General features: G+C 37.9%; 1 protein-coding gene across 1 annotated transcript; it reads left to right on the forward strand.

The window, feature by feature from the left end:
• The first annotated feature begins 1,997 nt into the window (after nucleotides 1-1,997).
• LOC149250681 (nuclear transport factor 2B-like) lies at nucleotides 1,998-56,173 on the forward strand. The gene is made up of 2 exons (XM_089459183.1): nucleotides 1,998-2,516; nucleotides 55,619-56,173. Exons 1-2 carry the CDS (start codon nucleotides 2,220-2,222, stop codon nucleotides 55,691-55,693), a joined length of 372 nt encoding a protein of 123 aa, XP_089315309.1. The 5' UTR covers nucleotides 1,998-2,219; the 3' UTR covers nucleotides 55,694-56,173.
• Nucleotides 56,174-72,089: the final 15,916 nt, after the last annotated feature.

A 72,089-nucleotide genomic window follows, 5' to 3' on the forward strand; every position in this document is an offset into this window, starting at 1 on the left:
AAATCTTGAGTAAACCTAATTGCGTTGAGAGGCGCTCTCTAGCCTAGTATGGAAGAGATGTTATGATGTTATTTAAACATTTTGACTCGGTCAAATTACTAGTGGTTTTCAGACTTAGGGTTTTGACGACCCATAGTTTTTCCCATCGTATTCTTCTCTAATGTAGCCTATTTAAAGGTATAAAATTCCAATGAATTTTCCTTTTTCTCCAAAGAGAAGGACATGGTTGGGGCAGAAGCTGTTGGGTGTGGAGCCTGATTATCTTTTGCATTCAAAGGTATCGTCGTGTTGGACCCTAGTTCGTAATGGAGCGGCAACGCCGCTCGTAAAATATACGCTGCAGGGGGGGTTCAGGGGGGGGGGGGGGTCTAGGGGGGGGGTGACTGCGACATTCAGGGGCAGCGCCCCCGATGCTAAAAATAGTAAATTTGCCTTGTAAAATGTTGTAATTTCGTAGTCAATGTGGGCCGTTCATTAGGCGGAGATATGACGGTAGATGTTATGTTTAATTTAGGGTTTTTTGCCCTAGAAGGCAACCCCTCGCTATATATGAGGGAATTGTATTGCGTGTATGTAGATCTGTATTCTGAGCGATAAGAGAGAGGAGATTGAGCAAGAAAGGAGGGAATTACAACGGATCTGCTGTAAGTTGTATCTCTTCAGTTTGCTGGATAATATAAGAGGAAGCACTGGCTGTTTCTCTCTGGACGTAGCCCGAATTGGGTGAACCACGTATATCTGTGTTTCTCTTGTTTTATGCGTTTTCTGTGTTTTTATTTCTGCAATATATTTTATGTGTTCCGTTGCTCTGTAATATATAATTTTCTAACGGAAACCAAGTGCATATATATATATATATATCTTAGAGTATGCCCTAAATCAGTTTTTGCTTGGCTAAGAACTCATCTTCCTCAAACATATGGAAATAGGTTAACAACCTAGGACTTAGAGGCACCTGGCAAGAGTGAAAGCTTGCCCCCTTATGGACCACCAACATGAAATTCCAGGTGGCGTGGTTTTCCTTGAATAATAATGACGAGTTAGCTTGTATTCGCGGATAACAATGAGTGATGGTTGTCCTCTCTACTGGTTTGACAATTGAGATACAATAGGTTTTCCCACGACACAAACACATACACATATACATATTTATATACACATATAAACGAGTCGAAATCCATCTTAATTATGGATCTATAGATCCATAGTTAAGATGGATCTAGGTTGGTAATTAAGAGCATGCATATCCTCTTAAGATTTTTGCACCACGTAGAGAGTATCGAAGAAATGTTGTAATGTTATGTCATGTAAACTTATGAATTTATATGATTTTTATTAATTTTTGTTGCATAGTTTAGGTAAACTTGACTAGGTCCAACCGTTTTTGAACTCCAAGTTTATGAGAACCAATGATAAACTAGCTAGCTCCATCTTAATTCATGGATCTATCAACTGCCTTAGAGGGATCAAATCTTTCCAAGTGCAAACATTTTCTCAAATTTTGCAGTCAAAAAAGAGATTTGCACCTTGAGAGATTTGATCCCTCTTAGTGCTTAATAAATCCAGAGTTAAAATGAATCTAAATTAGTACATATTTAATCCATAAATAAATTGATTAATACATTTTTATAAATTTTAACTTTAAAACCAATATAATGTAATGACTCTTGTGTCATACATTAATTTTTTATTTTGTTTCCAAAATTTAAATTGTTTTATATATATTAATTTGATATCTATCTCAATGATAATTTTAAAAGTTAAATTATTATAATAATTTATAAAAATAAATATGTTTTAAAAAATTAAGTTTTGATTAAAAACTAATAACCTAATTCTTTTGTGATGAACCAAATCCAATTAACATTCTATTTTTTTATTTGGGATTCCTGAATCGACGGGACATTTTTCCACGTACACATATTCCAAATGTCTACATTCAATTTTGCACCTCAGCCCTAATCTTACCCCAATTCGAATATATTCCTGAAATTATCGTTCAAAGTGGCACTCTGACACTACCTCTTCCCCCACATTGACCAACGCAGCATCTGCCGAATAGATCTAGATATCATTCGGGCCTCGCCCATTCGCCTATCTCTTTTACATATTCAGATACCCATTTTACCGTAGTGTCCGAAAAAGCCGGTTCCGGTCCGTCTCCAGTCCGATCGAGACCAGGTCCGGGCTCTCACCAGACGGTTTCCGAGCCGAAAACCATGGATCCGGACACAGTGGCGAAGGCCTTCGTGGAACACTACTACAACACATTCGATACCAGCAGAGCCAATCTAGTGACGCTGTATCAGGAAACCTCCATGATGACTTTTGAGGGGCAGAAGCACCAGGGGCCGGCAAGCATTGTGGCGAAGCTCACGGGATTGCCCTTCCAGCAGTGTAAACATGCCATCAGCACTGTCGATTGCCAGCCTTCAGGTCCCGCTGGTGGCATGGTTGTCTTCGTTAGCGGCATGCTACAGTTAGCCGGGGAAGAACACCATCTCAGATTCAGCCAGGTAATCCACACGATATTTGTCTGTGATGGGAAGCTTTTGACTTTTTGTTTTGAACTTCATACGCCATGAAAGTGGCTTAATCCCGGTTTATAAAACCCTCAGTACATGTCTTAAGCCTCAGATTCACGAAAGCGGCCTAATACGTATCTTATAAACCCCAATAGAATAATAATTTAATTAAAGTTACGATGAAGTCTACGATGAAGTCAAATATCAAAATTGGTGTATGAGAGTTTTTTTGTTAGACATTTTTTTTAGGGCGATTTAACTGATCTAATTAACTGTGAAGTGTACCAGGCATACATATTTTACTTTTTAGAGCGATTTAAATTAACTGTGAAGTGTGCCAGGCATACATATTTTACCTTTTTGTGTTTCAACCGATAACCATACCTTTAACTATTAGATCCACTCAATCCCGTTAATTTAAAATTTCCTTTTAATTTGACTTCTACATGATCTTGTAAAAACATGCTATTATTACTATGATTGGATAGCGGGTTTTAGTTCCAGTTCTTTTTAATTGACTTCTACATGATCTTGTAAAAACGATGCTATTATTAATATGATCGGACAGCGGGTTTTAGTTCTTATATATCTTTGCCTAAGGCATGCGATCGTTCATATTCTATTTGGCATCTGAATGATATATCTTTTGTAAGGCATGCCATCGTTCGTATGATACAACTTTTTTTCCCTAAATTAGCAGTCTTGCAGTAATTAAATCTTTTAATTAGCAGTTTGGCTTTTGATTATTTCTAAGAAGGAAAATTTAAACTGTATACTTTTTTTTATATAGAATAATATATTTTACTAATTTACCATGAGGAAATCGGTTTTCTCTTCTTTTTATGGCTTCCTTTACTGACTTACCACGAGGAAATCGGAGGTGAATCGGTTTTCAACTTTTCTCCTTTTTAATGGTTTTTTTGCCCTAGAAGTTTTTCATTTTTCCTTGATTAGAAATCCCTGTAGCCACCATCTCCTTTTTCTTTAATTAATCTATTAAGTGCCTCTATTCAAGGTGCATCTCCCTAAATGACCAATAATATCGGAAAAGAAAAATTTAAACTTCACTCTTCTTCCATATGCATCCATTCAAGCTGCACCTCCCTAAATAAGTAATGGCATATTGGCTTTGGCACTAATTGGAGGAAAATCGGTACCTACCACACCCTGATTCTTTAATTATTCTATTAAGTTCATCTATTCGAACTACACCTCTCCCGAAATGAGCAATGGCATATTGGCTTTGGCTTCAGTGTATGGAAAATCTAATCTTCTTTAAAGATTCCTATTTCCTCTCAAAAAATTCATACGTTGGAAGTAAGGATCTGGAAGCTCATCAGTATAGGTTAGGGGGCCTTCTCAGTGGAAATCCTCTTACGCAGGAGCTGGCAAATAGGTGGATAGAATACGTGCTTTTAAACTGTAACCTCCGTTATCAGGAGTTTGTTCTGAGAGTACAACCATATTCGTTCATTCATACTTTTGTTATATTTGGGGAAAGCTCGGGGAAACAACAGTGCCCAGAGAGATAGACTTTTGTTGTATAGCTTTGGAAAACAGTAGTGCTGAGGGAGAGACTTTTCTTTATAACTTTGGGAAAATGAAATTCACAGAGTGAAAGAAGCATGCCATACTGGCATGCAGGTTATGATGGCAAAATCCTGGCGGGTGAAAGGAGAAGCATGCCATGGGAGTTGATGGCAGGATCCTGTTGGATTAGCAGATTAGGCTGAGACTAGCAGATTTAGGTCAATCTTCTGCTTCTAAAATTTTAATCGTTGCATAGCGTGAATGTCTTGGTCAATGGGCTCAATAAAAACTATCATTAAAAAAATGACATGCTTATAGTGTATAAGGAAATAAAAAGGAAAGATCTGATTGTCCGCCCTCTCCGCCCTCTTCTGGATCGATTTTTTATTTTTTGTTTATTTAAAGGAATCAGTTGGGCTGGGCTGGGCTAGTACTTTCCGGGTTTTTTTTTTTGTAAGCTGGGGCGAGATTCTCTGATTTACATGTCCATTGTGTACCCCTCTACGGGGGAGGGGTATCCCAAGATTTGAACCCAAGACTTCCGGTTCGGTGAGACTTCATTTCCACGGCCCTTGCCGCTTGAGCTACCCCATGTGGACAGTACTTTCCGGGTTGATTTCAATCGTCATCACTATAATTTTTAGATCGATTTTGGTTACTACCATTCTAACTTCTAGGTGAACTACACAAACTTCATTCATAGCTCACATGACAAATCAGGGGATTTGAACATTGAACCACATATCTGGCATAAAACTTCATATCACGGCCATTTGCCAATCAAACTGCCCGGGGCCTCAGAGAGATGTTTTGTTGGGACATTGAAAATTTTAAAATTATTTTTCTTGGGCAATTTATTGTTATAATTGCATATAACAGCAATATAAAGTTTAACTTGTCTCTGTTGTCCCAACTAGGAGAAGTTACCTAGTTTTCACTTAATATTTCATACCTGTTTTGGATACTATGCTCATCTTCTCACTGCACCTACTGTCATGGGTAGTACGTGTGCTTCACAACTCCTATGGTTTGTATTGTGCACTTAAACATGCACTTTGCTGCAATGCTCTGACGAATAGTGGTCAAATAGGGAGGTTAGGGGTCTACAGATTATACCTTGACGAGTTTGACAAACTAGAAACCCTCTTTGACAACACATCAATCTGAATTGAAGGTTCGTTTAAATGATGATTTTTCGTGGCAGCAGGTCGTTTTTGGTAGAAGATGGATAACAACGGAGCAATAGGCCAAAGAGAGTTGCAATTTTGTAGTAATTAAGCCTACAATTAGTTATTCTGCAAAATAAATATTTAATTTGGGGTTCTGGTTTAATGTACTCATCTGAAATGTTTTGGCCACCAATATGGTACCTGAATGCTGTGATCTGATGCTGAAGCAGAATTCTACCATTTTAGTAGACATATTTCTTTTAAAAAGCATTTTTTTTCTTAGGTCGAACATCTGCTTTGATTTTTGTGTCCTATGTTTGTGACTGTTCTCGTGCATTGCATAAAATGCATAATCCGATTAAATTGGTGGCTTCAATATAGAAACAAGAGTTTAAACTGTACATCTGAACAATTGTTGGCTAATTAATAATTATATCATTATTTTTATGTCAAAAGCCTAAAATTATGGCCTAAATATTATTTCCGAAGGTCTTCCAAGATTCTGTAATTTTTTAAAATGTAGTTTCGTGCTGACGGTTGGTTGGATATCTAAAGTTTCATTGTGAATCTCAACGATGCTTCAGATTTAAGAAGAAAATATAAGTTAACAGTTTATACTTATCTTAAAGAATCCAGTGAAATTACATCATGGCATGCAAGGGTTCTATAGGTGCTCTTTTACGATTTTTAGTGGTTTTACTTATTGACAAGTTTTCAAATGTTTTAAGAGAAGCCATGGTTTTATGCTACGAGATGATAAGCATTCTATCAGGTATGAGATAGATCAAATATCTCAAGAAAAGGTACACGAATAACCTTTCCTAACAGAGATCATATCATTTGTAAAAGTGAATTACATGCTAGATTCGGGAAGGGTAACGCATCCCAGAGAAGGTGGTGTTTCCTATTTTTTCTCATCGAAATGCAGGCTAGCAAGGGTTCTATAGGTGTTCTGTTTGCTAGTTACAGGCTTGCATTCATTGCTTGGTTGGTTGCTTCACTTTGATTACTGTAAGGAACCTAAACTAGGAGTTCATCTCCAAGCAAGGATACTTGGGAGCGGGAGTGAAAATGGGGAGCAGGAGCGAAAATGGGAAAGGGAGCAACATTTTCAGAAGCTTCCAGTTTGGGAGCGACTCCCGGAGTGTTTTTTATATAATATATATTTTTTTATATTTTGATGCATATATGTCAACAAAAACATGTAGAATGATGAATTAGATATAAAAAACATTAAAAACATAGATTGAACCATATAACAACAATCATCTAGAAGTTATAAGCTTCATCAACAAAGTCCACAAGTTAGTAACATAGTAACATACAACATATTGAGTCTTATGATTCATCAATCTTAAAGTTTCAAGCTTTCAAAATTTAATATTAATATAGCATTTATCATCATTGATCACCAAAGTTGTACTTATAAGCTAAGTGTAACCATTACAACAAATAATATCTAACATGAAATGAAATCTTATAAAATGAAATGAAATCAAACAACTTTCAACTTTCATGAATCATCATATTCATAATTCATTACTAATGAGTTATAATTGCCAACTTCAAACTTCAAACTTAAATTGTCATATATTGTTTAAAAAATATCATAATAAATATGAAAGAGTCAATAGTTATAAAAACTACTAGAAACTAGAAAAGACAAGTAAATCTATTATCTATTGCTTATGCTTGGGCCTTTTACCACCATGAGAAATGTCTAATTTTTTAGTCTTGTTGGAAAATCAGGATCTTTGTCATTAATATCACCCTCTAAGAATTAATATCCAGAGGTATCTTTGTCATTACCTCTGGATCTGTATAGGGATCTTTGTCATTAATATCACCCTCTAAGCATTAACATAAGATAGAAAAAGCATAGCATGTCAAGTCAAGATTTTGTTTGAGTGATGTGTACATTTTTAGGAGGGCCATGATAGAGGAGTTCGACAACCAATGTCACTAACATCAAGGTACATAGAGGGGTTGGTGCTCTTGATTAAATACGAGTTCCATACCCTAATACATGACAAAATTCAATGGAAACATTGCAATCCCCCAATTCTGAAATCCTGAAAAACTGATAAGTCTGCTGGATTTTGAATGAAATCTAAAATTCTACTTTCTCCATATGAAGTCCAATGAGGTCAAAACCACTCTCAAACATCCCGAGTCATTTCATGGTAATGTTAAAAATTTAAGTAAAAGGATGGTTCATCCTTCTACTTTAAGAATTCAACATTACCATGAATCACATATCAATACTAGGGCCATAGGCTTGATGATTAAGTTGCCCCACTCAAAACTTCTTTGTTTCTTTGAAAAAAATTGCATTTGGAACATTACTGCAATTTTTTTTTGCAAAAAAGGCTAAACACTCCCGAAAATGCAGGGAGCGTTTTTTTAGGGAGCGCGCTTTAGAGCCGCTCCCGCTCGGAGCGCGAATTAGGAGCGGGAGCGAGAGGGGTTGGGGGGGAGGGCTCCCCTGCAACCCTCTCTCCAAGTTTCCCTTTAGCAACATAATAACTCTTCCCCAAATTAACAGCAAGGCACTCAAAACATTATTCCAGTACCTTGTCAACTGTTTGAAGTAGACAATAAAATTTCCGACTTTGGGTATATGAGTTAACCTTATAGATATTCAGTAGAAGATGGACATCAATCACCATCTTCATGTTTCCAGATTTCAAGCACAAAAAGTGCAGATGTTCGGAGTATGACAAGCAGATATGTTTATATATGAAAGTGGCTCACCTCATCTCATTTTAGATGTTATCACCAGACTTATAACCACTCCCACTGTCAGCCTCGACATTCTAGTGCTAGCATTCCCATTGGATATGTCAGGTACCTCCATGATACTTGTGGAGTCTAATGGACCATTGATTGACATTTTAATTTGAACTAGAGCTCTGTTCATATATGTAACCATATTATTCCACTGCCATGGTCGTTAAGATGTAGTCAAACCATAGTTTTAAAATTCGGCCGAATCGAATCCGAAACGGCCGAGTTGATCCGAGTCATTGAAGAATTTTATGACCCGGCAGAAAAACCAGTTCGGGAGGCCGAGTCATGACTGACTCGGCCGAGTTATTGCATGACTCGGCCGAGTCAATCATGACTCGGTCAACCCGGCCGTTTCCACATCTACTCGGCCGAGTCATTAAATCCAGCCAGTCCCCCCAAAAAACAGCAATTTTTCTAATTTTTTTTGAACTTTTTAACATTTAGGTGATTGTTGGGGACTCCAAGGTGTTTTCTAAATTGGTTAAGTGCTCTTTGGGGTCCATTCACCTCTCCTAGTATTGATATGCTACTCAAATTTCATGGTAATGTTAAATTCTTAAAGTAAAAGGATGAAAATTAAGATTTTCATCCTTTTACTTAAATTTTTAACATTACCATGAAATGACTCAGGATGTTTGAGAGTGGTTCCGACCTCATTGGATTTCATATGGAAAAAGTAGAATTTTAGATTTCATTCAAAATTCAGCAGACTTATCAGTTTTTCAGGATTTCAGGATTGGAGGATTGCAATGTTTCCATTGAATTTTGTCCTGTATTAGGGTATGGAACTCGTATTTAACCAAGAGCACCAATTCCTCTTTGTACCTTGATGTTAGTGACATTGGTTGTCGAACTTCTCCAGGATTCTCTCCCAAACCAGGAGCTTCTGAAAATGTCGCTCCCGCCCCCGTTTTCGCTCTTGCTCCCCACTTTCGCTCCCGCTCCCAAGTAACACTGAGGCAGATGATGTTGGCAACTCTAGCAGTAGCCAATAGTACTAGTCACAGACTTTTGTTGTAGAGGCCATTTATAGCCTCCTTGGTTATTTGTTTTTGTTTTGATCTCTATATCATCATCGTGTATGTATTGGACAATGCACTGGGTGCCATTTTGATATAATGGATATATTCATGAGCTTACTTTGATAATATGTTGTCTTCTATCTATATTTAATGCTGTGTGTTTGGAAACATGAATGAAAATCTTTAAAATTATGTGTTTTTATAAAAAAATAAATATTTAATGTATTTTTTACAACGACCGAGTCATTGAAATCGAGCCGGCCGAGTCGATACCGAGTCGGAGTCGGAGTCGGAGTTGACCCTCGGCCGAGTCGGAGTCGGAGTTGGAGTTTTAAAACATTGAGTCAAACAAGTGGTCCGAGCATGAATTATCTTGACTATAATTTCCTGCTCAGATAAATGCTTTCAAAACCTAGCCCTTTTTTTCCCATTTTTCTTCATAGTTATTTTTCCTCTATATCCATTCTTTTTGTCAAACTTATTCTCTCATGTTATCCTATTAGCTTTTGGTTGGTTTTTTAATCTCTTGTTTGAAATATATGCCATTTTGTTTGCTATTGTGTATATGCGCATACTTCATCTTGTTTTCTGTATAAGTTTCTGCAAAGATAAATAAACCGAATTTTACTTGGAGATCGATGTTTATATGTAGTAGCTACAATCAGGTGGAAAAGTGCCCATGTTTTGAACATTGCTTGTAATGTACTTAGATTGCCTAAGTATGCTTTGCCTCCATGACTTTCTTGTTAATCAATAAGGCTAATCGTTTGAATGGAGAATACACTACGGTCATTAGCATTTTCACTTATTGACAAGATTTCATGTTCATTGAAAGCTGGGGTTTTATGCTATGAGATGGAAAAATTATATCGGGTATGAGTTAGATCAAATACACAAATAGCCTTTCATTATTTCATAATAGTGATCCTTTCACTTGCGAAAATGGATCAGGATAATGCAATCCAGAGAGGGAATTATTTCTTACACCTTTGTTTTTTATCACACAGTTAGCAATTGTTCATAAGCTGTAGACAAGGCTTTTTAAAAAATTATTCACACTTGAATGCCATGAACATATGAACCTGTTTCAGATCCATGGCGGAATCTACTTCCGATTATCACAGAAACTAGTTTCTCTTAAGCGATGTCATTAATTCAAACCTGCCATGGATATTTATAGGAAAATCGTGATTATGGATATCGGATATCATCTGTAAGAGATTCAAGCAAGGGTATAGCCAATAGTCATATACAATATTCCAGGTTGTATCTTGTCAAATCTTGTGGTTTTTTATACTGTCCATAGCTGTAAATATAATTACCATTTAATTATTCACCTCAAGCTTTATCAACTCCTTTTTGTTAGTGGCATGCCCACACTTGGATGATTGGATCAACTTCTTCTCAACATTGTTTACCAAATAGATCTTTTGAAGCACCTTGTATTGCAATGAGGTAGCATGCTCTGCACTTGTTAGCACTAGGTGATCTATTGGACTTAGAACTTGTTTAATTAGCTTTGTCTTTCTTTGCTCTTCTCCTTTTGGAGTGCTTTCTGTGTTGATCGTTGATCGTTAACATTGTTGGCTTTAGTATCTCCTAGTGAATTTTGTACTAATGAGGTGACGTACATTTTATCTTCCTTTGATTACAACACTCTGTAATGTTGTTAAACTACTGAGAATTAGTAGGGTTCATCCTTACCTAGTAACAAAATAAAGTTTTTGTCTAAAACAATCTTATTTTTATAACTTTTACTAGAATTTCCTTTTACATCGGGGTTAGCACTCATTTTGCATGTTTCATGGAATAGTCTGCTCTTAAATAATAAAATGTAGTTATACCTTTGTCTCATTGACAACTTTTGGAACATTTTTGCACTCTTTTGTTGTTTTGTGGATATATCCAGAATTGATACTAAGTTTCAGCCTAGGTGACACTTTTAGGTTTAGCCTTGAGATCCAAGTACAGATATCTAGGGTTGATTTTGCAAGAACACAGAGTTAGCAGGTGGCCAAGTGACTTAAAAAAAGAATTTTGGGAAGCTCCAAAATACTGCAATAATAGTTCCTGGTATCCATTAGATTGCCTGTAAAGAGTAGATTGCAGAACTTGTTGATGTATGCAACTGCAGAAGGGCATAAGATGCAAAAACCAGTTACAGAGCATTGACATTACTGAAACACCCCTAGCAAATAGTTTTGTCCTCTTTCTCTTCTTCCATATGAAAGTATGGAGTCCCAGGTACTTTAGGAAAAGTTAAAACATCTTGATAGTAGATACTTAAAAGAATTGCTTTTTTTGATGCATTGAGAAGGAATCCATTGGGGTTCAAATATGAATTGAATTTTATAGCTAACCTCTAACTTAAGAATGAGAAAATTATAAGAAAGATAGTCAAGCTACTTGCTAAAATTTTGTATTTTCAATGGTTACAAGGGATGAGGTCTTACATCTACTCGCTAAAGATGGACATTAAGTGGTCAAGAAGGATAATATTGTGAATCTACAAGCTAATGCTTCACACATTGAATGGTTTAGGGATGGTTTTGCACATTGAATGGTTAAAGATGGTTTCAAACTAAGGCTTTGCGCATTGAATGGCTAAGGATGTTCTCCAACTAGGCTTTGCACATTGAATGGTTAAGGATAACAGCATCCTCCATGTGATTTTGCATAACATTGAATTTAGTAAAAGGTTGGATTCAAGAGATAGGCAATAGGAATGAAATTGAGGCAGGATTGAATTATGATATACTCCATTTCTGTTGAAAGAATTGCTTTGATTATAGGTGTCTTTCTAAGCTCCGCCTTACAAAAAGAAACCATGACAAATCAAAAAGAGGATAAATGGTAAGAATTAAGAAAGGCATGAATAAACATAAATGAAAATTGATGGTAGAAAATGTTGAGGATCCCAAAATTGTGTTTTGTCAATTTTTCTTCATACATGTTACACAGTGTTTTCCAGAAGAAAAATTGACAAAACATGATTTCCAATTTTGAAAATCTGCATACTCAGATCCCAAAGTTGACTCTTGTGTTAAAAAGTGGAGGCGGTTTAGTAATAAAAAGGAGAGTGTCATCCAAAATTATGACGAGCATGCCAAAAGAAATGAACAATGGGAGTAGATGAAGTTATAGTAAAGTTTGAAGTTCAACGAGCGAAGTTTTAAGTAGCTTTAATCGTGGAGATTAACAATGAGAACTTGTAGTTAGTTGTATGCATATGGCTTTTCACTTTCATTTTAGCTTTTCACTTTTCACTTGTAGTTATTTTCCTTATTTGGATGAATTATATTTAAAAGTGAAGTGTTTAAGCTTTGCATAGCACTTGTGCTAATTGTGTACATAGTACATACTGAATATGTACTCATTGTGTAAAGATTGTAAAGGCTGCAAACATTCATGTCTCTTCTGTGTGTATGTTCTTGCTTTCTTGAATTAAGGCTAGATTTGAAACTTGACATAATCAATTTCTATTGATAGAATTGCTTTTAATATAGGTGTCTATTTAAGAATTGCCGTATGAAAGGAAATTGTGATGCGCTGAAAAAACGATAAGAGGTAATAACAAAGAAAGGAATGAACAAAACATTAATGATAAATGACATAATAAAAGATGGGCATCCAACATTGACTCTTGTATTTGAAAGTGGAGTTGTAGCTCTAAAGAAGAGGGTGTTGTCCAAAATGATGAAGAGCGTATGAAAATAAATGAACAACATGAGGAGATTAAGTTATAGTAAAATTTTAAATTCAACTAGTGAAGTTAGAAGTAGCTTTAATGATATAGATTAATGATAGAACTTTTTGTTAGCTTCATCGTTTTACCTTTTCACTTTTCTTTTTAGCTTTTAGCTGTATCCAAATCCTACTTTCTTTAAATTTTGTTCAAGTTATTTGTTTACATACTAAATATGTACTCAATCTTACTCGTGATTCGTATATATACACCCATATAATGAGAGTGTAAAGATGGTAAATGCTGCAAATACTTGTGTCTCTTGTGTGTGCATTTTCTTGTTTTCTTGCTTTCTTGAATTAAGGTTGGATTTGAATTATGACGTAATCCATTTTTATACAGCCATGTAATAAAAGTGTAAGGATTGTAAAGGCTACAAACACCTGTGTCTCTTGTGTGTGCATGCTCCTGTTTTCTTGCTTCCTTGAAATAAGTTTGGAATTAAATAATGATGCAGTCTGTTTCTGTTGGCATAGTTTCTTTTGATGTAGCTATCTATTTAAGAATTGCCTTACAAAAATAAATTATGACTAGTTGAAAAAGGATAAGTGGTAAGACTAAAGAAAGGCATGAACTTGATTGATAGTAGAAAGGGACATGCTTCCCCAAATTGATACTTTTACTTGAAAGCGGAGGTGTATGAATAAAGAAGAGAGTAATCTCCAAAATGATGATGGTCATGTAAATAGAAATTAACAATAGGAGGCGATGAGGTTACAATAAGGTTTGAACTTTGAAGTGGAACTAGTGAGGTTAGAAATAGCTTCAATGAAATAGATTGAGAACATGAGGCCCCATCAAGGCCACATCCTTGGGTGCAACTATATCAGCTGAGTTGGGTTGCGAGATGGCTTGATATTGGGTTTGATGAGATTTATTAGCACTTGAGCCTTTCCTTGTTACAAAGTTGAATTCTCATGGTTGAATTTCGGGATTGAATGAGCTTGCATTAAAAGGCTCGGGGCTCAATTTTGGCCAGTGGACTTTAGCCACAAATATCCATGAACTCATTTAGGTCATTTGACAAGTTAACTTGCACATAGATACACCTATTAGGTTTTGGTCAAAACATCCTCTTGGTACACCTATTAGGTTTTGGTCAAAACATCCTCTTGGTTTGTGGTAAACAAATTTACCTAGTCTCTGCATAAAGTGCCAGCGTTGATTTGCTGGGCATGGAATTCCACCCAAATATAACCATCAAGGATAAAGAAGTTCTCTATCTGGTGGAAATCAATGTTTGATAAAATCACTGGTTTTTCAGCAATGTGCCAAAAAATCACGATTTTTTTAGTTAGCTGATTTTTTGGTTCGAAAAATTGCAATATTTTTCTTGATTTTTCCCGATTTTTTCCAATGTTGAAAAAATGAATATATTTTGTATTTTTTAATGACAAACCCTGCAAACAAGGGAGCCCCCCACCCCCTCGAATCCGCTCCTGAAGCGCGTTCCCTTCGGGAGCGACCCTACGAGTGCGCTCTCGAAATTTGTTCACGCACCTACAGGAAGCGCGCTTCCTAAAAAAATTCGCTCCCTACCTTTCTTTCACAATTTTTTTTTTGCAAACACTTTCCAAACACATTCTTTTTTCAAAGAAACAAGAATTTTCGAGTGGGCAACCTATTGATCAAACTTATGGCCCTAGTATTGATATGCAATTCATGGTAATGTTAAATTCATAAAAATGGCATTCTCCTTTATCTTTTATTTTCATCCTTTTACTTAAATTTTTAACATTACCATGAAATGACTCGGGATGTTTGAGAGTGGTTTCGACCTCATTGGATTTCATATGGAGAAAGTAGAATTTTAGATCTCACTCAAAATCCAGCAGACTCATCAGTTTTTCAGGATTTCAGGATTGGGGGGATTGCAATGTTTCCATTGGATTTTGTCATGTACTAGGGTATGGAACTTATTTAATCAAGAGCACCAATTCCTCTATGTACCTTGATGTTAGTGACATTGATTGTCAAACTCCTCTACCATGATTCATAACCCTACTAAAAATGTACCCATCACTCAAACAAAATCTTGACTTGACATGCTACATTTTTTCTATCTTATGTTAATGCTTAGAGGGTGATATTAATGACAAAGATCGCAAGATAGGCAATGATTTTTATGATATGTAAGTATTTGTTGTAGCATGATTTTTTTGGATCTAGAGGCCATCTGGAGCCTATTTGTTGACGTATTTTCGGTTTAGAGATGGATTGCACTCGATGCTATTTTGGTTATGTGCACCTTTACATGCTATATAAATCAAAACTTGTAACTTGTGGGCTTGTGGTTGATGAATATTGTAACCTTTGTCCTGAGGATGAACTGCATTAGATGGTTCGAAACATCGACCAAATCTTAATGAAGTTTTTATAACTGTTGACTTTCATATTTTTTATGATATTTTTTGTAAATAATATATGACAATTTAAGTTTGAGGTTGACAATTATAACTCATGGGTAATGAATTATGAATATGATGCTTCGGGAAAGTTGAAAGTTGAAACATTTCATTTCATGTTAGATATTCTTTTTTATCGTTTGGTTACTTGGTAATGGTAAATGGTTACAAGTAAAATTTACAATTTTAGTGATCAATGATGATAAATGTTATATATCGAATTTTGAAAGCTTGAAACTTTAAGATTGATGAATCATGAGACTCGATACGTTGTATCATGTATGTTACAAACTTGTGGACGTGGTTGATGAAGATTATAACTTCTAGATGATTGATGTTATATGGTTCAATCCATGTGTTTATGTTTTTATATCTAATTCATCATTATAAGTGCTTTTGTTGACATATATGCATCAAATTATATAAAAAATATTTATTATATAAGAATTCGCTCCCGATTCGCTCTTGAACCGGGGGCTTTTGAAAATGTCACCCCCTCTTTCGCTCCCACTCCCAAGTAACCTTTCCTAGCAGAGGTCATGATTGTTGCAAGGTCCAAACTTAAGGATATACATGGTATGGAACATAACTTGCAGGTGATCAAGTTGGTGATGGTTTAGTTAACATGATGTGGGAATTGGTCTCAACTGAAATCTCAAGGCTGATGTACACACATAAGAAGCTCCGTTATGGTGGTATATGAACAACATGAGGACAACACATCCTAAACACAGATACACCACAAGAGGGTGTAGTTTGAGAGGCTATTCTAGTCAACATGAGTTGTATCCCTAAGCGGCTACATGTTTATGATAACATCAGTATTGAAAGTGCATCATTTGTGGCCAGTTGGAGTTGGTTAAATTATCATTCATACAAACTTGTTAAACTGGCTGCAGAAGGATGAACCTTGTATACCTTAAACGTTGAACTTGTTTTGAGGGGCCAACCCCTATTGATGGAAATGTCTCATTATTGGAGACCATTTGTCCACATTTGAAGGAAGAATGGGGTGTTACTTGTTTGATTAGTTGTTGTGACTAACTATTTAGAGACCCTTTGAAGGGTGAGCATGCACCTTGGAAGCCCACTTGTCCACTTTGAAGGACACTTAGAGAAGTGCTTGCTTATTTTGTGGAGGAAAGGAGCCCTTGAAAGAATTTTGGAAGCTAGATATTGCTCTTGAAGCCCCTTCTTTCCAGCATTTGTGGAGATACCATTCTTTGGGATGTGGAGCATTGTACACTTGCCTTGTAAATCCCTATCCCTTAGTATTTTAAATTAATTAATTGGAGAAGAGGACTTTTTAGCCTATTACTGGTTTTTGCTTCTAGAAATTAACATTTTAATGTAAGAGGAAGTTGATAATCTCCTATAAGTAGAGATCAACCTCCTTGTCATTTTCTCATGGATGGATTGGGGGAGAAATCCATTAGCTAGTTCTGAAATGCCTACTACATTTCTCATTATGAAAAAGGCTATGGAAGGATGACTAAAGGGACCTTTTGTGGAGATGGTCTTATGCATGGTTTTGGCATTTTCTTGGATTTTCATGGCAAGGGTTTATGGATGATCTTGATTTGATGAGTAGGTGGTTCTCTCTATTCTTGTTGGATTTATGTATGGATGATTATCAAGTGTAATTGTATTTGAGTGGAGATGGTGCATTCATGTGGTTTCTTTTGGATAATTCCCTTCTGGAAAATACTAAGAAGATTTTTAGTGGAGAGTCTTCCTTTGAAATTCTTGGATTTTGTAAAATACCAGGTGGGTCTTCAAGGTTTAGTAGTAGACATCCCTAGATATCACCTTAGTTCCATCTACCTTCTCCCAAAGGAGTCCTTAGTTGACCCCATATGCCCCAAAAAAATAGTAGTAGGACAAGGCACTAGTTTTAGGTCCTCCCATGAGATTTCACGCCTCGATTTCTTTCAAGACCATTTTGCAGAATTTACTCTTCATGTAAGTTTGGAACTCATTGCCCTAAATCCTAGCGATCCTAACCTAGGAAAGCCCGCTCCTTGAGCTAAAAGAGAGTTGGCTTGAAGTGCAGGAGAGGGTTGGTGAGGTGATAGTACCCCCTCTTAGTTTCATTCCGCTTTTCAAACTTTATCTCCTAAAGTGTGAGTTTGTGTGATAACACATACCACATAGAGTCCCCAAGTATCATACATGCGATGAGGAAATGCAAGCTATTGTGCATGATGTGAACTATTGGCTGCATTATCTTTTTTGAAAGAGAGATCATAAGCCAATGTAATATCTACTACATAGTCTAAGTTCCAAGAGCAAACATTTGAAACATGTTATGTACTTGTATTGTATTAGTTCAACTTGGTCATTTGATACAAGAAAGCAACATAAAACTAGGGTTTTTTCTTTGTCAGTTACAACATTGAGCACTTTATGTAGTTAAGAGAAATTGTTTCGTAGTGTTTTGGGAAATGTATATGATGGATGAATTAGCATTTAATTGACATTGTGAAATCATTGGGAATGTCGGTAAGAACATTGAGAAGACAAGTGGAGGAAAGCAAATCCATCACTTGAAGTTGGATTGCTATACAAATTTGGCGCCATTTGTTAACCAAATCCATAACATATATAATTAACAAGGGAGACAACTTTCTAGAGTAAGGAATAACTAACAAATAACTAACTTAGACTGGTGCTTCTATTGGTTCAAGATGGGACAAGATGTGGATGTAATTTATGGGGATGTTCATTATGTAGTAGATCCAAGTGAATGCACAAAGTGTTGGGTATTTACATACTATTGCTTTTACTGAATAAGTCATGTTGGTTTATTTCAATGGATTGGGGGTGTTTTTTAACCATCTTAAGGCAACATGTTCATATTTTGGGCATAGTGGATGGATACAATAATATGGCTATATTAATACCATGTAAGAAAATCATCATGGGATAGTAGGCAACCAATTTATTTTTAGAGATGTTTGGGTGAAGTTTAGGTTGCTTAGGATGCAAAACTATCAACGTTTTGAAGACTTGGAATAAAAATTGGTGAATATTGAGAACAATTATAAGCTTTAGCATATATTCTAGGGGAGGTGTACATAGTGGTTGTAGGTGCTCCTTGTACCTCGCTTTTTCTTGGGGAAGGGGAGATGGGTGGACAATGTCCCTTGTCATCCTTGAAATGTAGGGCATGGGTTGGGGATCTCCCTTGTAGCCTTGAATTCTAGGCAATGGTTGGAGAATGTCCTTGAGCTATTTCCTATCCGAAAGGGATGTCTTAGGGACATCCCTTATCAAAGTGGATGTTGAGATGACCCTCCGCCCCAATGAGAGATTCCTAGGCATCCCCTATATGGGGAGAAGTGAGGGTGCATTAATTAAAATATGTCAAAAATAGATTTTCCCCTTTCCTCTAAGTAAGTCACCTAATTTATGTTTGTGTTTGAGCTTAGATGATAATGGAATTTGGGAAAAAATCGCCAATGCAAAAAGATGTGATAATATTTGCCATTTAGTTTGAGAAAACACTTAATTCAAATAGAAATTTAAAAATTATATGTAAAAATTATGGCATAAATTAAAGACAAAAATATGTTTTATGATAATAACATTATGTTTTAAGTTTTTATTTTTTAATTATTTATTGTTTATAACAAGCAAGGAAAGGGAGATAGGTTGACAATTTCCATCCTTTAAAGCATGACATGGTTTGGGGATGCACCTTGTTGCCCTTGAAACCTAGGTGATTGTTCGAGGATGTCCTCGATTCATCCCCTATCCAAAAGGTCTTAGGGACATCCTTTACCAAAGTGGATGTTGAGATGACCCTCTACCCCCATGGGATATGGTTAGGATACCTAACACGGGGAGAAGGTTCAACTGATTAGAATAAAGTATGTCACCTAATTTGTTTTTTTGTTTGAGCTAGGTGGTAATGGAATTTGAGAAAAATCGCTAATGGGAAAAAATATGATAATATTTTCCATTTAGTTTGAGAAAATACCGAATTTAAATTTAAATTAATACCTAATTAAAATTAAAATTAAAATTAAAAAAATATATATTTAGAAAGTATAATAATATGATTTATAATTATAACATTATGTTGTATATTTTAAAATTTTAAAATTATTTTTTTCACTTTAAAGCAGGCACAAATCTTATTGGAATTTTATAAATTAGTTTTAATTTAAGCCAATTTATTCATTGAACTTAATCAAAATTTTTTTTGGGTCATGATATTTGCTCCAGCAAACACGATAACTAAACTTCCTACTTCTTTCCTAAATTCTAAAATATTATTTTTCAAGTTGAGAAGCAAGGGCGATCATAGTTGCATCAAATATGCAATGAGATTTAATAGGAGCTATAATAAAGTGAAAAGACACTTTTTGCACAACTGTAAAAGGGAGTTAAATTATGTTCAATGTTAACAAGAAAGGGCTAAAGTACCTTTGTTGCAATTCGACTTTTGAAAAAAGAGGGCATTTTTTGGCAAGGCTGTTTGCTCATTGTTTGATCCCAGTGTACCGTGAGGAGGAAAAATTAGGTTTTGAAGTTATGGAAGAAGAGCGGCTTGCTTGTTGAGAATTATAGTTTGGATAGGAACTTTTGCATATGTTCATTGCAGACATGTGAGACACAGTTTGTGATATTTTTGAAGAAGTTATTTTGTTAAAATTGGCAACTAGGGCCAAACTCCATGTGGGTCATCTTATTAATGGCAATTGATATTTTTCTTGGATCCCTCTCATCGAGAGTGTAGGATTGATCTAAAGATCATCCAATTCCGATAAGTATTCATGGAGATATGAATTTATTTGTGTTATGGGACAATTTGTCAAGGTCGGCCAACAACCAAATAAACCCCACAAATGCTCAATGTTTTAGTATAAATAGAGGCGCCTTGAAAGTCATTTGGACACACTCACTTGGGATCTCTTCCTCTCTACTTGTCTTTGGGTTTTGGTGAGAGGAGAGATCCTAAGGGATAACGCTGCCCTAATGGAGAAAGGTTCTATACTATCTAGAGGGAGTACCCTAGGCACTACGCTGCCCTAATGAAGAAGCCCTAGACGTAGGAGGAAAGGGAGATTTAGCACGGTGAAGGAGGCCTAACAGCAGACCCAAACACAGTCCTATCATTCCCTAATCTATACGTTGTTCTGGAAGGGTTTGAGACAACCCTTAGACGTAGCAAAAGGGATATCTTAACAACAATAAGGAGGCTCCTATTCGTTGCCCTAACTTGCCCTCATACGCTGTCCTAGTGTTGCGGGGGAGTGCCCCCCCTCTCGATCCCGCTCCTAATTTGCGCTCTGGGCGGGAGCGACTCAGGAGCGGGTTGGGATTGCGCTCTCTAAAAAAAATTTGCGCTCCATGGTTTTTTTTCAAATCGACAGAGGGAGCATCGCTCCCGTCACTCCAAGAGCGATTTTTACAACCCGGGAGCGGTCGGGGAGCGATCGCTCTCGGGTTACAAAAATCGCTCCCAGCGGCGGTGAGTGACGCTCGGAAAAAATGTGCGGAAAAAAATTAAATTTCGCCGAAAAAGATGATTTGTGTGAAAATAAAGTGAGGGAGGGAGGGTTGGAGGGAGGGAAATAATATAAATAGACCCTCCCTCATTCATTTCGTCATTGTTTGAGAGTGAGAGCAAGATAGTGAGGAGCAAGGAGAGAGCAAAGAGCAAGGAGCAAGAGAGGGAGAGAGCAAGAGACAGCAAAGAGCAAGGAGCAAGAGAGTGAGAGAGCAAGAGAAAGCAAGGAGCAAGGGGAGATTGGAGGCCAAAGAGGTAGGCTCTACAATAGTGTCTAACAATTTTTTTTTAATGTTCATTCCTAAATAAATAAATAAATTTTTCTCTATTTCCCATTCCCATTCCCATTCCCATTCCATTTTTTAAATTTTGCAGATTCAAAACTTCAAATTTCAAACATCATGGTTATATTTCTTGGCATTTTCTTCTTCTTGGTTTTTTTTGGTTATTTATGGTGTTGGAGAGTAGAAAAAGGAGGGTTGAAAATGAAGAAGGGGATGAAGAAGGGGGTCATAGTGGATTTGATAAAAACCTCGATGAGGAGGAGCTGGAGGAGAGTGAACATGAGTCAACTCAAAAAACTAAACAAGACCAAACCCCATTGTAGAAATATGTTAATAGGCCTGAAGCAGGGAAAGGGGGTGGAACCACTAAATTTCATTTCCCCATTGCAACAATAATTACACAGGTTCATACACCCGTGCCAGAAAGCACCTCTGCGGGAAAAGGCCGTGGGATGGAGATAAACAAATAGGAATCAAAACTTGTACAGGTGTGTCAGCAACAGATAGAGCCAAATACACAAGGGAAGAGGAGGAAGTCCAATACCTAAAAAATCAAAGGGTTTCTTTGAACCAAGCTCACAATCACATGCACAAAGAACTCCTTCAGCATCCTCCTAAGGCAGTGGATATGGAGGCACAGGGTCACCAAGTTTAAAGCGTAGAAACATATTCGATTTCCTTGATGAAGGGTGTAGCAATGATGTGGATTCAAAAGTTTACAGGTTTCTCTATGCATGTGGGATACCATTCAATGTTCTTCGCTCACCTTATTGGCATGAAATGGTTTCTACCATAAATGATGCCCCTAAAGGATACAAGAGCCCTGGGTATGACAAGGCAAGAACCGTTGGACTTGATCATGAAAAAGCAAAAATATCACATTCTTTGAATAGAATGACAAGTTCTTGGACTGACCATGGGGTGTCCATTGTATCTAATGGATGGACAAATGTAAAAGGCAAGCCGTTGATAAATGTTCTTGTTGTGTTTGTTAGTGGTGCCATCTTTCTTTTAGCATATGATTACTTAGACAAGTTCAAGACTAACATCAACATTGTAGAATCATTACTTGAAACAATTGAGCATATTGGGCCATACAATGTCATCCAAGTCATCACTGATAATGCTCCTAATTGTAAGGTAGTGGGAGCAATTATTGAGGATAAATACCCCAACATGTTTTGGTTTGGGTGTTTGGTTCACACAATGAACCTTTTGAGGCATGATATTGTTAAGAACAAAAACGAACAATACAAATGGATTGGTGATTTGTACAAGAGAGGCAAAGAAATGATAAAATTTATTACAAATCATAGCAATACCCATGGCCTTTTCCGCAGTCACTCAAGATTGGAGTTATTGAAGATTGCGAGGACTAGATTTGGTAGCTATTAACTCACCTCACCTTCAGGCGCCTTTTGAAGGTAAGAGAGTCATTGGCTAGCATGGTATCAAGTCCACACTGACAGGTATTAAAGGAAAAGGCTACAAATGCAGCTGACAGGCAAGGTTTTGAACAGGTGGAGGAGGCTGCTTTTGATGGTATGTTTTGGGCACATGTGAGGCAAGTATTGGATTTCACCAAGCTCGTTTATCACATGATTCGGTTTGTAGATACAGATAAACCAGTGATTGGCGAGGTGTATGAGTAGATGGATACCATGTTGGGGCAAATAAAAGATATTGTTCATAAGAATGATCCCAACTTGTATAAACTGATTCACGATTGTGTGTGTATACGGTGGGATAAACTTAATGTTCCACTACATTGCTTGGCGTATATCCTTACGCCAAAATACTACTCTACATCTTTGTTGGACCAACCTGCACCAGGGGGTGGGGTTAGGGTCAAACCCCATATGGATGAAGAGGTATCTACAGGATATTTGCAAGCATTAGAAAAATTGATACTTGACAGGGAGGAATGTGCTAGTGTGCGTCTTGAATTCGACAGATACTTCAGTTACACTGGTTTGTTTGGTACCTTCCATGCAATGGAAGATAGAGACAGATTTGATGCTCTCAAATGGTGGGAATCATATGGCGGCCAGGGAATTTTGCCAAAATTGCAAAAAAAGCTCTCTCACAGGTTGTAAATACTTCTTCTGCAGAGAGGTGTTGGAGCACCTACAACTTCATACATAATGTGAAAAGAAACGGACTCAATGAAATCGGGCAAAAAGCTTGGTTTATGTGCACTACAACTTGAGGTTGTTGAGTCATTACTGTGATCGGGCTTATGAGGATCCAACATATAAAATTTGGGACAACCACCCAGAGGATGATAATTTGGAGGATGGCACTATACATCTTGAAGAACTGGAAGCAAAACTTATGAGAGAGGAAGATGAAGCAATAACCATGCCACCTCCACCATCCAGTAGCAGTGCTCGAGTTCCGAGTCTTGTTCCTTTGCTGTTGCCACCTCCATCTACACCCTCACGTGGAGGGCATGTGCCTTCTGGTTTTGGTCGTCGGTCTGTGCGGGAGGAGACTCCTAGAAGACCACCACGACCTGCTCATACATCAGACACTTCTCGTGGCAAGGGCCACATGAAGTAGTAGATAATAGATTTACAGTTTACTTGTCTTTTCTAGTTTCTATTAGTTTTCATAACTGTTGAGTCTTGACTCTTTCATATCATAATGATATTTTTTGTAAACAATATATGACTGTGACAATTTAAGTTTGAAGTTTGAAGTTGGCAATTATAACTCATTGGTAATGATTCTAAATTATGAATATGATGCTTCGTGAAAGTTGTTTCATTTCATTTCATAATTCATTTTATAACATTTCATTTCATGCTAGATATTATTTCTTGTAATGGTTAAACTTAGCTTACAAGTACAACTTTGGTGATCAATGATGATAAATGTTATATATAGAATTTTCAATTTTGAAAGCTTGAAGTTGAAACTTTAACATTGATGAATCATGATTCACGAGACTCAATATGTTGTATGTTACTAACTTGTGGACGTGGTTGATGAAGATTATAACTTCTAGATGATTGATGTTATATGGTTCAATGTTTGTTTGTTTGTTAATAAATGTTTTTTATATCTAATTCATCATTCTACATGTTTTTGTTGACATATATGTATCAAAATATAAAAAATATAAAAAATATATATATATTATATAAAAATTGCTCTGGGGTTCACTCCCAAATCGAGAGCTTTTGAAAATGTTGCTCTCGCTCCCAAGTAACACTGCGCTGCCCAAAGGAGCCTATAAATGTTGCCCTAATACGCAGTCCTATTCTGCCCTAGCCGCAGGGCTTCATGCCTTAGCTGCAGGACTTGTCACCATAAATAGAGACCCTCTCTCTATCCTTGAAGAGGGGTCCTCAATGCAGCAAGGATACTTCCATACGCTGTTAAAGGAAGCCTCAAATGAGCCCTAACCGCTGTCTTCTATACCATAGATACGTTGTCATTAATTCGCTGTAGTAAGATATATACGCTGGCCTAATGATAGGAACTAATGCTGTCCTTAACACTATGGTCGTAGTCTAGACGGATGCATATGCTAATATGCTACTTGTATTCTGCCCTAAGTCACTGCAATGAAAATCTAGCAGCCACTAAAGACTGTTGTTTATGTATGGTAACAACTGTCTCTATATTGAGGGAGAAGCTGTATGTTTGAGCCTGAACTATAGCCTAGCTGCTTTGCTAGGTTGCAAGCCATAGCAAGCAGCTAAGGCTGGTATATGCAACACAATAATGATACAGCACAGTGCACAACAAGTAGCATCATAATGATGTGATAGGTAGCAGCATGTCTAAATTGGGACAGCTAGTACATGGTACATGGCAGCAAGGTACAGCATGTCTAAATTGGGACAGCTAGTACATGGTACATGGCAGCAAGGTACAGTATGTCTAATTGGGACAGCTAGTACATGGTGCAGCAAGTAAATGGGACAGCAGTATGGCAAACATGGAATGGCAATGTCACTAATAGTGTGACAACAGTATGGTACATAGGACAACAGTGGCAGCATAAGGTGCAGCAGTATGATGTGTACAGCATAGTCATGAGGTTCGGCATTGTGATGATGGTTGCAGCATGGTGCAACACGGCGAGGTGTTGCATGATGACGAGATGCAACACGATGATAGGTGAAGGAGTCACCTTGGAGAATCAGTTGAAGCAGCATGTCTTCAACTGATCTCACGTATCATCTTCTTAGAGATTATCTATCTAGATAAGTCAAAGTGTTGACTTTTGTTGTAAAGGTACTATCTCTCTCTCTCTCTCTGTTGAACTATTGAAGAACATATAAGAAGAATTGATCAAGGGTTTCCCCACATTGGGGTTTGTCCCTGGCTAGCGCTACATCTTGTGTCTTCTTGTTTTGGCTTGTCTTCTACGATTTATGTTTATGTTCCATCTGCAATTTACTTTAATGCTGATGTGATTGCTAATCTAGAAAAGATATTGAGCTAACTGTGAAAATTGAAATAAAATGCTGTAACATAGAACATTAACATGGTATTAGAGCTGAGGTGAAGACAATGCCCAAGCAAGAGTGAAAGAGCAATCACCGAAGATAGTTGGGAAAAGACAAAAGGATCAATTGATTCCTCATCCCTCTTCAAATTCACCTAGGGTGAAATCGAAGCATAGAACATTATTAGAATGGCGCAGCGGAAGCTTATGATGGCCTACCTAAAGATCACTTCATTGGGAAGTCCAGATCTAAGGTTGGAAGGAAAGGCAGATGACTTGTTTAGCCATTATGCGAAGGAGTGTCCGAATGGCAGGGACACATCACTTGATGACGGTAACAATCATTCCAGGGACATCCTCAATGATCAGAGGAATGACAGGTAATGCAGGTCATCAAGGAAACAACCGACTCTTCAGAGAAAGCAAGGAACCCTAGGTATGAAGAATCAAATGTTGTTTATGATAAGATAAAGAAGCGTTATCTTGTATTGGCCCTCTCCTTCAAATTCTTTGGGAATCTGGCTTATTGATTGTAGTGATTCAAGGCACTCCATCGGATAGAAGGGTTCTCTCTCTAATTTGGTAGAAACAATCGTGGGATTATACTTGGAGCCGATGCCACCTATCTCGGAAAGGTTGTAGGGAATGTTACCCCTCAATTGAATGAGGGTAACTTGATTCATTTACAGAATCTCTTTTATGTACCTGATCGCAAGAAGAAACTGGTGTCCATTTCAGCATTGGAAGTCAAAGGTTACAGGGTGGCATTCATCGATGGAAAGGTACGTGTTTGGAAATAGAATTTTCAAAGATGCTTTTATCTTTGAGTTCAGGGTTGGCAATTTGTATCAAGTTGCAGGAAGTCCATTGGGGACAATGTTAGTTGACACATAGCACCGGAGGTTTGTGAGATAGATGATGACAGGGATGCCTGAATTCAAAAGGAGCATGAAGGTACATGTCTGAGATGTACCGAAGGAAAATCTTACAAGGGGACCATTCCCCTCATGTAGCTGGTCCATAGGTTTGGAAAAACCCAAGGAGGTTTGAGATTCATGATCGGGAATCTCATGTGTGCAGGTGGAAGAAAGCCCTCTATGGCCCGAAGCAAATCACCTCGGGTTTGATATGAGAGGATTGATAGCTGTCAGATGAAGCTGAGATTCACTAAGAGTGAAGCCGATCCAAACCATTGTTTGAAGGTTGTGGATGATAGACCTCTCATACTGGCACCTTCTGAGAACGACTTATTTTTGACAGGTACAGACCCTCTCACTTGTAGAAGTAAGAGGGAGTTGGATTCCGGATGTGGAATGGTAAATTGCAAGCCCGTGACTACCTCAAGGATCTTAACTTTCAGAAGTTATATGGTGGTGATGCCGGACCAGATTTGGGAAATGCCTTTGAGTTTTCATAAACTCATTTGCATTGATGTTCTTGGTGAACTTCCGTCCGAATATATGTTTTGTAGTTAGCATGTTGAGCTCATATTTGGTTGAGTCTCACTAGATTGGTGCCAAGAATCTTCTGAGATATCTTCGGGGCACAATCTCTCATGGATTGAGATACACTGTTGGAAATATGAAGCTGCATGATTATTCAAATGCTGATTGGGTAGGCAGTGTGGAGGATCACTAGAGCACTTATCAGTGCTGGTTCTTTTTGGGTTCTTCTTCAATATCATGGATGAGCAAGAAGCAGAAGTTGGTTGCTAAAAGCACCGCCAAGACCGAATACATAGCCACGAGTATGATCTCGTATGAAGCTACCTGGTTGTGGAAGCTCTTTAGTGAGCTGTTTGTACACATGATGAATACCTCCGTGACCCTCTGTGACAACCAGGGGGGATTCAGTTGTTGAGGAATCTCGTATTTGATGATTGCTCCAACAGATAGACATCAGATACTACCTTATCTGGGATATGGTACGTCGATCAGCGAGGAGGCTCCATCGCATTGAGACTGATGTACAGGTCACAGAAATTTTGTCAAAGCCCCGGGGAAAGGTAAAATCTGTGACTTTCCTGAACGGTTTGGAGTCATTGAGAGACATTCTTATAAGGGTCCTGCATGTTGCATGCATTGAGCTCTGGGAGCTCTGGGGGGCTTGGGGTACTTACTGGAGCAACACACGACCATCGGCCGACTCACCCTCCCCTAATTGTGCACTATGTACAGGGTGAATGACTTAGCGTTCCCCTGTGATACCCCGAGGCAACTTTGGGACTTCACTCCGATGTACGCTTGCCTTTTACCTCCTTACTACCCTACTACCCGCCTGATTGTTCTCTTGAGGAGAAATTGTCTTTTGAACAATGTTTACAAATAAGAAATTTGTCTAAAAATTTAAGCCAACTTTACATGTCAAATCAGCAGTCAAACCTGGTTAAACAACTATTGGTCAATGCTGGTCAAACTAGTCAAAAATAAAAAAGTCAATGTTGGGCAACATCCTATGGTCAAAATCAGCCCCATGGTCAAACTCGATCTTGTAGTCAAACTTGCACGTGCAGATTGTGGTCAAAGTCTATGGTCAAACTCACACGTGGAACTACTGTCAAGCTGCGGTCAAACTTGACCAACCCTGTGGTCAAACTCAATCGAAACTGCAATCAATCTCGCATGTGCAGCTTGGTCAAAGTGTTGGTCAAACTCGGTCAACTTCTCACGCATGCAACCTCCTAGAGCAAAAGTAAAATGATAAGATGATCTCCAGTGAATAAATTTCTCCTTAGTCGTATTTCTCCTCCACTAGAAAAGATCAACTGAGCTTGATACGTTGATAATTTGTCTCTTCACAGAAGAAGAAGAAAGAAATAAATTATTTTGATGTCCATGAGGCTAAAGATAGCCTATGGGACTAATTGCTTCTCCATCTAGTTGTTGTATTCAGTCGTTTTCTTGTGAAGCCTCACAATAAACGCTCCAAGCTTCTCGACATACCCCTCGCTAAATAGATTATCCCAAGAGCTAGCTGCCAGAATATTTGCATAACTTTCCCAGTTCTCTTTGAAGGCCTCACGTTCCAAAATGAAATGCTTTTCTGTTTCCACTTTTCCAGAAGAACAAAAAATACATACTCTTTCCTCCCACCACACTTTTTTTGGACTTTTCCAACGCCTTATTTCACAATGGAGTTGATGAGAATTAGTCCTTAACTGAGCAATAAGAATTTTGGCTCTCAAGAAATAATGGCCTCTGTATGCTATTTGTTGATGATTATGAGTGGGATTAAACACTTCAATATAGTACCTTTTCTTTCTCCCTAGCTCCTTATCCCAAGTACGCTTGTGGAACTTATCACATGCATTTCTATAGTACATGCATTTCTATTTATATAGAGCTCTAATGTTGAATGAAGACTCATAAAGATGCACATCATCACAAGAAACCCCTTCACTTATGGAGCCTACATTACAACTCAACATTAGATGAAAATTGTTTATTCCACTAGTGGGTAAAAACCCCATTAGATAAACAAATCAAACTCGCTCTATAAAAAATAGATTAATTTATCCTGGAGCAAGTAATGTGAGTACCGTGGGCCATTCCCTAGCCAAATCAACATGGCCCCATGGGTGAATGTATCATTCTCCCCTAGTCAAATCAGCAGGACCCCATGGGAGAATCTCTGCCCAATGTTGCAAAAACATCAACATCTACAATTGTATTCAAACTAGGAATAATCATAAAAATATATTCTTTGCTAAAATTATAGACAGGCAAGGTAGAGAGGCTTGTACACACATGTGAGCAGTGGTGTGTGTGTGTGAGAGAGAGAGGCATTTTTGGACTTCATGCAGTTTGAAAGACAATATCATATGGATCTGTATTGCAATGTTATACAACATTCATACAATTCATATAGTAGCTTTGTACTACATAGAATTGTTGTCGTTGATTTTTCAACAGCTGTACCTCTCAAATAGGTTGTGTAAGCGCAATTGAAGGTGTTTTTTTGGTACCCATGCTTGTTTTTCAGGGCAACGTGTGGAAGTTACTTTGTTAGTTTTTTTGAAAGGAAAGAAAAGCTGATTTGAAGGAGTAATTATGTATGTATGTGTGAAATTAATATTTATGCTTCCATTGAATTTCTAGCTTTTGTGTGATTGATGCTATGGTTGGAAATTTATTTCAGCATTAATTGTATTCAAGTATTAACTTGTTTGGTTAAGATCATATGGCCTTAGCCACCTAGAGTGTGAAATTGTAACATGGTAATAGATCTTGATATTTGATTGAGATTCTCAAGGATTTGTTTCAGTAAATCTATTACAGGGAAGAAGGGCCAACAATAAGAGAATTTCAAAGCTTATTTTTTGTTATTGATTTGAGGGTTTTTATTATATCTTAGAGATGGCAATAAAGAGCTTCTAGTTTGAGGATAGTTTGGATAGTGCCTCAAACTCCAAATCATGGAAAGTGAGAGTTACACTCTTACTTAAAGAGTGATATCTGGGATATTGTTAAGGACATTGTGAATTTCGCTTAAAGATCCACAGGGCTTGGCAACTCACAACAAAAAGGAAGTGAAGGCCAAACAAACGATCTTGAATGCCATAAAGGACCATTTGATACAACTTGAGTGGGCCTAATGGTTAAGATCATGCGTTTCCTCCTAAGAGGTCACATGTTCAAAACTAGAGGGGGTAGAGTATGTATGCTTCGTAGACTTAGCAGTCAAATCGCTGCGCAGAGGCAGGTCCCTTGTCCCACAAACAAGGGGATCTCATACACCAATTTGGTCTCTGGCTTGGCTGTGACCTTAAAATTGGATAATAATATATCTGAGAAGAATATGACAAAGGAGATGTTCAATGCCATGGTTTGTCTCTTTTCCAGAGTTAGAACATAAATGGGAAGATGATATTGTGGAACAAACTCAGATCCATAGAGAAGATTGTAACGAACATAGTCACTAGTTAGTTACTTTATGAAGATCACAGATTCTTGATCAAGTTGCAGTAGTTGGGAAGAAAGTTCTAGATGCAGAACTAGTGAACATGGTAGTGGATGCTTTCCTAGCTTCATGGGAACCATGTGTTAAAGATATTCACACTTGGGAAAACCTTCTCGACTTTGAGAGTCTTTGGATGATTGTATCTTGAATGAGATTTGGATGAAGTCAAACACTAGTAAGTAGGGTGGTGATGAGAACCTATCTCTTGTCAGTCAATCAAATAAGAGTAGAGATAAAGGACCCAACAAGGGTAAGGGAAAGAGTGAGGAGTAAACCTCACAATCAGGGAAGAACTTGAGTAAAATCAAGTGCATCATTTATCATAGACATGGTCATTATGGATCACAATGTTTAGAGAAGAAGGGTAAAGGGAAGCAACAACAAAAGCAGTTAGCAGTCTTTGTAGAAACTCAGATGAACAAATTTGATTCCAAGTTCGAAAAAGATTTTTCGATGATATTTGCCATTCTACCAATGTGATTTTGAGAGATGCATGGTATGTGGCTAGTGGGCCATTTTGACATATGACATCATCCTGACAGTGGTTTTCTAGTTTGAAGTAGGGGTTGAGAGTATACGTTGAGCTTAGTGATGATACCGAGTACCCAAAAGTAGGAGTTGGCACTATTCCCTTCTAGCTCGAGTCAAGTAACTACTTTATATTCACATGAGGTCTTGTTTGTTATAGAGTATAAGGGCTTTGTAGTGGCGGAGTTCAAGAACTAGCAAGTCTTCATTAAGCCAAAAGATTCTAGCCTAAATACAACTTAGGTAACATGGGTTAGAGAAGGTAATTTGTACAGGTTGCAAGGTGAATCTATTCAAGCTTTGGTGCATACCAATGACAACTTATGTCAGTTGTGGCACAAGAGGATGGGGTACATGCATCACAGGGCATTTCCTATTCTGTGGGAGATAGCCATGGGTTTTTCGAGTTTAGTAATGAGTAGCATGGTGTATGCAAAGGTTCCATGCTTGGTAAGCATGCCAAGGTTGCTTTCCCAAGTAGCAAGTATAGATCTAAGGGGATTCTAGACCTAGTACACTTAGATGTTTGTGGGCCGATATTGGTAACGTTAATAACAGGTAGCACATATTATGTTTCTTTATTGATGATTTTTCTCATAAGACTCAGATCTACTTCTTAAAGACGAAGAAGGTCTTTAGTAGGTTTCAAAAGTTCAAAGCTTTAGTTGTGAACTAGACAAAGAAGAAGATCAATGTCTTGAGATCGGACAATGGGGAGAGTATACCTCAAAGGAGTTTGAGGGGTTTTACAAGGAGGTAGAAATCAAGAGGGAGTTGGTAGTTTCGTACAACCTAAAACATAATGGTGTTGTTGAGCGAAAGAATCGATCTATCATAGGGGTTGCTAAGGCCATAAGACATGACTAGGACCTGTCGATGTTTCTTTGGTCAAAGACATGCAACACAACAATCTACATCTGGAATCAATATCCTCACAACATCTTGGAGGACAAGACACTAGAGGAGGCATTCATTTCCACATCTTATGTCCATGTATGATAGAGAAGAGTGTTGAAGAATCTAGGGCAAATGAAGTTAATGAGATTCTTCTAGTCATGATAACTATTTGTGAGGTATTTTTAACTTTTTCTTCTTAGCACAATCTTCACTTTTTATTATTAGAGTGTGTCTTCTTATATTCAATGTTCATCAAATAGCCACCAAAAACAAAGAGACAAGAACACAAATGTTGGCTTTTTGCAAGGGCCAAAACCTCTCGCTCTTTGAGAGGAAAACCTGCACAAAATTCCTTTTATAGAGATTCCAATTGATGAATACCAAGACCACGACCCTTGACCTATTAGGCCACTCCAAGACCAAGACACCAATGCTCTTCTTTATCACTGCTAAGATCATCATCATTACTGCTGCTTTACTGAGCTCATCATTATTTTATCACAAAGGTCATTATAGTTGCATCATTGCAACACCTTTATAGAGATCATTGCTATTCTTCCACTGAGAGCATTGTTGTCCCTTCATTCAGATTTATCACCATAACATACAGATTTTTATACTAAGATATATATAACGAGATCTTCATCATGCTTATGATTGTGTCTTATGATTACTTCTATGCTCAAAATATAGCTATATCTTTAAATATATGCCGAGACTGAGAGTGATTCTTTAAGATCCTCCTCTTTATAGGAGTGTTGAGACTGTATGCTGAGACAGAGGTATGCCGAGAGTGTATTTCATCATCCATATTCTAAGACTGGGACTGTGTTTTAGCATGTCGAGACAGTGATTCATTGAGACTGTGAGGAGGTCGAGACATCACCGAAAAACACAGAGATCCTTCCCCATCCAAAACCTGAACACCTGTACTTCTTCGATATTTAAGAGGAATCGATGTTTTCTTGCGCTTTTTGTAGTGACCCTAGCTACATATATATATTAGTGGTTAGCCTCGTATATAAGCTGACATGAACCAATGAATAAATGTATCACCTGTCTTATGATTACTTCTATGCTCAAAATATGACTATATCTTTAAATGTATGCTGAGATTGAGAGTGATTCTTTAAGATCTCCCTCTTTACAGGAATGTCGACACTGTATGTTGAGACAGAGGTATCCTGGGAGTGTATTTCGTCATCCATATGCTAAGACTGGGACTGTGTTTTAGCATGCTGAGACAATGCTTCATTGAGACTGTGAGGAGGCCGAGACATCACCGAAAAACACAAAGATCCTTCCCCATCCGAAAACCTTAACTCCTGTACTTGTCCGAAATTCTTGAGCTACTGTACTTCTCCGAGATTTCAGAGGAATTTGAGTTTTCCTGCACTTTCTGTGGTGACCTTAGCTGCATATATATATATATATATATATATATATATATATATATATATATAGTGGTTAGCCTTGTATATAAGCCGACATGAACCAATGAATAGATGTGTCAACTTATTTGAGCTGACATGACTTCTTTAGCTATTTTGGAAGTTGACACAAGAAGAGGACTGTGTGCTTGACATTGGAGGGCAATTTGATAGTGTTTGTGACTCAAATACATTTGATACATGCCCAAGAAGGGTTCTTCATGACATTGACTCTTTGACCTTTAAAGATAAATCCTAAGGCTCTCAATGGGAGCCATCTATACGTAAATAAAATCTTGCTCATGAAACCCATGAAGCAAGCATAATAATAAATTCATTTTCTTGTTTACAAAAATCATAATTACAATGTCATCATGAAGATCGAACTTAGTTACACTTTCTTCAACACTCCCTCTTAACTAGGGAGGTATTCATAATGGTATTTGGTCATTCTCAATCTGAATAATTTCTCATAAGAAGAATCAAATTGATAATCCCATCTGTATAGCATCATATCAACCAACATTGTGACTAACAACTCCATCTCTCCACGAGATCATGAGCTACATTGCTGGCGAGACTAATGACTATAGACACCTTCATCATTGTCTCTCAAAGTACATACCCACCCGGGTGTTCATTGAGTATGACCTTCTAGGACTATTCTTATCTTGGGTTTCCAACCCTAAGAATATCGGTCCTCTTGCCTACTCTTATCTTTAATGACCTACACATCCTCAAAGAGCATCAAATGCCAGATGATTACCCAATCCTCCATTCTTTCTTCCCAAGTGAAGACAAGAATGTTGTGTCTATCTCTCCCTCTTAATTAGGGAGGATATATCCATCATGTGTCTACATTTCTCTTCATGGCCTTCACTAAGACTTATGACTATTAGTCCTGGTCTAGTGCATGACACATGAAATAGAAAAACACAACTGTCACTCCTTTTTAATTAGGGGTGACCCAATCCAAGCTCCCTCTTGATCAGGGACCTGTCAGAGCTCCCTCTTAACTAGGGACTCTCCTTTTTCATCAGCAACTTCTTTGTGGGTCCTTCAACTGCTTGATCACTTTCTTTCCTTGATGTCATGAAATTTAGTCGAGCTTCTTCCTTGTAGGGCATAGGCCATTGATCACTTTCCTTCTTGGTTCGTCATGTCATTCTTTTCTTCATGGAAAGTGGCCTTCTTGGTATATATCTGGAACCTTCTTCATATGGCTACTTCTTTCTCATCATGCTTCTTTCAGGAATTTCCATCCACCACATGAATGCTAGTTGTACTTGCACTTACAATTCTTGTTCTAGTAGCCCTGCATGAACTCATCTAGATATTATTCAAGAAATCAAAACATAACATTAAATCAAATAGTACCTTTCGAGATGGCTCTTCATCATGACATCTTCCTGTAGGTATCAACATCCTTCATACATGTTGACACATCTCCTAAAGATATCCATTGTCAAGGGTCTCCATTTTTTTCAGACTTCCATCAGAGTCTTCATATCTTTTTGGGAGATTTCCTAGTCAAATCTTCTTGGTCCTTTGGATGTTGATTGTCTTCATCACGGTTGCATATCTCACGATCTCTTCCTTCCTCACACATTCCATTCCCAGGAGCTTTCAATCAGAGTTTCTTAATTGTAGTCAACCACCTCATACTTCATATGAGGACATATTATGTTGATTTCATCTAGTGTGACTTATGCCTTCCTGCATCCTTTCAGAGGAGGAGATCCTTTTCCCTTGATCATGCTTCTCGAGGTAGAAGTAACGATCCATGTTACCTGCAATCATATGACATGGCATTATAATATTAAAGACAAGCATACATACCTAATTTTACCTTTAGGTCATCTAGGCTTCTTCCAACTTCCTTGATTGAAAAGGTCTTCAATCCGCTAGTCTGCTTCATGTCATCATACCATCATCCCATGAATTCCATAAGTTGGAGTTCCTGATGAAACACTTGCTTCCTCTCTAGATTAGTAAACCCTCCGATGAGGATTCCATCACAAAATCTTGAGGATCTTGCATATCCTCATCTGGCAGATGTTTCCCTATTTGACTTGATCTATGACGAGCCTTGTCCTGGATGACTTGCTCCTTTCCTTCATGAGGTTCCCAAGAGCTATATCCTTCATGTTTGACTGCCATGGATTTTGTCCTTCATTATTCCCATGGTGATGTCACGAGCTCTTGATTCTAATGCTTTCATGATGCCACGATGCATCTTATTATCATGGTCATATCTATAACAAAAGCTTATGGTAGGACCCTTCTGTGAGGGATACCATTTCAATCATAGTAGAGATCTGTTACTCCCTCTTTCGTTGGCCCTTTTCTTCGACTTCCTCCATCTATCCGGTGATATGAGCTTCCATAATCTTTCCATAATCTTATACTATTTTGTCTTGTTTGAGGACTAAACTTCCCTTTACTTTTTGCACATGTTTTAGTCCTTTTAACTTCAATACTTTTGCCATCAACTTGTCTTTCTCTATCTAGCATAGAGACCACAAATTGTTGAATGAGGTAACCTTCTTTGTTCACAGACATTTGTTACCTTGCCTATCAGTTAGAACAATGATGATTATCTTCATTTCCCAATAGAGATCTTATGAAGATATTCCTTCATTCTTTGATACCTTCAATTAGGTCTGCATTTCAGAGAGTATATCTTCTAGCATTTCATATCTCTCTTTAATGTCACGTCTCCTGCTACATAGGGATGAGAGGACCTAGGACTGATTTCATATGACTTCTCTTCCGGGGACTATATCTGACCTCCTTTCTTATGCAAGGAATCTTGATGACCCAATCGATTCATAGATCTCCTTGCAAACATGAAGTCATTTAACCAAACTTGATTATAGAATGAAAAGATACTTACTTGATAAGTGAAGATGAACTCTTCCACTTGATCACTTTGATGATGGTTGAAGAAGATGTATTAGGGCTTATTTTTGGATGATCTTCTTTCAAATGAGAGAGCCTTTCCTGAATAGAAAATGTTGCTCCTTTTGGTGAGGATGATTTGCTGCTTCTTCAGATGATCTTCTTGTAAGGCAAGGAGATGATTCTTTCTTGAAGATGACCATGCCTTATTGCCTTCTTTCATAGTGTAGATCAAGACTGCTTCTAGAGCCTCAACCTTCTCCAAGATGATGTAATCTTCGTTTTTGAGGTCCTTTGAGCTATCTTACTTTGTAGGCAACTTGATGAGGGTATTGGTGACCTTTTGATGATGACTATGGAGATAAAAGCTCTTGCTGTTGTAGACAGTCTCCCTGATTATATAGACAAAAACCTTTCGTTGTTGTAGGCTGCTGTTGTATACTGATCCTTCAATTTTGACAAAGCCCTTCAACTTGCTTTGAAGCCCTTCTTGAAGATGATCCTTGAATGTCTCTTTTTGCTGCCCTTCCTTTGACTTCAACACCTTAGCTTTGATACCATGTTGAAGAATTTAGGGCAAATGAAGTTAATGAGATTCTTCTAGTCATGATAACTATTTGTGAGGTATTTTTAACTTTTTCTTCTTAGCACAATCTTCACTTGTTATTATTAGAGTTTGTCTTCGTATATTCATCAAATACCTACCAAAAACAAAGAGACAAGAACACAGATGTTGGCTTTCTGCCAGGGCCAAAACTCTCACTCTTTGAGAGGAAAATCCACACAAAATTCTTCTTATAGAGATTCCAATTAACAAATACCAAGACCATGACCCTTGACCTATGAGGCCACTCCAAGAGCAAGACACCAATCCTCTTCTTTGTCATTGCTGGGATCATCATCATTACTGTTGCTTCACTGAGGTCATCATTATTGTATGACAAAGATCATTATAGTTGCATCATTGTAGCACCTTTATAAAGATCATTGCTATTCTTCCATTGAGATCATTGTTGTCCCTGCATTCAGATTATCACCATAACATAGAGATCTTTATACTAAGATATATATACCGAGAACTTCATCATGCTTATGATTGTGTCATATGATTACTTCTATGCTCAAAATATAGTTGTATCTTTAAATGTATGCTGAGATTGAGGGTGATTCTTTAAGATCCTCCTCTTTACAGGAATGTCGAGACTTCACGCTGAGACAAAGGTATGCCGAGAGTGTATTTCATTATCTAGAGATCTTATGAAGATATTCCTTCATTCTTTGATACCTTCAATCAGGTCTTCATTTCAAAGAGTATATCTTCTAGCATTTCATATCTCTCTTTTATGTAACCTCTCCTGCTACATAGGGATGAGAGGACCTAGGGACTGATTTCATATGACTTCTCTTCCGGGGACTATATCTATCCTCCTTTCTTATGCAAGGAATCTTGATGACCCAACCGATTCATAGATCTCCTTGCAAACATGAAGTCATTTAAACAAACTAGATTATAGAATGAAAATATACTTACTTGACAAGTGAAGATGAACTCTTCCACTTGATCACTTTGATGATGGTTGAAGAAGGTGTATTAGGGCTTATTTTTGGATGATCTTCTTTCAAATGAGAGAGCCTTTCCTCAATAGAAAAAGGTTGCTCCTTTTGGTGAGGATGATTTGCTGCTTCTTCGGATCATCTTCTTGTAAGGCAAGGAGATGATTCTTTCTTGAAGATGACCATGCCTTATTGCCTTCAATATGCTTTGCCTTCTTTTGTAGTGTAGATCAGGACTGCTTCTAGAGTTTCAACCTTCTCCAAGATGATGTAATCTTTGTTTTTGAGGTCCTTTGAGCTAGCTTACTTTGTCGACAACTTGATGAGGGTCTTGGTGACCTTTTGATGATGACTATGGAGATAAACTCTCTTGCTGTTGTAGACGGTCTCCTTGATTATATAGATAAAAACCTTTGTTGTTATAGACCGCTCCTTCAATTTTGCCAAAGCCCTTCAACTTGCTTTGATGCCCTTCTTGAAGATGATCCTTGAATGTCTCTTTTTGCTGCCCTTCCTTTGACTTCAACACCTTAGCTCTGATACCATGTTGAAGAATCTAGGGCAAATGAAGTTAATGAGATTCTTCTAGTCATGATAACTATTTGTGAGGTATTTTAAACTTTTTCTTCTTAGCACAATCTTCACTTGTTATTATTAGAGTGTGTCTTCTTATATTCATCAAATACCCACCAAAAACAAAGAGACAGGAACACAGATGTTGGCTTTCTACTAGGGCCAAAACCTCTCACTCTTTGAGGAAAACCCGCACAAGACCCTTGATCTATTAGGCCACTCCAAGACCAAGACACCAATCGTCTTCTTTGTCACTGCTGAGATCATCATCATTACGACTGCTTTATTGAGGTCATCATTTTTGTATCACAAAGATCATTATAGTTGCATCATTTTAGCACCTTTATAAAGATCATTGCTATTCTTCCATTGAGATCATTGTTGTCCCTTCATTCAGATTATCACCATAACATAGAGATCTTTATACTAAGATATATATACCGAGATCTTCATCATGCTTATGATTGTGTCATATGATTACTTCTATGCTCAAAATATAGCTGTATCTTTAAATGTATGCCGAGACTTGAGTGATTCTTTAAGATCCTCCTCTTTACAGGAATGTTGAGACTTCATGCTGAGACAGAGGTATGTCGAGAGTGTATTTCATCTTCCATATGCTAAGACTGGGACTGTGTTTTAGCATGCCGAGACAATTCTTCATTGACACAGTGAGGAGGCTCAGACATCACCGAAAAACACAGAGATCCTTCCCCATCCAAAAACTTGAACTCCTGTACTTGTCTGAAATTCCTGAGCTACTGTACTTCTCCAAGATTTCAGAGGAGTTTTCCTGCGCTTTTTGTGGTGACCCTAGCCGCATATATATAATGGTTAGCCTTGTATATAAGCCGACATGAACCATTGAATAGATGAGTCACCTTATTTGAGCCGACATGAATTCTTTAGCTATTTTGGAGGCCGACTCAACAAGAGGACTCTGTGCTTGTTGTTGGAGGGCTATTTGACAGTGTTTGTGACTCAAATACATTTGATACGTGCCCAAGAAGGGTCATGACATTGACTCTTTGACCTTTGAAGATAAATCCTAAGGCTCTCAATGGGAGCCATCTATACATAAAAAAATCCTTGCTCATGAAACCCATGAAGCAAGCATAATAATAAATTCATTTTCTTGTTTACAAAAATCATAATTACAATGCCATCATGAAGACCGAACCTAGTTACCCTTTCTTCAACGAGGACCAAGTTGGAGCCCTCCAGTATATAAGGTTTATATGTGGGCGACAATGAGACTTCAAAAGTTCACTGGGTCTATATTCAAGAGTAGAGGAAGACAATAGTGAGTTGGGATATAAAGTTTGAGGAAGACTTCACAACCAAGAAGTTGCATGAGCTTATTTGAATGATGGAGGCTAAGGAGCATGTACCTTTGAAGGTTGAGCTAGGGCAATTAGTGATTTTGAAGGAAGTAGAACATTCCTTTGGTGAAGAGGGGAAGACATGAACCTTTTCTACATTTGTTTAGAGACCTAAATGGTTCAATTAGACATTAAAGGATGCATAGGAGCATGTTGAGACTCATGGGAGCACTTTATAACAAACTTCTGAAGAAGTTTCTAGACTATATGGCATTGATCAACAACACTCTAGATTTCGAGTCTTCTAGTTTTTAGGAGGTAACACACTAACAAGTATGGTAGGATGCCATGGTGGAGTAGTACAACTCCATCATGAAGAATGATGTTTGCAATGTAGTACTAAGATTGGAGGGGAAGTCAGTCGTGAGTTTTAGATGGCTTTACAAGATAAAAAATGATATAGATGGTAGCATTGAGAAGTTCGAAGTGAAGTTTGTAGCAAGAGGGAGTGGACTACAAGGAGACATTTACTTCAGTCTCCAGGTACACTTCTATTAGTGTTATAATGTCCTTGGTTTCATTTATGGGATGGAGGCTACATCGGATGGATGTGAAGATAGCTTTTCTTAATGGGATCCTTGAGGAAGAAGTGTACATAGAGCAATCTTAGGGGCTTTGAGGTAAATGAGAATGAGTCCCATGTGTGTAGGATTAAGAAAGCTTTTTATGTACTCAAGTAGGCACTAAGAGCCTGGTATTCTACCACCCTCCAAAATTTTTACTTTGCTTTGTTTTGGGGCCTCCTTCCTTAAATCTCAGCAGCTTGTCTTGCACTGCCCAGGTACTAGTGCTTTTATTTGAATTTATCTTTCACTTTATAGCTTGTGTCGCTTACTTGCTTTGCTGTACAAGCTGACCGTGACATGGTTGCATCTGGTTCTTGCACTGCCTTGGTAACCTGTGCAATCCTAGAGGGCAGCGAACCTTACTCTCAGGAATTGCATAGTGCAGCCTCGCAGTGAGCCTTGCTCTCAAAAATTGTATAGTGCAACCCAGTAGTGAGCTTCGGCTCCAGAATTACGCAGACCCAACTGACAGCTTGTCTTCAACTGGGAAACTGCGTAGAGTAGTCCAAGCTAGCAAGTGAGCCTTCAGCTCCCGAATTGCGTAGAGCCAGCTGACAGCCCGTCTTCAGCTGGGAAATTGTGCAGAGCCTGAGAGACAGCCTTGAGCCACTCTACCCAGAAATTGCGTAGAACATGCTGTGCTCAGAAATTGCTCAGTGCATGAACCCGAGAGTTGCTCGGTCCTTCCCAGAATTGCGTAACCTTTCCAGGCAGTGCATGGCAGTTTTCCCGAAAGGCAAGAAGCTAAGAGGAAAAACATCCCTAAGAAGTAGGGATCTATTATTAGTTTCCCGAAGGTGACACATTGTCATCTTTAGAAATTTCTGCCAAGTGTCGTCGTTGTCCTTGATCTTGAGCATACGCGTCATGAACTCCGTTTTGCTCGACTCTATGTAATGGACGCCTTTAGAGCCACTTATTCATTAGATGATCAAGCTCTAGCTTCTTTAGGAGATCAAGGGGCCTTCAGAGCATTGTCATCGCTTTTTGGGGTGAGTTTTGCTTTTATCGCCTTTTGTTGTTTTTTTAATTTCTTCTGTCGCTTTTCCCTGTTTAGCTTGTGAGAGTGTTGTTTCACTTGTTTTGTTGAATGGCTGCTGACGTTTTAATTTATAGAAGTGTTGTTTCAAGTTATAGATTGCCTTTCTGATCTGAAAATCACTCGTGAATGATCTCAGTTAATTAATGAAGGTATTACAGACCCATGTGCTGGGGTGTGCCTATGTTGTTTTAAGCAACGGATTGATAAGATTGTGAAATACACAGGCACTTGAAACAGTGAGAGAAACACAATGAACAAATACAAAAACACAACAAATTTAATGAGGAGTTCACCCAATCCTCCTGGGCTACATCTCCTAGTCCAGCCTTCAGTGGTGGCCTTTCTATTGTGTCTTAAAGCAGAGATTTTACAATAAGGAGCTCAATTTGAGTCTCACTTAACAGAAAATGATCAGTAGGATTGTACTTGGATCCCCCAAGTCTCTAGAGTACATAGACTCCCCTTACTGAATCTCAACCTCAACTGGTCTCAGTGGTATGAGTCCAATTTGGTACTCAATACTCGACAGGAATACACAGAGGAGTTGCTTGAGCCTCTCAAGCCTTCTCTGGAGTTCATAGACTCTCGGACTCTCTCTGTTCTGTCTGCTCGATGCTGCCTTTGCTTTGCAGGTCAGCTTGGCTTCTCTGTTCTCTGCAATTCACTTCTTTCTCTACTTCTGTCCCCTCTGCTCTTTGTCTGTTTGTGGCTTAAAGCCAATCTGCTCCCTGACTGTTCGTTTCCGCTTCCCGGCTCTCTGGATTGCCTGCCTCTGTCTGCTGGAATTCCCCTGCTCTGCGTCATCATCGCTGTGTAACGCTTCACAGAGAGGTGGCCACCTGTTTCCTCACGAACTGAGTGTCAGTTCTCTTTGAACGGTCGTTATTTCCATTGCTCCAAGATTGCCCGCGAAACTGATTCCTTTGCCAACTCATCGGTCATGTCGGACCCCAAATCTCATGTACCTCAGTCTATTTCCCTGTCAAATCCGGTCTTCCATTGGGTTGATTCTCTGCCGTTGATCTGGAGCCTCCAGATCCTATGGTCTCCGTCTATATCGCGCGGGTAAGTTGCTTGACCGTTACTCATGCGATGTAAGCGGTTTTCTCTCTCATCCACTAGACGCGTGTCACCCGGTGTGTGGCATCGCTTTGAGCTCGGCCAAACACGCTTACTGCTTGAAGTGCATGTGATATCCTGTCGGTTTTGGGCGCGGGACCTGCCTTCTGACGGTTTCCGCATGGTTTCCTGTTTTCCTTGTGACCGAGCGCTCGAGGCTTTCCTTCACTGAGAGTTTTGCCTTGCGATACGCGCTAATCGCGTATCAGAAACTGCCTTTGTTTTTGGATCTGGGCTTCCGATTGCCAATTTGCGTTCATGCGCGGTCTCCATGGGCCAACGATCAGTGCGCTTTGACCGAGGGTCCTCGTTGTTCCGTGCTGGCCACAAATTGCCATTGTCCAGAGGTCATTTCTGATAAGCTCATTATTCATAAGATTTTGAAGCCTGACATAATTTGAAACAGTCATGGAAATGTTTAAGGATCCAATTCGGATCACGGCCTTCCCACTGAAAAAGCTTTTGGACCACCAAAAGTTGGTTTTCAAGCATCGACTAAGTGAGGGTATAACTGTCTCGCTTGTCCAATCTCTACCCATTTTGCACTGTTTGGCTTGAAACCCTTGATTCCAATCCTGAGGTACTCAACATCTCCCCTGCGCGTTGTCCTCACCTTCCTGTCAAGAACTGTGTCTTCCTGCAATTCATTGAGATATTCAGGTAACAGATCATCAATAGAAGACAATTGACTCTGCTCTTCGGGATCGTCAATTAATGAAGTCCAACTAGTCTCAAGCTGTTTGCATTAACGACTGAGTAGATGTGCATGTACGCTGGTAAATCAAGGCGAAAAGCATTCTCACCAATTTTCTCAAGTATTTTGAAAGTTCCATACCTTATTGGCTTTCACTTTCTACCTTCACCTTGCATTCTGTCCTTGCTGATATACAGCTAGACTTGATCACCAACTTGGAAACTATGCTCCATCCGATGCTTTTCATGCCTTGCCTTGTATTTCGCTTGGCTCTTTTCCAGCTGTTCTTGTACTGTCTGGTGAATCTCTTGGATTTGTTCAATGAACTTGGTTGCCTTGTCCACATCACTCTGTCCATCAATTGCTATGTCTTTACCAAAGACAAAATCCAAGGGAGACCTTGGTTTGAAACCGAAACGGGTCTCAAAAGGAGATCTCTGTGTAGAAGAATGTTTTGCTTAGTTGTAAGCATGTTGCACATAACACAAATGTTCATCCCAAAGTTTGGGATGCTTGCTGCAATAGCCTTTGAGCAACTGGATCACTATCTTGTTGACCACTTCTGTCTGTCCATCTGTTTGTGGATGAAAGGTTATGCTTTTCTTCAGTTTGGTGTCCATCAGTTCCCACAAACTCGACCAAAACTTCCCAACAAATCGGGTATCTCTATCAGATACAATGGAAGTGGGTAATCCAAAATGAACCCATACATGTTGAAAGAACAACTTCGCAGTTTGTTTAGCTGTAATTTGTTTATTACAAGGTATCAAAATACACATTTTGCTGAACCTATCGACAACAACATATAAATAGTCACGACCTTTCCTAGATTTAGGCAGTCCTCCAACAAAGTCCATGGAAACACTTTCCCAAGGATGAGAAGGAACTAGCAGTGGAGTGTACAAGCCTAGTTTTCTATTGCTGGGCTTGCTTTTCGCACACATGGTACACCCTCTTACATATCTAGAAACTGTTTCATTCATTTTTGGCCAATAACAAAACCTTTGCAGCTGTGCAACCGTTTTACTTACCCCAAAGTGACCTGATATTAGAGAAGTGTGTGCTTCTCGAATTATATTTACTCTTTCAGTTTGTGGAATGCATAGCTTCCCACAATGATACAAGAGTCGGTCCTTAACATGATAATCCAATTCTTCTACTCGTTTGCCTTGACTTAAAGTTGCATATACATCTTTGAAATCTATATCTTGAGCATATTGTTCAATGTAGCTCTCATGCAGTACTGAATTATGCTTAAGTATAGTGGATGCATTTATAATAGGTCTAGATAGCATATCTGCAACTTTATTGTGTATGCCCTTTTTATATCTGATGACTAAATGAAACTGTTGTAGAAAACCCATCCATCTATAATGTCTTGATTGCTGCAACTTAGTTTGGGAGTGTAGATATTGAAGTGGTTGATGATAATTATGTATAACTGTCTCTTTGCCCATTAAGTAATGTTTCCACTTTTTCACACTCTGTACTAATGCATACAATTCTTTATCATGTGTGGGATAGTTAACTACTGCAGAATTAAATGTCTCAGAATGATAACATATGGGTTTACCGTGCTGTATCAACACTGCTCCCATGGCATAGTCACTGGCATTTGTTTGGATCTCAAATGGTCTTTGAAGATCAGGTAGTACTAGTACTGGTGCTATACTAATATTTTATTTCAAGGTGTCGAAGGCTTTCTGTTGTTTGCCTCCCCACTGAAACACCTTATTCAATCTTATCAAAGCATGTAAGGGAGCTGCAATTAAAGAAAAGTTAGAAATGAACTTTCTCCAATATTGTGCTGCTCCTAAGAAGCTTCTCACTTCTGTAGCAGATTTGGGTTTAGGCCAATTTACAATGACTGCAACTTTAGAGGGATCTATCTTCAATTCACCACCTCCTACTATATGACCAAAATAATTCAAAGATGTTTTGCCGAATTCACATTTTGAGAGTTTAACATAAAGTTTTTCTTTTTTCAAAACATCTAGTGTCTGCTTAACATGCTTTAAATGTTCTTCCCACGTTTTGCTAAATATAAGAATGCCATCCAAATATACAATAACAAATTCATCAAGAAAAGGTTTGAGTACATCATTCATTATTCTCATGAAAGTAGTAGGAGCATTAGTTAAACCAAAAGGCATAACCAGCCACTCATACAATCCCTGCTTTGTTTTGAAAGCAGTGTTCCATGCATCTTGCTCTGCAACTCTGACTTGATGATACCCACTATGCAAGTCTAACTTGGAAAAATAAACAACTTCTTTCAATTGATCTAATAGATCATCTATGCGAGGAAGGGGATAACGATTTTTTATCATTATCTTATTCAGTGCTCGGTAATCAATGCACATTCTCCACGAGCCATTTTTTTTTTTTAACAAAATGATTGGAGACCTACATGGTGATGTGCTAGGTCTGATGAACCCCTTCTCGAACAACTCTTACACCTACTTCTTGATTTCTGCATTCTCTAAAGCGGACAACCTGTACTTTCCGATGCTAGGCAATGGAGCATCTTGCTGCAAATTAATATCATGCGCTATTTCCTTTTTGGGTGGCAGACCTTTAGGTTCTTGAAAGAAGATATCATATTCTGAAACAACTTTTTCTAAATTAGCGTGCTGTTTAGCATCACAGCCCTCAAATACATTGGTTTTATCAGGTTTATTTTCCTTTACAACCATCAATAAAAATTGTTTGCATGAATTTACAATTTGTTTCATCTACCCTGAGTTTATGAGAGTATAATTATTCTTGAGCTTATGAGCTCTTACAAAGTATTCGATTCCATCTTTAACGAGTAGATACTTGTTCTCAGCTCTATAGAAAATAGCTTTTCTATTATACAAGTAAGGACTTCCTAAAACAATTCCACATATATCCAGAGGAACTATATCTAACTCAACCTCATCTACAAATGCCGACCCAAAATAAAGCTTAAGTTTACATTGTCTAGTCACTTGCAGTTGTGCTTTATTACTTAACCAACCTAATGGGTATGGTTTCTTGTGAGGTGTAGTCAGTAATCCCAATTTATTTACAATTGCTTCAAAAATTAAATTTACTTGTGAGCCACTATCAAACAAAGTATCAATCTTTTGATGCTTGGATATAACTCGAATATGGAAAAGCTCATGTCTTTTTATCTCATTTTCTTCATCATTTATAGATTGTGCAGAATTACTAGTAGATGCTTCAGAATTTTTACCTTTTATACCTATGGCTGCAATGGTTGTTTCATCTCCTGAGTTCGACCCCAAATCTTTTTGAATAGCTGCAATAGTCTTCTTCTTTTTGCCCTCAAACTTCTTAGGTCTCAGCGCCAGATGCAGAATCCAACAGTGCTCATCATCATGCCCATCCTTCTTATAGTGAGTGCATGAAGATTTGCTTTTCTGTGTAGTGTTGGCCTTCCTCTCTTTCCGTTTTTGTTTTCTTTTCTCCTTATTCTTGCTTGCAATGGGCTTGGATGATCCTCCAACTTCTGGGTTCCCATTCTTTCCTCTAGCTTCTAGATGCGTAGCTTGAACAGATACCTCATCTATATTAGTGGGATTAAACATGAGGATAGTGTGCCTCATGTAGTTGTGTAGACCACCTATGTACTTCACCAGAGTCTCAGGTGAGTTTAATGAAATTCCTAAAATCAAAGCTTTTTTCCTAAATTCTTGGGTGTAACCTTGTACACTTTGCCCTTTCAATTGGCGAAGAGTTTGCCAGCTCATCATGGCTTGCTACATGTAAGCTAGTGGAAAGAATCTTACCATGTTTCTTCATGTCAGCTTGTGTCCTGCCTTCCCACCATACCAAGGCAGTGCCTCTGAGGCGTAGACTGGCCAGCTAAATCGTACTCTTGTCTGAGTCGATACTCTGCGCTTCGCAATAAACATCAATTTGTCTGATCCAATTATCCAGCGTCTCTGCATTCAACTCTCCATCATATATTGGTAAATCAAATTTAACATCTAATTTAATCAAAGATGTATTCTTTTTATGTTCAGGGCTATTAGGAGGTGTGAGAAAGCTTTCTTCTTTCCCTTTGTCTTTTGAGTGGTCGTGGAGGAGAGATTCTTCTTCTCCTTTTTCTTGTTTGGAGCCTGATGAATCTTCATCTTTATGTTTCCTGAAGTCCTTATACTTTTCCTCTACCATGGACCTCATGGCCAGGAAACTATCTATAAATTGGAGATCTGGTCCCAAGGGAATTTCTTCTGACATTTTCTTCTGAGGATAGACTCTTCAAATTTCAGGGTTAGTTTCGACCAACTCTCATTCTCCTAATTTAAGCTTTGATCTAGTTAGCATTCAACAACAAAATCCAGCGCAAGCTTGTCTAACCTTAAACAACCTAAAAGCTCTGATACCACTTGATTTGAAAATCACTCGTGAATGATCTCAGTTAATTAATGAAGGTATTACAGACCCATGTGCTGGGGTGTGCCTATGTTATTTTAAGCAACGGATCAATAAGATTGCGAAATACACAGGCACTTGAAACAGTAAGAGAAACACAGTAAGCAAATACAAACAAATTTAATGAGGAGTTCACCCAATCCTCCTGGGCTACGTCTCTTGGTCCAGCCTTCGGTGGTGGCCTTTGTATTGTGTCTTAAAGCAGATATTTTACAATAAGGAGCTCAATTTGAGTCTCACTTAACAGAGAATGATCAGTAGGATTGTACTTGGATCTCCCAAGTCTTTAGAGTACATAGACTTCCCTTACTAAATCTCGACGTCAACTGGTCTCAGTGGTATGAGTCCAATTTGGTACTCAATACCCGACAAGAATACACAGAGGAGTTGATTGAGCCTCTCAAGCTTTCTATGGTGTTCACAGACTCTCGGACTCTCTCTGTTCTGTCTGCTCGATGTTGCCTTTGCTCTGCAGGTCAGCTCAGCTTCTCTGTTCTCTGCAATTTACTTCTTTCTCTACTTCTGTCCCCTCTGCTCTGTCTGTTCGTGGCTTAAAGCCAATCTGCTCCCTGACTATTCGTTTCTGCTTCTCGGCTCTCTGGGTTTGCTGGAATTCCCTTGCTCTGCGTCATCATCGCTGTGTAACGCTTCACAGAGAGGTGGCCACCTGTTTCCTCATGAACTGAGTGTCAGCTCTCTTTGAACGGTCGTTATTTCCATTGCTCCAAGATTGCCCGCGAAACTGGTTCCTCTGCCAACTCATCGGTCATGTTGGACCCCAAATCTCATATACCTCAGTGTATTTCCCCGTCAAATCCGGTCTTCCATCAGGTTGATTCTTTGTCGTTGATCTGGAGCCTCCAGATCCTACGGTCTCCATCTATATCGTGCGGGTAAGTTGTTCGACTGTTACTCAAGTGATGTAAGCGGTTTTCTCTCTCATTCGCTGGACGCGTGTCACCCAGTGTGTGGCATTGCGCTGAACTCGGCCAAACCCGCTTACCGCTCGAAGTGCACACGATATCCTGCCGGTTTTGGGCGCGGGACCCGCCTTCTGACGGTTTCCGCACGGTTTCCTGTTTTCCTTGTGATCGAGCGCTCGGGGCTTTCCTTCACTGAGAGTTTTGCCTTGCGCATCAGAAACTGCCTCTGTTTTTGGATCTGGGCTTCCGATTGCCAATTTGCGTTCATGCGTGGTCTCCATGGGCCAACAATCAACGCGCTTTGACCAAGGATCCTCATTATTCCGTGCTGGCCACAAATTGCCATTGTCCAGAGGTCATTTCTGATAAGCTTATTATTCATAAGATTTTGAAACCTGACATAATTTGAAACAGTGATGGAAATGTTTAAGGATCCAATTTGGATCACTTTCTCAAGTGTCGCACGAGCTTTCCCTTTTTTGCACCAATGGTCGTCGTTGCGGTGACTCCTTTCACACGCTTCGTGTTCCTTCAGTTTAATTGATTGCTGCACTTGTTTCACATGTATACATCTACACTTAGTCAGATCTGCACTCAACATCACACCATCCTCAAAGCTACTTGTTGGTACACTTCCCATGAACAGGTATGGGCTCCCCTTTGCCTGGATCTCACATTCATTTGCATGCACTGTGCAGCGTTGGCTTCTGGAATTGTGCAGAGCCTGTCTTGCGTTGGCTCCAACTACGTACTGCGCAATTCTAGGAGTCAGTGTCCCAGCTTGGTCACTGAGATTGTGCAATGCGCAATCTCTCCCAGGCCTTGTCCCAGACTGAACTGCGCATTGTGCAGTTCCACTCATCAATCTTCTACACGCACTGCACAGTCTCCATAGTCAGTGAGTCACCCCTGTCAATCAAAACTGTGCATTTCCTCTCATCAGATGCCCTGATTGTTGCTTTATCATGTTGTAAAGTTAAATTTTTAAGAGTTAATGTTTGCTTGCCATGAGTGTCCGTTCTGTCCCATAGGTACCACACTCGTGAAGCTTTTACACGCACTGTGCAGTCCCCATAGTCAGTGAGTCACCCCTGTCATTCAAAACTGTGCATTTCCTCTCATCAGATGCCTTGATTGTTGCTTGATCATGTTGTAAAGTTAAATTTGTAAGAGTTAATGTTTGCTTGCCATGAGTGTCCGTTCTGCCCCACAGGTACCACACTCGTGAAGCGCTTCTCTCCAGTAGTCATTGTACCATAGCACCAAAGAGAGTTGTATTAAGAGAGACCACTGAAAGCAGTACTTGCTAGTTTACTTGCCAATATATGTAGATGCCCAATTGTTTATAGAAAATGAGTCAACACTAACATGGCAGCAAAACTGGTAGCAATGGCAGAAGGCAGCGAGCGAGTACAGGATCAGAGAAAGAGAAGTTGCTGACATAATAAAGAGAGAACAAGGCTGCAGAGTGAAAGTGCATTCAATCTTCATGCAAGCAACTTTGACAACAGAAACAAAAGGAAGCACAGGACACAAACAACAGAGCAGAGGAAGAGAGAAAAGCAAAGCTTGCAGGTAGCAGAACTGAGATCACAACAAGCAGAACAAGAGTCGAAGGAAGAACAAGATCTAGGAAGCAGAAAGATGAAGAAGAACAAAGGCAGGGCACAATAACAGAGCAAACAACGCTAATACGGTTGATGAGCTGGGACAACTAGCGTCTGAGGAAGAGAGTGAACAAATGTAGGTTCCCTTACCAAAATTAAGCACAAGAACCAAGTCCGACTGGAGGTCGACAGGTACACGGAGCGGTTGATACACGAGGCAACCAGTGATGACTTGCAGTTGAGCACAGACAACATGTAGAAGTACATTGGTGGTCCAACCACACTCAGGACAATGTTGCACATGCTTCAAGACAAGATGGACACAGGTTCCAAGACCACATGCCCAGATGCCATGGAGGTAAGAGTTCGCTTTCAGCAAGACAACATCAAGTAGTTTGGGGACATCACAACACAATACCAAGCTTGGCATCAGTACATGACCGAGAAGCATCAAGTGGATGTTGCCGAGTTGGTCTTTCCACAAACCTCAAAGTCATAGTGTTGTCTTTTTTGGCTGTCTTTAGCCTATTTTGTCTCACATGGGTACATGTGGAAAATTGTATTATTGTAAATATGTTGTAAGTGAATTCCAAGTGTCACTAGTGGAATCTGAACAATCACTATGTAATGTGAAGAGCCATGAGGCTAGTCCAAGAGTCAAATGTGAATGTTAAGGGTCACCCCGCCCTTTGCTATATATAGGACCTCATAACTCATAGTACAAACTTTTGGGAGCCAAGCTTTTGGCTACGCATTGTTTAGAGGAGACTTGGAGAGTATTGTGATGAGCTTTGACTTCTCCACAACGTAGAGCGAGTACATCTCTTTGGAAGAGCAGGGGTGTTGACTATAATGTTCCACTATTGGGGCTAGTGGCTGTCAATGGTGTATGTATGGATGGAACTTTCACTTAATAATATATAACAAAGCCAACACGTTTTCATGCATATGTTGTTATTGTAGTTGGACTATTTTGGTTGCTTTAGCAATGTATGTTATTTAACTTACGCATTTGTGTATGAACTATTTTGTATGCAATTGTATGAATCTTGTTGCAGACGTGTTGTTGGTTTAACCCGTCACTTTGGTTTGTGGACTATTCCGCTTTCCAGCTTGTGATGTCATTTCGCTCGTGTGTTCCTTTCAGGCTGCGTACTATTACAAGCTTCTAAGGGACACATTTTCTTTTCCCCTCCGTGTGTTAGAACCCCCATGCATTTCACTTGACTCGCTGCAAGGTCACACACTTGCTTTTGACAAAGTTATCATACTTACCTCTGCACGCTACCGCAGTCAAGGCACTACTATACCACCCACTGTTGGACTCCTATTCCAAACGGTCTGAGGTCTAGTTGGGATTTCTTACCGGGGTGATTCAAAGTTATCATACTTACCTCTGCACGCTACCAGTCAAGGCACTACTGTACTACCCACTGCTGGGACTCCTACCCACTGCTGGGACTCCTACTCCAAACGGTCTGAGGTCTAGTTGGGACTTCTTACCGGGAAATCCCTTGACATGTTGGTGGGTCCAGCACCGTCAACAGGACTTCACCAAAAGTGTCGTGTGTAGATGACTTTTGTTTTGCAGGTGCAAAGAAGCTCATTACAAGGTGCCAAATAGACATGGCAGCTGAGTTCAAGATGAATGACATTTGCTTGTTGCATTATTTCTCGGGGTTGGAGGTTCGACCAAGATCAAGGGAGATTTTGCTTTGGCAGGGTAAAATATGGAGTTCACATCTTGAAAACATTTCAAATGGAGGATTGCAAACCTATCGCCATGTTGTAACACCGTGTAGACAGTGTTGGCTGCCTGAAAGTATGCCAAGGTAACAACAAATCTACTTTAGGTCCAAGCTGGACCTTGAGCCAAAGGGGGCTCCTTCAAATATTACGGGATTTACTTTCTATTCACTATCACAGTGGTCAGAAGTGATGGAAAAGTGGTGGACTGGGCTGAGAATAAGGATAACAGAGAGCTGGAATAAAATAATAAAAATCTCAGATAGTCAAGAGAGTATCCACTGGGCATGGAGTCTTGAAAGATCGAGCACAAAGCTAATAGGTGAAAGGTGGATGAAATCAGTGCAATAGTCAATGGATGTAAAGGGATAATACAAACCTATTCATATTAAAATCTCAGTTTCAGACATAATATTGCCCGGAGAATTGAACGAAGCTGATTCTCAACTTAGTCTCTCTGTTGTTCCGTATAATTTAATTAATGCCTAGCTGAAACAGAAAGAAAATATAAGAAATTTAAAAATGCTTAACATAAAAAATAGTAAGAAAATTGAGCTCTATTTATTCCAGACCATGAATGCAAGAGAAATTCCTTGGATCTAAGAAATTACAAAATACAGAAAATTGAGCTCTATTTATTCAAGCCATGAATTCAAGAGAAAACTCCTTGGATCTAAGAAATTACAAAATACAGAGGTCCATCGGGCTTACAAATAAAGCACAGCCAACCTCTCCTCTCGGTGCCAAACCCCCCTCCTCCCCCCTCTCTAACATCTACAGCTGACTTCTTAATTCCTCAAAGCTAGGTCTCTGCCTAGAATTCGGAACAAATTAAAAATGGAAATGAACTTGACACCTACGGCTATATGCGGTCTCAACTGCCCAATAATTCAGGAAAACAGTGCCAACTATTAAAGCAACAGTCCTTTTATTCTATTTTTGAGAAGTATATATTTCGTTAAACCTTTCAGAAAAAGACATGGGTTGATATACGACAATATTCAGGTAAACTATCTCTGTGTCCCACCACTTGGAATAATGCAGGCGTAACACTTGGAATGACATATTTATCACTAATTTTTATGCATTCTTGGTGTGAAAGAATTGAACTCTACGCTCTGCAAAGCCCAAGCGCCATAACTTATATAGGAAATAGGATTAGCGGCATATTGGTTTGGGAAACTCGATTAACTGACGGGAAAATCCAGAAGTTCGGTACCAAAGTAACAACAATCAACATCAGAATTTTAACCACACTACATAAACTCCCCATGAAATATATGGCTCCAACTTAATGAATGGTGTATCATTGACCCTTAAACATTGCTGATTTCAGAGCAATACGCGTGGATTCCATATTAGGGCTATAATGGCCACCATGGAATGGAAGTTTTTTTGACAGAATAATGGACTTTTATTTTTATTTTTCATACATATATATATTTTTCCTGTTATTCGCAGGAATCAAGGATCAGCTTTGTCCTGGAATAGACTTCAGGATTCGGGACTTGTGAGACCAAACCTCCACCCAGGACTCGGACTTGTGAGACCAAACCTCCACCCACATTGGAGCTACAATAATGGAAACGTTTATGGAGTCAACTATTGTCCCTGTTCAATATAATGAAAGCGTTAATGGAGTCAACTATTGCCCCTGGCCATAAACGTCTTGCTCTAAAGCGTTTAAGCTTCATTTTTATACTACCATGAAAAAATAATAATCCCCGCAGCTATGAGTCTGACTTTATGCTCTGCATATTGTTGGCATTTAAACACGTTTGATTTGATAATACTGCGCGTGGAGATCGTGCGATACAAATTTATATATAAATAACGAGCTCGGCAGTGCAAGTTCCGTTACGTTTCTATTTCTGTCCTTTTCAATGAATCTTACGGTTGAAACACCTTGTGATTATTTGGCGGTAGAGCGTGGTTTTCATTCCGTCCCGCCCAAGGCAGTTCCCGGGGGACGGGGAGGCGGTCGGTACCTAGTGGTTTTGAAACCACTTGGTGTGGGGGAGGCGGCCGCGGCGCTCCGCAATGGATCATTTGCCGCCACGTAGAAAAAATGGTATTCACTAACTACCAAAAAGCGGACCCTCCCCTTCTATCTGCTGCTCCCTTCCTGTAATAATCCTCCCTCCTACCGTTCATTGTCTATCTCGTCATGGTAGTCCCGGTGAGCCTCGTTGTTCGATAAATAAAAGGCAGTATTGACTCCTGCAATATACCCGCCCTGCAACTTAATGGCCGCACTGAAGTAGCCAGATTTATATGATCTCAGCGATTTAAATCCCCTTCCCGAGTTCCTGTCGAGCCAAATGGCTATTCGAGACTGATCATTCCAGATTTTTTTTGGTGCTGGGGACCCCAGAGAACATGGAACCCCCGATCAAACTTCGCAGTAGAAAACTGAGAAGCGCGAGGATGCCTGCCTTTGTGACCCCTTCTCGCTGCTTCTTATACTCGAATATGATCAGCATTCAGACACACTGAAACGATTAGGACAAATGCAGGCACTAGTAACGGTTGAAGATGCCTAGGGAACGGCTTAATGGATTTCTGGCGCTTGCAGTCATACATTGCTGCCAGTTTCAGCAGATTATTAGCTGCAAGTGAAGTGAATGAAATGGAAATGGGTCACTCAGTGGGATGTTGCCAGCATTAAATAGACGATCTGGGAACTGTTTATCAATGAATGTGATTTGTCGCTCATCAATAATCATCACGTTCTTTCTGGACTGTACTGCTCAAAGTGTTATCTCCTTCGATTGGCTGCTTCGTAAATATGAGATTTAAATCAAAAAAATCATAATGACCAATGGATTTTTATGTACAACCATACGTTTCATTTTGTAGGCAATAAAATTCTGACATCGATTTCATAACAAGGAATCATAGAATCCACCTTGAAGTTAGGATAAAAATAACATCATGAGCTGTGTTGTAAAGAAGAGAAAGAAGTTGACAGACGTTTGAGCAAATATGGAGAAGTCAATATTTTTTTGACCGAGTGATTATGTGCTACAACAGGCCACACCCATGATTACTGATCTGAAGAAAGCGACATATTCAGATTCGGAATTGGTGGGTCATGACGTACAGGCAGCTGATGGGTTCCTTGATGTATTTGGTCAACACCAGGCCAGATATATGTTTTGCAGTGAACAGCACGAGTTAGTTCATGGTCGAGGCAGGAGGCTTAGGCATCCTAATGATCAGTAAAAAGAGCTCGGTCCAACTTCGTCCCTTCACGAGGCTTGTTTAGAAACCTGTTCTTGTGTATTTGGAAGATAGGTCTGATATAATACAGTTCTCATTGCCAATGTTAATATGCTAGGCATGAAGATGCGTGTATCCCTTGGATCAAAGGGACTACTCAGTCTCACTTTCCTAACTGATTTACACTATGCATTTAATACCAAATGATGCACAGAAAAAAATACTATTGTTGCTGACTGGGAGAAGTGGCTTCCGTTGCCTTTTCCTCAGTTATAATTTTAAGTACCTTCTTTTATTAGTGCATCTTGTTTGATTTCCTTTTCAGTGTTTTCGCTATTAATCTGTCTAGACACTCCCATTACATCAACTCCTGCTACTGCTGTCTCTAAAGGTGTCAGTCATCCTAATCCCTGATTCCTAATGGAATGTCTGAAGGTAGCTATATCCTTTCATGGCATGCTGCAACCAACCATTTTTTTTTTTTGAAGTCTGTGATTTAGTTGTTATAGGCTGATTCACGAAAAACTTTCATATTCTATAAATAAAAAGACTACATATTTGAGTTGTATACTGATGATGGCATTGTTCTATGTTTTACAGCTGTTTCACTTGTTGCCGACTCCCCAAGGAAGCTTCTTTGTCCAGAATGATATATTCAGGTTGAACTATGGCTGAAACAATCTTCTTGCGTCAGTGTGATATATGAGTCACACCAGGATACTTGTTCATGATGGGTGTTGGATGAAGGTTGCTATTGTTGGTCAATAAAAGTTGTACTCAATGCACAAACAATATGTATTCCAGGGTTCTAGAAAACTGCATTATGTCTTTTTGTCAGCATAGACTAGTATCTGGTATAAGAGCATACCATAAGTGAGTGTATTTAAATTAATGCTGCTTGATTGTGGCTCTTGACGTTTCCTGTGACTAAGTAAAATATTTGGTCTGAAGATTGAATGTGGTCTTATCGCTCTACATTGTTGGGGGTATGTTGATGTTGATATACTCTCTCACAGGCAATATAATTTGCCTTGGGAAAATCCATTGGTAGTGAAGCATTTTCATTTTGTATTGGACCAAAGATGGACAATCCTCAATATGCGCATGTTATTTATCTCGTGGAAAGCCAATGTGATTGACTGTTCTTTATTTTTATTGGATCTCTGCCATTCTATTGTGGAATTAACTCATGGCATTGGCATGACATTGCCAGATCATTGTTTAGAGGCTGGTCAGCCAAAATTAAACATCGGACATGTGACTGGAGCATGGATGTGTGAATGATGGGTATGTGCCAGAGGGTAGACGAGCAACAAGGGAGCCATCCCTGGAAAAATAGCGTGTTTTTTGTTTGCTCATTATTGATATATGTGATAGATCTGACTTTTGGATGAATGATATGTTTTAGTTTGTTTTAGCCCAAGTTTAGTGTGTTTTAGCCTCAAGTTACCAGGACTCGTGAGTGTGCATAATGAGTTCAGATTCAGGGATGCATTTTTAACAAGGGTTGGGGTTTGATGGTGCTGCACATTAACATATATGATGGTGATGATTACTCTCTACAGAGACCAACTTTGGTCTATCAGACCTTAAGATATCTAATGATTAAGTGATCTGCTTTAAAATTTTGTTTTTATGATTGAATATATTGCAGAGAAACTTTCCCAGCTATCTTTGGTCTCCATGAGTTAACAAGATGTGGAGTTCATTAGAGTTTCAAATTGAGCGCTAATATGCGGTGGGAAGGACATTTTAAGAGAGTGTTCTGCATCCTCCACCTTCTTACTATCACAAATATTACTTAATTTTCTGCTCTAAGATAGCAATATATGTAAAAGAGTTTATATTACTTAATTTTCTGCTCTAAGATAGCAATATATGTAAAAGAGTTTATAGATGTAAGATAGTAAAGTGTTTGTGTAAAAACGTCAATGGATTTTTAAAGAGACTATGATTTGTAAGAGTTTTGATAGTGAACTTTGTCAAATCAATCCAAACTTCAAATTTGACATGAAAGTTTTTCACAGAATGACGTGAACAGGGATATGCTGTGTGTAAATATTAATTTATAAGTTGTAGTTCGCCACTGCGATAAATGACTTCACTTGGGATTCCTTTGCTGGTAATAAATGGCTTCTTTCAGGTTTCTTGCTACAATCAAATTTCAATCTTATTCAAAAATACAATTCAACAAGGCTACACGGTTCAATTTCACTGGTTCTTAAATGCGCTACAATAACAGAATCGAAAGCATTAGTAAATCCAACAATGATGTGGGGGAGTGTCAACAATGATCTGGTGGAGTGCAAATCTTGTCAAAACTATATCTGCATGGAATAAGCCAAACTAATTAAAAAAGAGGACCATTATCTTAAAAGAAAAATCAAAGAAGCCATTGAAATAGAAAGAAAGAAAAAACAACTTGAATCGGGACAGGCATTGAGGTAGATATTCCATTTTTGCATCCATGTATAGTTTTGTTTCATCCATGTTTTATTTCTTTCACTCATGCCCTCAGTGAAGATAACATTAGGCCATCTACCTACTCCCATTTGCTCAATTCTTTTTAGATGTCTTATGAGCCGCACCACCTACTCCCATTTGCTCAATTCTTTTTAGATATCTTATGAGTCGCACCATAGCAATTGCTTCGATGGGAGTTGCTCCTATTTCACTCAACATTATCTCATAAGGTACCAAACTTTTTATTTTGAACTTATTCATGATCAAACATTTTTGGATTTTCTCAATTTGTTTCCATTTTGAGATAGGGGTGCTGCTAGCCCACAATTCACACCCATATAGCGTCACTGGACAAACTAGGAGTCCAAAAAGCACTTTAATGGTTTTTCAATCCCATAACATTGCCTCTTTACTTGTTTTGAAGAGCATATGATGCTTTCCACCCTCCTAAAATTCTCTTCTTTTTGCAGTCCTCCCAATTAAGTTTGTTGTTGAAATCAATCCCGAGGTACTTGTACTCATTTACCTCTTCAAGAATGTTGCCTTCAAAGAAGAATGCATGTTGGCTCTGCTTCCTTTTATTAGAGAAAATCATTATTTTGGTCTTAATTCCAATCTCCACCTCCTGTAATGTGAAGAGCTTTGTAGTTGTGTTGATCATAGGGGGAGGCTCTGCCTCAGATTCTTTCTCATAGAGTTGCCTCGCATATTCAAACCATTGATTGACTATAATATTATTTTTGATTTGCTTCTTCCTTGGTTGAAGTGCTCGCCAGAAAAGCTTTGGGTTATTTTTGCTTAGAGATATTAACTCTTCTCGCCTTGTTTGCATGAACTCGTTTTTTTTCCTTTTTAGTATCCGCTTTTATAACTTGACATTCATCTTCTCTTTGTCTGCCTTTTTCAAGGTTCTCCTTGCCATTTTGCATTCCTCATCAAATCAAGCATTTATAGGAAAACAATTTGATTTTGATTTCCTATTTTTTGCTATTTTGCACTTTTCAAGTGCACTTTGAATTATATTTGTTAACTCATCACTGTTGAAGCTTTTGAAACCATTTTTCTCATTCTGAATTAATCTCTCTAACATCGTCTTGAAGATAGTCCAATTTTCTAGTGTTAGAAGAATTTTGCCTCTTGATAGTAATTGCCGAGAGCATTGGGTTTTCCTCCTACGCCGCCTTTCTTTTAACCATGATAACTTTATATAAATTGGGTTATGGTCTGATTTTAAGTCCCAAATATGCTCTCCAACCTTAACCTTATCTATCTTTTCTATCAAGGTGAACACATTCCAAATATGCTCTCCAATCTTAACTTCATCTATCTTTTCTATCAAGCTTTGTGAACACATCACATAGTCAACAACACTTGCCCCATTGTATGTGTTGCAAGTTAAGTTCCCAGAGCTTTTCCATCTATCTAGACCATTGCAAATAATTAAGTTCAAAGCCCCACACAGTGTAAGCAACACCTCTCCAAAATGATTGCTAACTTTGTCATCTTTTGAACACCTAACCCATTGGGGATTCTCCTCTTCAGTGAGCCAAATAGTCTCTTTGCAACAAAGAATATTAGGTTGATGATTTGTTATTCTAGCATTGAAATCTCCCACTAAAAGAATTTATCCCTGCCAATATCTTGCTTTAAAGCTGCATACAGATCCTTAACCAGAAAAGAGAACAAAAAAAGGTGCAGTTTAACTACTCTACACTTCGGTTTTTTTTGCCGGAATTTAGTGACACAATTCTTGGCCAGATAGTGATATTTTGTTGTTTTAAATGCATTTTTTAAATGCATAAATGAATTCAACACCTTAAAAACCCGGAAACCCTGGAGCACATAGATTGTGCAGACTCCACAACTCAAACTTATGCTTTCAGATTGGATTTTGGACAAATTTGATCAGAAAACGGTCAAAACGTAGAAAAATTGTACAGGAACAAAAAAAATCACTCGGATGCTTCCTATTGTCTAAGTGTTTATCGAGATTTTGTCCAGCTTAGTTTTTCGAACATTTGCAAATTGGCGTGGGCTGACTGAGTCGTTCATTAGTCCGAGTTTTTCAGCAGTGATGGGGGAATATCACCTCCATAAAATGGTTTATTGAGAAGAATGAAAAACATTAGAAACCCGACTAAAATCGAAATTGTGGGTTTCCCATCTATGAAATCGACATGTAATCATTCATCTCTCCCCAGTGAACGAAGCTTAAACTTTTTCTTTGCACTTGAGGATTCCAGCCCATCGCAGGATTTGGCATTGGGAAGTACCTTTGGAGTATGTGAAGTCATGACGAAGAAAGAGAAATGGCAATGTGGACCCGAAGCGTAGGGGAGAATCTTTGTAGTGTGTACTGAAGGGAATCACATTAATGGATCAGCTTATGTTGCATAGTACCATAGATGGTACGGGTTTGCTTGTTCTCGAGTATTTCACGGCGTTCTTGAGTGGTCACAGAGTTTGGGAGCACGGGTGCAGAGTTGGAAAGAGAAGGGCAGTGCTTCTAGAATCTAGAGTGAGACTACGCATCTTTCACTACCGGAAGAAAGCCACAACTGTGTAACCCAATATAATGGAAAGTTTCAATTAAAGCATTGTCTTCTTTGCTGGAGTTTTACCCATCAAGAGTTTCTCCAGGGTAAGAGTTCTTGGTATATGTCACGTATTGGTAATATTTATTTGATCTTCCACTGTTTTAGAGATTATTATCATTTGAGGAATGACTCTCTCCGTAGGGGAACAGACGAATGCAACAAGAGACTCCTCATCATACATCATGAGCACGCTGGTCTCACAGTACAGCATAGACTCACTGAAGCTCCATCATAGATCATGAGCACGGTGTTCCCACAATAGAGCATAGACTTACTGTTGGTGGTAGTATCCTTCAAATAATTGAAGTTTTGTTGAAGATCTACTCCATGTATGGCTTGATCAGATTATTGTTCATATTGGTATTGGGGTAATTTATCTTTGGTGGGTAGGTTAGTAAAGTGGTCCAGGTTAAAGACTTGAAAAGGGACTTAAGTGTTAGAAAGCTAAGATTACCAAATTGAAGAGCAAAATGAAATTGTAAAAAAAGACATACAACAATAACAAATGAAGAAAAAAAACTTGCAAGGAGAACTGTCAAGTGCAAGAAAACTTCTTGGCACTGTCACGGAGAGGAAAACTTCTTGGCACTGTCACGGAGAGGATAGAACAGTGCAACATTCATTTCTTTCATAAATGAAGGCCGTTTCATGAGGTGGTTTGTCGGCTGGAAGAATAGAATGACCAAATCTTGGAGCAACTGCAATGATAAGTAGTTCATTGAAAGCTCTTTCTCATTTAGTATAAGCGTAAGAGTCACGTGGTAGTTTTGAAAATCACACCAAAGTTATAGGTTCTAATTTCTAAGTTATAGGTTCTAACTTCTAAGTTATTTGTTTATCGGTGTAGTCTTACTATTAGATGTTTTTGTTATTTTTTCAGAATCTGGTAATTCAATTTTTGGTAAGATCATGAATTTATGTTGTTTAAAACACGTTTCTGAATGGATAAATAGACTCAGTGCGTTGAAAAACACTTGGGGCACTCTAATTTCATAGATACACAACTGAAAATTACAATTCCAAGAAATCCATAGTGAAATCGTCTGTTGTTTAAACATGTTTTTGAATGGATAAATAGACTCAGTGCATTGAAAAACCCTTGGGGCACTCTAATTTCATAGATACACAACTGAAAATTACAATTCCAAGAAATCCATAGTGAAATCGTCTAATTGTTAGATTATGCTTTTATTTATTTAAAAACATTATTTACGAGGGTTAGAGTTGTTGGCATAATTTTGAAATGTGTAATGGAGACATTTAATATTAGGTGGATTGGGACCATTATATTACTATTAAATAATATTTATTTTAGTAATTAGTATGGAATAAATATAATTCCACTCTGTATTTAAGTAGTTGTTATGATGAAAGTTTTCTTATTAGCTATAAATAAGGACTCCATTTTGGAGTCTTTTGTATATGGATCATAACTAGTTAAAAGATTGCTTAACCTCGAGAGGCACATGAATAAGAGTGGATTTCCTCCATAAAATGATTATTTTATGAAGTGTTGCTTTACCTTAATGGTTTCAATATTAATAAAGTGTGGAGCAATTCTGCTATTTTCTTTGTAATTTAATTTATTAGGTTACTTATCATAACAATTGGTATTAGAGTTTTTTCATGGGCCAATTTTTTTTTTTGACGTTTCAGTTTTCAATGGGGAAAAGAGGGTCATGACATAGCTTAATTTGAAAAAAACTAGTTGCAACTTTAAGTTAAAAAGAACCCTTACGTTCAAAAAAAAATCTTGAAGTGAAGGTGACACTGATTTAAATTATCAATTTTATTGTTTTTAACATCTGCATGGATTCAAGAGCATAAAGATTTTAAAAAGGTGCTTAGATTGAAGCTAAGAAAAACCTACATAAAAGTGCACTGCAATAGCTTCAGTTTGACATATTATATGTTAAACTACTAAGTCATATTGTGGGAGTTGTAACAATTTCAATTCATCACCTCAAAATCCTAGTTCTCATACTTATAAATATAATTTTACATGAATATGTTAACCTCTATCATTGATGAGTATACAAAGTGATATGAAGATTATGGAGAAGATGAAAATCATGTAGAAATCCAATAAAATTTTCTTGATCTTTATATGAAATATGAAAAACATATTCACTAATCGTTACACAAAGTAAAATATTTTTTTCCACCCTATTGTAATTTGTATAAAATAATTTTGTCCAGAACATAGAATACAAAAAAAATACAAGCAATCAAAATATTGGAACTTCGAAGACATAATAAATAGCAATGTACACAAGGTAAAAGACAAGAGCAGTGTACACAAGATAAAAAACAAGACTCGACAATACGTCAAATTTATAATAAAACCTTCATGCTAACCACTCACCTCATCCTTTGTGATTTTACATCTGACCATTCCACGATTTTTAAATAGGTTCCCACAAAGGTGAGGCATAAATTTCTTATGACATTCCTTTAAATCATCACAATCCTATTGATTTGTGTGTTTGTTCTCTACTTGTTTTGTTTGAACTAGGCAAAATCCTTATTCCTCCCTGCTACCCTAATTTTTGGGTTGTCAACAAACCCCTGAAGCACAGGGCGTAACGACATAATCAGCCACATGCTATTGTAAGTAGACATGAAAATGTGTAATGAACATGCTTCTATCCTTTACCTACACCTTAACCACTTTGCATTCTTTACCCAATGTAAAATAAGGGACCCAAGAATCAATAATATAGGTGCAAATCTCAACAACATTCTGTAACAAACCATTTCTAAAATATATGTGACAGGGATAATCATGATGATTAATATATTCAATATTCAATTCTTCTTGTGCCTCTTTTACTTTTGCTCCAAAGGTACAACACTGCCATTATTAAAACAATACTTAAGTTGGTTGTCACCTTGGGAGGAGGTGCGTTTGACATGTCTCTCTCCCTCACCACTTCCACATTGAGTATAACTATTTGAAAATTATTTATATTTTGGTTGGCATGGCTAGGTTGGCTAGACAAACTCTCCTTGTGCAATTTTCATTATTTAACTATGTTGCTTTTACTCTCAAAGGAAAATGATTTACTTCTCTAAATTTTGTTTGTTGTCTAAATTTTGTTATATTCCCTCATTTGAATATGAATAAATAATATCCTTTATACTAAAACTAGCGCTAAAGGCCAGTAGGAATCAATAAATGATAAGCATGAAAACAATTACTTCATTATACATTTCATTGCTCAATTGCCAGGATTTAAAAAAGCAACAACATAAAAATAAACTAAATTATAACTACATTTTAAATTATTATTATTATTATTATTAATCTTAAAAATAATTAATACATGAGTTAAACATATATACATTTTAAAAAGTCCGCTTGGGGTAGCTCAATTGGCAATGGCTGTGAAAATGAAGTCTCACCAGAAGTCATAGGTTTAAATCTTGTGTTATTCCCCACTTTGGGGTGAGAAGTTGGACATGATGAAAATGCAATCCTACCAAGCTTACAATATATATATATATATATATATATATATATATGCTCATTGTGACATGTCATCTACTTTATAATTATTGATAATTAAACTAGAATTGTGGAAAGCCTATTCTGAAATAGATTGATCTAGTAAATTGCTAGTTAATTTAATAATATCCTCATTAATATTGCCATAGTCTTATGTTTTCTTTGCAAAATGCCTGTGATTATATGCTTATGGTTTCGGGTTTTTATTTATTTGCAAAATGTATGTGATTGTGGTTTTTGATTTTTCCTTATTTTTCTGGATTACAATGAGTTAACTAAATAGACATACATCACTTATCTACAAATTAATATACAACAAATATCTAAACATTGTAGGTAGACATTATTAGAACTACTGTGTATGTATGAAAAAGACCTTATTATGACATGCAATAACATCCTTCATTATATGTGAGTATGACCATATCACACCATTGTAGTTCCATATGTTGAAAGTTTTAACTAGACTTGGTCTTCATAATGACATGTAATTATGATTTTGTGTAAAGAGATGTAAATAAGAAAAATGAAAATTATTATATTGACTTGCTTCATGGGTTTCATGAGCAAAGATTTTGCTTTTAAGTCAAGACTCCCATTGAGAGTCTTTAGGATTTATTTGTCATCCAATCATAAAATATAAGTCATTGTCATGAAGTCATGTTACACTATGTAAAAGGTCATCTTGTCTATGTAAAGTATCCTCCAAAGAACTTGTCACCAAACCTCTTCAAGTCGGCCTGCAAACATTAAAGAAGCCACTAGAACAAGTCGACCTACATCTAGCTGTCAAGTCGGCCTAAAGACCCAGAGAAGAGGGGTATAAGTAGGGGAACTCGACCTCCATTCTAAGCATCGAGTTCAAACTCAATTCCAACGAAGAAGTGCAGAAAGAAGTGCGAAAAGGAGGCAACAAGAAAAGGTTTTCTCTAAGATGAAAAGGACACTCTTGAATCTTCTGGGTAAATCGAAGCAGAATTTTCTGGAGCAGCAAAGTAGATTCTTCTGGGACAACGAAGTAGATTCTTCTGGGGCAGCGAAGAAGGAATCATCTAGGAGGTAGTGAATAGGTTTCTTTTGGGATAGCAAAGAAAGGAATCCTTTGAAACATACAAAGTAGAGACCGAGTTTCTCTAGAAGACCTAGAGGCTGAGAGTCTCTAGGGTAATAGTGAAGGTGCAAGAAGTAGAGACCGAGTTTCTTTAGAAGAAAAAAATGAAGGAAGGATAAAAAAGGACAAGGTTGGTGACAAGGTTCTTGAAGAGGATTCTAGAATCAAGGGTAAGTGTCATGGTCTTGGTACTTATCAATTGAAGATTTAGAAGAAGAATTTTATCGGGTTTTCCTCTCTAGAGGTGAGAGGTTTTGGCCTTGGCTGGAGAAACCTATATTTTGTGTCACTTGTCTTTATTTTCATAATTATCTTAATGAAAAAGAACACTCTAATAAGCTAACAAAGTGAAATATCATAAGTCAAAGAAGAAAAAACAAACATATCACAAGCAATTATCAAGCAAAGAAATTGTTAACATTGAATGCCTTAACTTTCTCAACATGGAATTAGAGCTAAGGTCTTGAAGACAAGAAAGGGAAGACAAAGAAAGATGACACAAATCAAACTTCAAAAGGGGAATCAAAGAAAGTCAAAGGTTATCAACAAGTCCAAGGCCTACATCATAAGAAGGAAGCATAGAGAAAAAGTAAAACCCTAGAAGCACTTCAGATCATCAAAGGATCATAAATCAAGCTCTCTCTCATAAAAAAGGCCATCCATCAACATAAACAAGGAGGAAGCAAGCAACAATTTGACAAGTAAGTCCATGACTATATCCGATAATATCAAAATATCTTTTTGCAAGGAAAGCAATAAACTAGTTGGGGCTGCAAACTTCCTTGCATGGAAGAAAAGGACTGACCTCAATCTTATTGAGAATGAGGTCATGGTTCACATTAAGGGATCAATAACCCAACCTCCAAAAGAGGATACTCAAGCTCATGCTAAATACATGAAGGGAGAAGTGAGAGCTCAAAGGATTCTTATAGAATCTATAAAAGACTCTCTAATTCCATATGTATCAAAATTAGAAACTGCAAAAGCTATATATGACAAACTAGTAGAGTTATTTTCTGTAAGTACCGCAGGAGAAGTAATCTCCTTAAGGTAAGAACTCTACAAGCTAAATATATCCAAGGAATATGGAATAGCCTCATACTTCACGAGGATATCAAAAATTCAAGATCAACTACAAGAACTAGGAGAAGTTATGCCTGATAGAGAGATGACCACAGTGGTACTAAATGCCCTACCAGAAGAATGGGGTAGATTCCCTTCAAGTTTATATTAGAAGAAAGAAACTACTCTGTTTCAATATTTATGGTCATTATGTAAGATCAAAGAAACCAAACTAAAAGAAAAAGTTGATGTCAGACCAAGCGAACAAACTCAAGCATATGCTACAATGACAAGAAGGAAGGGAAAATTTGGAAAATTTTGTCCCTCAAGGAAAAAGAACATGGATAAGATAAGGTGCTTAAGATATCAGGAACTTGGACACTACAAAAGATATTTTCTAATCGTGGTAAGGACAAGAGGAATAGCGAAGGAGCACGCATTACTGAAGAAGTGTAAGAACTTGAGTCCAAGAAGCCTAAGAATGAAGAAGTAAAAGATCTCTACTATGGTTGGGAAGATATTCTTCTCAAGAAGGTACTTTCACTTGTAAATTATAGTCTTGATGCATTTTAAAATTAGATAGGATGCATCTCAGTAGAAAAATGACATAGAAACATTAGAAGAGCGAGCTTGTGACATAGAAAGAAAGTATGTTTGGTCCAAATCCTATTAATTAGGAAGCTCTTAGGAAACCTCATGAGCATTTATAAGAAGCAAAAGATCATCATCAATTGGGATCATCATAGAAGAAAACATCTGCCGAATGAGGACATAAAATATCCTCAAGTTTCTCTGAAGGACTCACCTATAGAGAAATGAAGCAAAAGTTTTTCATTAAGGAATTGCAACTTGTGGATTCAAGGAATAATATGATGATGCAACAAGGAAAGCATGTCTGAATGATAAAGTCCTTTCAGATGAAGCTATAATAGGAAGTGTGGACCGAAAGAAAAATGAGGTACGTTCACATGGATTATTATGAATATCATATGGTTGCAATATGATCTAGAGAAGAAAGGATCTTCTCCTCCTAGGTATTGCTGGAGAGCATAAGTCACATTAGATGAAATCAACATAATATATGCAACATAAGGAAGCTAACTACAATCAAGATTGGAAGCTTCTGGGAATGAAGTGTGTGAAAAGAAAGGAAGAGATCGTGATAATATACAACGATGATAGAAGGCATTCAAAGTCCAAGAAGATTTGACTAGAATATCTCCCGAAAGAAGTTGGAAAAAGATAGAGACCCTTGACACTAAACATCTGTGGGAGATGTGTCAATCTACATGCAAGATGCCAATACTTACAGGAAGATGTCATGGTAAAAGATCATCACAAAGGTAATTCTAATTGAAGTGTACATTGAACTAACCTCTGGTTGGGCTTATGTAGAGTTGAAAAAGGAAGATCTGTGAATAACTTCCAAGCAGACCATATGGAAGGATGTAATGTTATTTCGGAAATATGGCATGAAAGCAAGATGACATGAAGAAAATTTAGATGGAAAATATGATGGATCACTTTCTGATGAGTTAGGGACATGACTAACTCATGGACAAAAGTGATGGATGATTTGTGCCCTATATACAAAAGTTCCCAAAAGTTGAAGACTCGCTAAAAGAAATTCATGACATCGAAGAAAGTATCTCTTCATGCAGCTAAGTGATAGGTCCCTGGTTAAGAGGGAGCATGAGAAGAATTTTCTTACTTGGAAGAAACTTAGAAATTTCTAAGCCGTAAGATTAGTTACATTCTTTTGTAATAGAATGGGTACATCAAAGGAACAAAATCTTGTGGTATAAGAAGGAGAGATAGACATGTTATTATGTGCTTCACCTGAGAAGACAGAATGGAGGATTGTGTAATCATTTGGCATCCGATGCTCTGGTGGGATGAGTTAGGGAATCCCATGGAAGAGTAGTTGTGGAGGACCAATATTCTTTTGAGGACTGGGGAGTCCAAGAAAGGAATAGTCCTCATGGAGCATATTCTGAGAGAACCTGGGTGGGGTATGTTCTGAGAGAGACAATGATGAGGATGTCTATAAATCATTTGTCTCACCAACATTTTGCTCTATGGGAGTTGTTAGACAAGGCCTTGCTATAAATGCTGGTTGGTATGATGCTATACAAATGAGTTACAAATCTGAATTCTTCAGATTGAGAAAGTCCAAGGTACCATTATGAATACCTCCCTAGTTAAGAGAGAGTGTTGAAAGTTGTAACTAGGTTCGGTCTTCATAATGGCATGTAATTGTGATTTAATGTAAAGAGATGTAAATAAGAAAAATGAAAATTATTATATTGACTTGCTTCATGGGTTTCATGAGAAAGGATTTTGTTTTTGAGTCAAGACTCCCATTAAGAGTCTTTATGATTTATTTGTCATCTAGTCATAAAATATAAGTCATTGTCATGAAGTCATGTTACACTATGTAAAAGGTCATCTTGTCTATGTAAAGTTTCCTCCAAAGAACTTGTCACCAAACCTCTTCAAGTTAGCCTATAAACATTAAAGACGCTGCCAGAACAAGTTGGCCAACATCTCGCTGTTAAGTCGGCCTAAAGACCCAAAGAAGAGGGGTATAAGTAAGGGAACTCAACCTCCATTCTAAGCATCAAGTTCAAACTCAATTCTAGCAAAGAAGTGTAGAAAGAAGTGCGAAAAGGAGGTAGCAAGAAAGGGTTTTCTCTAAGGTAAAAGGGACACTCTTCTAGGGTATCGAAGGAATAATCTTCTAGGTAAATCGAAGCAGAATCTTCTGGAGTAACAAAGTAGATTCTTTTGGGACAACGAAGTAGATTCTTCTGGGGCAACGAAGAAGGAATCTTTTGGGAGGTAGTGAATAGGTTTCTTTTGGGATAGCAAAGGAAGGAATCCTATGGATCATACGAAGTCGAGACCAAGTTTCTCTAGAAGACCTAGAGGCCGAGATTCTCTAGGGTAATAGTGAAGGTGCAAGAAGTAGAGACCGAGTTTCTCTAGAAGAAGAAAATGAAGGAAGGATAAGAAAGGACATGGTGGGTGAAAAGGTTCTTGAAGAGGATTCTAGAGTCAAGGGTAAGTGTCATGGTCTTGGTACTTATAAATTGAAGATTTAGAAGAAGAGTTTTATCGGGTTTTCCTCTCTAGAGGTGACATGGTTTGGTAGTGGCTGGAGAAGCCTATATTTTGTGTCACTTGTTTTTATTTTAATAATTGTCTTGATGAAAAAGAACACTCTAATAAGAAGAACAAACATATCACAAGCAATTATCAAGCAGAGAAATTGTTAACATTGAATGCCCTAGATTTCTCAACACCATCCAACTATTTTGAACCGATGGTGCTTTTGATTTATCTAGTATTATGGGAAATGGGATTGCGTTCTTATATATCCAATTTAAGGTTGATCTTCTATTTAAGTTGTATAAACATGATGTCATGCACTACAACATTGCATGCTTACATTTGTTCATAAACATTAATGTGAGGTTATCATACACATATTTTATCTCTTCTATCCATGTCATTTGTTTTTTAATATGAAAGGGGTGTACTCTATGAAAGGAGACTTTATGATTAGAGTAAATTGGAGGAGCCCAAGCTAGGCTACACTTATCCGTTATAGTTTAAGGGTATTATATATAAAGGTTTCTACTAAGATTGTAGAAATAATTACAAATTTAAATGCATAGAGAAGTGAGCCAAAAATTTATTATCAAAGAATAAAACAAATTAGATGTAAAAATGGTAGAAATTGGTAATAGTGCATATGATTAAAGACTTAGTTGAGAAATAACTAGATACGACAAAATATTTTTATTAGTGTCCAATGAATGGCTACAATAGCGTAAGTTCATTATTAATTTAGTCTAACTCAAAGTGGTAGAGAGGAAAAGTTGTCAAACAACCCGCCCCCACTCCCTACCCTCCCCCTCCAAGGCTCAAATTCATTGATGTCATACTCACTCTTTTTGAGTCGATCAATAATTGGTGTTATTCATGAGATAATTGTTTATTGGGGTTGGCAAGGTACCAACAATCTCATTCTTTCCTTTAGATGAAGGGTGGGAGTTTGGTAACATGGAAAAAAAATAATACAAGTTCAATGAGAATCATGGGTACAACTAATGTAAGTATATATTGGGATTGCAAAAAACTTAACATGAATCTACAAAAGAAAAAGAGCTATAATTAAAGTGAGTAATTTGTCCCATGAAATATCTATAAAGGTCTTAAGCATCAAGGAGGGGTTTGTTTTAGGGCCATGTACATGTGTTCAATAAAGAGAACTTAGGTCGTAGGCCCCAATAGAATATTATGGGATTATAGGGCCATGAATGACACCTCAAATTGCCGTACATGACCTCCTATAGGGATATCTAGCCTCTAAATTGAGATATGGGTACCATTTGGAAGGTCGAGCACCAAGGATGGATCTTTGACCTTTGGCCTAAGAATGTCATATGAGATCCATTATGGGGTTTAGAACCATAGATGGATATCACACCCTTGGCTATGGTCCTAGGATGATAATACAAAAGTGATTGCAAAAAGTGTTTTATATATTGCTCCACACATAAAATGTTTAACAAAATCTTTCAATAAATTTTTTTCTACAAACAAGCCATATTAGCAATGAAATAACCTTCATGATTTGACAATAAAACATAACCCATGGCGAATAGGTGAAATCAAAAGGGATTTAATGATCTAATGCCACTATTATGGAAAAGTAGAAGGGAGAAAATGAGAAATAAAGATAAGCACAAGTCCATAATAGCTTAATGGTTTAGAGACATCATCACCTTAATAGAGTCTACACATCCTATATATTTCAAGCTTTTTATTTTCCATGTAGATGGTGTTCATGGTTTCCAATCGATAAGTTCAACTACACCTTGAGTTATTTTCTACGTCCACTCCTCACATTGTTGGTCTTGTTTATAGGTTCTCTCTCAAAGATTGTTGGATCACTTGTACCCAAGAATCTAGTTGCAAAAAGAGACAACTATTGCAATTGCAATCTTGAGACAAAATAGAAAGAAGAGAGAATGAGAGACCAAAGAGACCATTTTAAATCACATAACATCATTGAATGGTACATATTTATAGAAGAATTTCAAGGAGAGAGATAATGTGCACTAGGTTGGGCTTCTAGTGCATGCACATGTAAGACCAAAAATAAATAACCCTTTATTATTAGACACTAGCCAAAAATGATGTTAGCCATAAATATAATTGGCCATGGAGAGAATTAGCCATAAATAGAGTGAGAACTCATGCAAGCAAAACTAGAGTGGTATGCAACTCATTCATGCATAATTGGACTCTAACTAAACTCCATAACTAAAGTGGCTAAAAATAGTACTAAGAACTCTAGGAGAAGTGTGCACTTGTCTAAGAGGAGATTATAGCCATGCAAGTGCGTTATGATCCATGGCATTACCACTTTTCATCTTGCATGATGAAACTTGGTAAAAATAGATGACCTATAAATATCAATAATCTTAGATAGTAGGAAAATGTGCATGTACTCCAATACCCCCTTGAAGCATAGCTAGGGTGTGCACAAGAAATGGGTCCAAACAATATGTATCCATGTTAGGTTCCCACATACAAAACAACTATGCAAAATAAGTTATGATAAAATATGAGGTAAAGAGGGAAAACTTATTGGGAAGAAGTCCCCCCTTCAAACTACAATGCTAACAATATTAGCTACTATGTAGTGTTGTCTTTCACCCCCAAGAGATCCTGAAAAGATGCAAAATTTTTCTGAGTGAAGGTCTTTGTGAATATGTATGGAACATGCTCCGAAGAAAAATAATATTGCATATTGATAAACCCATCATGGATTTGGCCTCTAATGAAGTGCATATGTACCTCTATATGTTTGGTTCTTTCTCGTTGTACTGCATTAATTTGTAGCATTGGATACATCTCTATATTGAACCTCTATTGATGACAGAGCAATGGATGATTACTTTTTGCTAGTTCAACATATGGGATTGGATCCAAGATTGAGGACATGACTCAAGGAGGATTTACAATCTATACTATTTCCAACCCAATTTGAATTTGTGTAATCACCAAGATCTAAATTACACCATGCAATTGTTAAGTAAAGTTGTCATTGATGTCAAAGCCCTAGCTTTAGGATTGATGCCCTAGAACTAGGAATAAATCCATAACTCTTGTAATGATGTAAAATCCCTAGAAGAAATGTCAAAGCATGTGATAACAGTTCAATAGAAGCCCTAAGAATCTAGCAAGAGGTGTCACAAAAGGGTTTAAGCCCTCAAAGGTAAAGATCACAGCCAAATAAACACTTAAAGAAAATCA

Source organism: Pinus tabuliformis, chromosome 7, assembly GCF_031772625.1.
Source record: "Pinus tabuliformis cultivar Carrire ecotype Pingquan chromosome 7, CPIR1, whole genome shotgun sequence".
In the NCBI taxonomy this organism is placed as follows: domain Eukaryota; kingdom Viridiplantae; phylum Streptophyta; class Pinopsida; order Pinales; family Pinaceae; genus Pinus; species Pinus tabuliformis.

Excerpts from the sequence above, each read along its gene's own strand:
- LOC149250681 (XM_089459183.1), top strand. The coding sequence starts at position 2,220 with ATGGATCCGGACACAGTGGCGAAGGCCTTCGTGGAACACTACTACAAC. Across the intron at positions 2,517-55,618 it reads ACCATCTCAGATTCAGCCAG|CTGTTTCACTTGTTGCCGAC; the intron begins GTAATCCACACG and ends TATGTTTTACAG.